General features: G+C 59.8%; 2 protein-coding genes and 1 long non-coding RNA gene across 6 annotated transcripts in view; 2 read left to right on the top strand and 1 right to left on the bottom strand.

Moving 5' to 3' along the window:
* The window catches only part of LOC150046767 (uncharacterized), a 2597-nt gene extending 1892 nt beyond the window's left edge, over window positions 1-705 (top strand). Inside the window, exon 3 of the long non-coding RNA XR_016539470.1 lies at window positions 100-705. This is a non-coding gene — a long non-coding RNA (uncharacterized LOC150046767). The remainder of the gene's footprint in view (window positions 1-99) is intronic.
* Window positions 706-11843: 11138 nt separating this feature from the next.
* Jph3 (junctophilin 3) lies at window positions 11844-46189 on the top strand. Its single transcript, XM_090357160.1, has 5 exons — window positions 11844-12399; window positions 25679-26456; window positions 39936-40060; window positions 40998-41836; window positions 44957-46189. The coding sequence occupies exons 1-5, from the start codon at window positions 12018-12020 to the stop codon at window positions 45035-45037; spliced, it is 2205 nt and encodes a 734-aa protein (XP_090213286.1). The 5' UTR covers window positions 11844-12017; the 3' UTR covers window positions 45038-46189.
* Window positions 46181-63048, bottom strand: Klhdc4 (kelch domain containing 4). Of its 4 annotated transcripts, XR_016539519.1 has the most exons (13): window positions 62887-63048; window positions 62155-62246; window positions 60792-60870; window positions 59710-59808; window positions 58071-58207; window positions 53722-53814; window positions 52420-52579; window positions 51820-51892; window positions 50341-50549; window positions 49649-50063; window positions 49140-49238; window positions 46617-46761; window positions 46181-46340 (listed from the first exon to the last, which is right to left on the bottom strand). XR_016539519.1 is itself a non-coding variant. In XM_090357161.1 (12 exons), the coding sequence occupies exons 1-12, from the start codon at window positions 62983-62985 to the stop codon at window positions 46700-46702; spliced, it is 1617 nt and encodes a 538-aa protein (XP_090213287.1). In that variant the 5' UTR covers window positions 62986-63048; the 3' UTR covers window positions 46498-46699. The 4 variants fall into 4 exon arrangements, 3 of the variants coding, with proteins under 3 accessions (XP_090213287.1, XP_090213288.1, XP_090213289.1); XM_090357161.1 differs by lacking the exon at window positions 46181-46340 and having other exon boundaries at window positions 46498-46761; XM_090357162.1 differs by lacking the exons at window positions 46181-46340; window positions 46617-46761 and adding an exon at window positions 48929-48972.
* Window positions 63049-68080: the final 5032 nt, after the last annotated feature.

The following is a 68080-nucleotide window of genomic DNA, read 5'->3' as shown; positions in this document are numbered from 1 at the left end:
TGTCCATCTTTTTAATGTTTCTCAGGATGTGAATATTACTCCCTAGGTGGTTCAGTGAGAAGACTTGAGTGTTCCAGAAGTACACATTTGCTTCCACAGACCAAGATGGCCAGGTCTTTGTCGACACCATGCAGCTACTAAGCCAGATCCACAGGACCTCTGGCTCTTCCCAGATGCCTGGCTCCCCAGGGGAGGGAAGCAGGAGTCTTCGGCAACCCAGGGCCCTCTCCTGCAAGCCAGGCCTTTGTCCTGGCTCCTGGATGTCCTGCTCAGGCTGCCTCTGGCTCTGGGTTTGTCCCCTCAGACCAGCTGCATCTAAGGATACACGGTCTTGTCAGGAGAAAGCTCACATCACCACAGTCGTCAGAAGGACCTGAAACGAGCTCTGCTGGGGGCAGGAGGCCTGAGAGGCCCCCTGGCCCCTAGGAGGACCCCCCTGGCTCTGGACAGGGCCTGGCCCTGTCAGTGCTTTGAGCTCTTTGCTGAGGGTCCGAGCTGCACGCTGCAGGATGTTCTGAGAAGTTCCCAGTCTGTCTGCTCTGGTTGTCACCAATGTCTCTGGGAGCTCGAGGTGATTTATAATGCCTCGCATCTGTAAGTGCCATGTTTTAGCCCACTGCCCAGGGCCACCCTCCTCAGCCCTTTCTGTTCCTAGCTCCTCTCTTCCTAGGACGACAGCCTCCAGGTTGCTATGGAAACTGGAGATTTTCTTTGCCTCTCCATTCTTCTTTGCCTGCCTCATTTATGCGTTCATTCTCTTAACCAGCAACCATGCATGCCTGAGCTCAGGGAGAGCCATAGACAAATGCAGAGTCAGCTCTCTGCAGCTCAGCCCACTGCAGCACAGCATTTCATAACACAGCCCTCTGCAGCTCAGCCCTCTGCAGCACAGCATTTCATAACACAGCCCTCTGCAGCCCAGCCATCCGTCCGTAACGGTGCCTAACCTCAGGTCATCTCAAGTCATCAGAGGGCTGGTAAGATGGCAGGAATGCCCAGAACGCAGTCACCCGGTCTTATAAAACTTGCCATGGTGATGGGGGTGGGGGGGCTGTGGCTGCCATAATGGAAGGGCAGGCTGGGAATGGACACCTGGCTGACCACTAGTGGAGCGTAGGTGGGAACAGAGTGGAGGATGGACCTGCGTGAACTTATCACCCCAGAAGGGACAGGACAGACACAGCCCCACGGCCTCTAAGCTGGTCTTGCCCCTAGGGACAACGCGCATGGGGGGAGTGTTAAACAGGGTGATTGAAGGAGGCTGGGAGAGCAGCAGGGGCTCAGGGAGGCAGCTCAGGATGTGGAGGATGGGGCTGGGCCAGCAGTAACATCTGGAGGAGAGGCTGGCACGGCCCAGGCCTGGGGGCGGGGCCTTGGTGTGGGCGGAGCAGGGGTGGGGGCGTGGCCAGCCTTCTTCCCCAGGGCTGGGCCTGGGAGGCAGCACTTGGGTCAGGGTAGGGGGGGTTTTCATGTCCTGGGAACTAGGGAGATGGCAGACGAGGAGGGGATCTTGGTGCCTGAGCCTTCTCGACGGCTCCCACGAGGCTGCCCATCTTTCCGTCGTCTTTCTATCAGGTTCGAAACGCTGCCAACATGACTACCATGTGGGACTGGAAAGAGCTGGGTGTCAGCTAAATGCGAGCTCACCGCCACTAGAGGGGCTGCACCCCTCTCCTGGGCCATGGGGCAGGAGGCGGGCAAGCACAGCTCGGGAGGGAGGTGCTGGGGCCCGAGGGTGGGAGACGTGCCAGCGCCAGGTGTCACGGCAGATGGTGGCTGAGGCAGGGCGTCTGTCTGAGAAGGAGGGAGGTGGCTGGTTACTGGGTACTGCAGGGTGGTGGTGGCTCAGGCCTTGCCCCAGCTCAGCCCACCAGCCCCGGGAGTGAGGTCAGAGGCGGCCGCTGCCCTGAGAGATGGCAGGCCCTGTCTGTTCACAGCGGACCCCCTCTGCCCGCCTGCTCCTGGCCAGTCACCAAGCCTGCCTGTGCCCCTGGGTCACATGGAGGTGGGTTTTAAATGGGGCCTGGACAGGGGTGTGGGAGGACGTTGGGGACACAGCAGCCGGGGTCCCCACCCCAGTCGTCAGGTGCTCTCTCCCCAGATGTCCCCGCACAACAGCAAGTTTAGCCCCAGGTGCAGTGAACTTAGAACCTGCTTGGCCAGGCACCATCCTAGACTTTCACTCCCGACCAGTTCTGTCTGGTTCCTGGATGGCGGCCACCTGGAGGTGAAACAGCCATGTCGGCGTCATCCCGAGCCTACGCTGCATGGCCGTCCCTTCCTGCTGGGGAAGTCCGCCTTTTCTTCTACCATCAGGTCCTTCATGCTGGCTCAGCCATTGACAGATACGATGACTGACGCGTCAGTGCCCACTGAAGACTCGTTGAGTGACTGAACGACTGGCCCCGGCTCAGGCAGGCCCCATTCTCTCAGAACAGACTCCTTCTGAGCTGGTATCAGGACAGATAGGGAATTCTCAGGACTGGCACCTTGTGTGGGGCCCATGCTCGGCTCCCTTTCCTTCTCTTGCTGGAGGGAGATGTGTCCAGTCCAGGGCTGGGATAGCTGCCCGCTGTCTCCCACCAGCAGACGTGCCCAGACCTGCAGGGTCTGGCGAAAGCGGTGGTGGCCTTCCAGGTGGCCGCCAGCCTCCTGTCCTGGCACGGCCCCTGAGCCCCGCCCACCCACCCCACGCAGGGAAATCACTGTGCATTTGGTTCTCGGCATTGACCTTGGGCCTCCACTTGGCTCGCCTGCCCCGTTATGTAACACGCCACCTGGAAAGGGCTCAGGGTTTCAGTGCCCCGTTGGTGTCACACGCACGACCGACCGACCCTCCAGCTTACCTGCCAGCAGGTGGTGTGAGCTTGGGGACGTAGGTATTTTTTTTCTATTAAAGCAGAAAGCCTCTCAGAGCCTCAGTTTCCTCGGCTGTAAAGCGGGAGACACAGGGCCCTGTTCTTGGAGGGGTAGAGGTAAACTGCACAGCCAGGGCTTCCCCCCAGGCCACGCTCCCGGCCCCTACAGCACCTTCTGCTCCCTCATTCTCTCCCAGTCCCTCCCTCCAACTCCCCCAACAAGCTGTGTCGTCGTTCACTTTCAGCCCATCCACACACTTCCTGTCATGGCTGCCACAGCTTCCCAGGCAGCCAAGAACTAGGCTCGTCACCTGAGGAAAGCCACGGAGGCACAAAGTCCGCTAGCATTTTCTGAAAACTGTTCCAGGAAACTGCAGAGTTGTGGCCTCCTGACTGCCGTTTAGTTTGAAGACACCCTGATAACACTTCACATCCAATACACGACTGACGGACCAATATAAAGCAGGGTCCAGCCCGGCACAATGGCTCACGCTTGTCAGCCTAGCAACTTCCCGTGGGGAAGTACCAGCCAGGGCAGAAAGGGAGGAAGGGAGAACTTCCTTCAAAAGTACCAGTTCATGGGCCGGGAGTTTGGCCTAGTGGTTAAAGTGCTTGCCTAGCATGCACGAAGACCCGAGTTCGATTCCTCGGTACCACATAGGTAGCAAAAAGCCAGAAGTGGTGCTGTGGTTCAAGTGGTAGAGCCCTAGCCTTGAGAAAATCCAAGGACAGTGCTTAGGCCCTGAGCCCAAGCCCCCCCCCCCCCCGAAAAAAGAAAAGTAACCAGTTCAAAACCTGGCTGAGCGTGGCACAAACAGTATAGTACCTGCCTCAGTAGTGCTAGGACCTGAGTTCAAACCTCAGTATCTCTCTCTCTCTCTCTCTCTCTCTCTCTCTCTCTCTCTCTCACACACACACACACACACACACACACACACACACACACACACTCACTCACACTTTCTGGTGTACCTACTGTGTGCAGGCCAACCTGGGTGGGCCATGCTATGAACTGGGGGCACAGTGGTGAGAGAGGGAGAGATGGTTAGAGAGCCTGCGGTTCTGTGGAGAAGGGCGGCTGGGTTCTCCTGGCCTCGGTCTGCCTCCTCCTCCCTGCTCTCAATCCCTCCCCCCTGCCCCAGCGGGGAGCGGCCTGGTTAATTACCTTGCTTCCTCCGGGCTCCCTGGAGCTCCCAGCTAGAAGGGGAATCCACCCTGGCCTCTTGCAGCAGTCCTCCTCTCAGAGACCCTCGGCTTGGCTTCCGGCTCCTGGGCTGAGCCCCCACCTCCGCCCATCCCAAAAAGGCGGGGTGTCCCTGTCCCCCTGCCTAGAGTCACACGGCCTTCCTGCCACTGTCCCCTGCTACGCCCACCTAGCCTCACTGCAAGTCCGGGCAGATTCCAGCCCCCAGGGCCAGCCTTCTGGTTTTCCTTTTGGTGCTAGTGACAGGAGTTCGAACCTAGGGCCTCAGGCGTACTGCCCCTGGCTCTCCCCCACTCAGTCCACCCACCAGCCTTGTTATGCTTCTCCAGTAGCCAGGGTTGTAGGCTTGAGAGGATGGGTCTTACTAACTTCTCAGTCTGGGCTGGCTTCACACTGCTGTCCTTCCTGTCTGCCTTCTGCGTGGCAGGGAGAGCAGGCGTGTGCCGCCCTACCCGGCTGCGGGCTCTTCTCTGTGGAGGGTCAAGGCTGCTGAGCACACAGCATGAGAGTCTTCCATGGCAGATTTTGCATCGGGTGCCATAGAAAAGTTCTGTGTGGGCCTCTGTCCAGGGGCAGCCTGGTTCTGCAAATCGACTTCTGAAAGCCTGGCACTGCTCAGGCAGGACACTGGTGAGGCATGGAGCATGGCGCAGGGAGTACTGTGCCCAGGTCCCCGCCTGCCCCTCCGGGGTGAGCAGCTGCCTGCTCTTCTTCCAAGTGTATTGAGTTAGCCAGAGGGAGGACGGCCGGACTGCCCAGCCAGGGCTGGCCGCTGCAAGCACACAGATGTGTGAGCCCATGCTGACAGCGGGACGGCAGAGGGCGGGGGGGGGGGGGTCCTTTCTGTCCCTGAGGCCATGGAATGGAGTCCCAGGGACGTGCACAGGCCTTCAGGACACAGTTCCTTGGGGGAAGGAAAGGATCTGGATCCAGCTCCAACTCTGCAACTTCCCTCTCCTTAAAACCACTGCAGAGCAAATGTGCAAAAAGGGAACATTTGTTCTCTCTGGGTGGCGGCGCACGGAGTCTGGGACGCGATGAACTCAATGTGACGTGGTTGGTGTGTTCTGACAACAAGCGGGGGCGGGGAGGGAGGGTGTAGCTCTCCCCCCTCCCGTCCCCCCCCTCCCCACTGAAGGTGCTCCCTGGGGACACACACGTGCCTCGCGCTGGTCTGGAGCTGGGCTGCGGGACAGTCCATACGGGAAAGGCCAGGAGCTTCTCAATGGCCAAGGGCACAGGCTGCTGGGGCCTCAGCCCTCAGCCCTCTCCTAACCCATCCTAGAAGAGGAAGAGCCCACCTGGGCCCCCTCCCATGCAGGACGCCCTCCCACGCAAGACACCCTCCCACGCAGGACGCCCTCCCACGCAGGACGCCCTCTTGCAGCCTCCACCTCAATCTCCGGAGGCCCGGGCCAGGCTCCTGTCTACGACTCCTCAGATTGCATCTGGACAGCCCAGGGCGCCCCCGCCTCCAGCAGCCCTAGGTCGGTGGTGAAAAGCCAAACTCTCTGGTGGCTCCAGGAATGGCACCACAGTCCCCCAGAGTTCTGACTCTGCCTGGTCTCCTGAGATGGACTCAGGCTCTGCCTGGTGGTCTTCTCTCTCTCTCTCTCTCTCTCTCTCTCTCTCTCTCTCTCTCTCTCTCTCTCTCTCTCTCTCTCTCTCTCTCTCTCCTACCTAACTCCCCGGGACGACCCTTGTCCCACAGGTTCTGGGGGGAGAGAAGAGGAAAGCAGTAGCTCCTCCTGCAAGAGACAGGTGTGGCGTGTGCCCCCGTGTGCCCTCAGCTCTGAGGCCCCAGCAGCCCTGGCTCTGTGCCTGAGATGCTCAGGAACTCTGAAGCAGGACAGCACTTCAGAAACACCCAGAGCTGGGAGCAGGTGCCTCATGCCGGTAATCCTGGCTCCTCAAGAGGCTGCCCTAGGCAGGAAAGTCGTTAGGATTATCTCCAACGAACCCCAGCATGACAAATTGTAAGTGTGGCCTCAAGTGGTAGAGCACTAGCCATGAGCAAAAAATCTGAGCAAGAGTGGGAGGCCCTGAGCTCCCATCCTGGTACGGCATGCACAAAAGTACACACACACACACACACACACACACACACACACACTCACGCTCAGACCTGTAGCATTTTGGTGGCAGCTCACGTGTGATCTCAACTGCTCAGGAGGCAAAGATCAGGAAGGTCAGAGTTTGAGGTCCACCCAGCAAGACCCTAATCTCAACAAAGAAATCAGATACAGTTGTTGGAAACTGTCATCCTGGGTATGTGGCAGGCAGAGGTAGAAATACATAGGTTTGAGGCAAGTGCTGGGCGAAACCACAAAACCCAACCAAAGAGTAAAAAAGGTTAGGGACGTAACTCTAATGGTAAAGCACCTGCCTAGCAAATGCCAGGCCCGGAGTCCAAACCTTAGTACTACCAGCTACATAAACCCAGAGCATCTGCAGGACATCCCTCGGCAGAGCTCCGGCTGCAGAGCCCTGGGCCCCAGCCCCTGCATAGAGGGCATAAGGGAGTGTGTTTTCCACAAACACCTAGTACCTGTGTCCTGAGAATGGGGTCGTGGTGAAACTGCCCTCCAGGACTGGGGTGGGCAGTGAGGCGAGGGGGAGGGGCAGACATGTGCAGGACTCACCCCTCTGATGGTGAACAGTCAGCAATCCGTGGGGTTTACGTGGGAAATAGAATAAATGGAATACGTTACACTCTCCCTGGGGGGGATGCATGCCTGCATATGCGCACACACCTACTTGCCAGACCAAGTTTGCGGCCCTCAAGTCAACAGTCAGGGAGACGGACAGTCCACTGGCTCGGTGGCAGTGGCTGCACTTGCCTTGGCCACGGCAGTGCTGCATGGCTGCAGGGTTGCTCCTGGCCTGATGGGGTCTCCCTCGGCCTGCGATCATCTCCCATCTCTGGAGCGCCCTCAGCTGGGGCGTGGGGGCAGGGTGCAGGTCTCCAGCCCCTCCCACGATGCCTCCCCACCCAGACCCTCTGCCAGCTCTCCTCTGCGCCTCGCTCTGCTCCGGAGGAGCAGCCTGGCTGGCCTGGCAGCTCATGGCAGACATTCAGGTACCGCGGAGAGAGCAGAAGCTGCACTGGCACGGGAGAGCTAGTGAGCACATGTCTGGCCTGGCCACCGAATGGTGCCCTGGGCTGCCGTCTGCACCAGGCTTCCTGTAGGAGGGAATGGAGAAGCCGTGCCCGCCCAGAGCCCTGTTCCGGGGCCCCACCCAGGCCTGCAGGGCCAAACCATCCAGGCAACTGCTGTGTGCAGAAGGCTCAGGGGTCTCCCACCTCCCCGTCTCCTAGGGTCCCGAGGAAGAGGCCCACTGCACACCAACACGGGGTCCCTGCCCACCCCGCCCAGAGCGAGCGTGTGTGGGAGGCGGCATGGGTCTGAAGCCCGGCTGTGCCGGTTCACCCCAGCTCTGTGACGGTGGGGAAGCGCCCCGCCTCTGTGCCCCGCCTCTGTGCTAGACAACCCCTGGGCTCAGGAGGCATTGAACGCGCGACACCTCCGGGGCCTGGCTGCAGGGGCCTCCCGCCGAGGAGCCACCGTGGACGGAACACATTCTATCCACACAGCGGAGTGCGACTCAGCCACAGAAAGGACCGGAGTGCTGACACGGGCCACAGGGTGGGCGAGCCTCACAGACGTGGCACACGGAAGGCCACAGAGCATGTGTGTGCCATCAAATGAAACCTACGGAAACGGGGGACCGCAACCGCAGAAAGGAACTGCAGACTTAAAATGGGTGACCTGTATGTCGTATGATTTATAGTTCTATAACATTCCCTCCCCAATAAAAGGTCCATTTCAAATGCCAGAGGGCTCGGACAGAAGCACCGATTACATGTATTTCCTCTGCGGAGGGTCAGCTCGGAGACCTGGCTGTGGGAACCCATCCAGCGTATGGGCAGAGGAGAGAAGTTGGAGTGGCTTGGGTAAGGGGTACAGATGGCACGCTCCTCTGGCCACACTCGGGGGTGGCGCTGGGGGGGGTCACCTGGCCACAGTGCCAGGAAGGTGGGGGGCGGTCTGGACGTCCCTGGCAACTTCTCAGCGGCTTTGTGACCCAAGACAAAACTTTACCACCTCCACTCAGCCACCAGAGAGATTTGTTCCAGTGCACACAACATGGAACCGGACCAGAATGCAAACATGGCAGAGCAGTCTCATGCTTGGGCACGGGCTGTGAACGCCGATGCAGCTCCAGGCTGAGGCACAGGGAACACACTACCCTGCCCTATGGCTGGGCGGCTACGAGAGCTCCGGGCAGGAGGACAGGGACCATGGAGGGCGTTGGATGGGGTAGGAGGGCGGCAGGCTTCCTGAAGGAAGCAGCTGCCCGGGCCTGCGAGAGCAAACCAGAAAGCAGCGTGCGCATGGTCTAGAACTGCGGGATCTGTAGGTGTGGAGTGGGGGACAGGCGGACTCTGGGTTGGAAGAGTCTCGAGATCCAGGGGAAGGGGCTGGGCTTCAGTCCAATACCGGGGGTGCTGGTGACTCCACCGCCTGGGGCAGGTGTGAGGCCACCCGGCCACGTGTCCTAGGCACTAACTAGGCTGCCATCGTGACTTCTGCCTGTGCCCGGCCAACCTCAAGGCTCTTCACGTGGACTCTGCACCTCAGCTCCACATTCCCGCCACCCTTTCCCAAAGCCCTGGAGCTGACTCACGCCTCTCACAGCTGTGATGGGCCATAGCCTTGTCCCGCCGCCCGCCCTCGCAGCGGTTGTCCCTGGGCTGGGGGCTGGGGGGTTGACGCCCAGCAGGCAGGTGGCAAATGGAATCCCTGGCTGCCGACTCCCACGAGGTCATCGCACTGATGAGCCTGGCAGCAGACAGGGAGGGGATAAATAAATCCATGTGGAGGAGATGCGTTCTTCCTCTTCTGTGTCTTCGTGTGCTTGACGCCATCTGCTGAGCAGGAGGATGTGCTCACTCCACACAGCCGTGGGCCGGTCCCCAATGCCGCGTTGGCAGTACCAGCTGGGGTTAAGCAAGGTCAAAACGGGGGCCACAAGTAGCCACAGGTACGTGCCAAGGCCCTGGGGCCTCGCCCTTTATGAAGCTTCCATTCTACAAGTGCTCCAGGAAGGCACAGGGCTGGTTCATTTGTCTGCTCGTCCACTTAGCACGGAGTGAACATGTAATGACTGCATTTTCCCTGCCCAAGATACGGAGCTGGGGCTGGGGGGCTGGGGGAAGGAGAGGCCTCTGGCAGAGCCATACCCCAACTCCTGGGTGGGGGAGTCAGGAATGAAAAGCCAGCCAGAGCGACCCAGGTTGGGGGCGAGAGGGGACAGAGGTTCGCGCAGCTTGCATGGGTGGAGAGGAGGCTTGCCTGGTCCCAGGACGCGGGGCTCGTGGGAGTCTGCGGTCACTGGAGCTGTGCTGCAGTGGGAGCGAGGGGTCCAGACGGGATGGTGGGAAGCCAGCTCTCTTCCAGGCTCGTCTTTGGAGCCCCTCCCTGCACATGTGCAGCTGTGACCAGGCAGAGCTGAGAGTGATCGCCCCGCCCCACTCTGCTCTGGAACCTTCAGCACCATGAGCTGAGTGGAGTGGATGTAGGAGAGCCCGGACTCGAGGCCAGGCACTTAGGAGGGAGGCGTTCAGTCACCGAGTCCCTTTCCGAGCGGGCCGTTTCCAGGGTAAGGTCTGGCGTTTTGGCAGGTCGGCTTGGCCTGCCGTGCTCTCTCTGGCACTTCCCCGGTCACTGGAGATGACAGGTGTGGGCTCTGCACACAGCTGGGATGACAGGCGCACACCACTCTGCCCAGCCACTGGTTGAAATGGAGTCCCATTAACTTCTGTTTTCCTTACCATCACCACACAGCAACAAGTCCTCATCATTCTCATCACCACCTGTCACCACCACCACCATCACCCTCATCGCAGGAGGTGCGGGGATGGTTAACATCTGAGGTCACCAGATGACCTGGGCCCCCTGCTCAGTTTTTTGTTTCTGAGTTTCTGGGTGGTGCTGTGTGCACAGCCCTGGAGAGCCTTCCGAGGTGAAACCCATCCTTCCAGCTCTACCAGGGCCTCCATTTCACAGATGCCTCCATTGAGGCCACTGCTGGAGCCCTGTGGAGAGGGGCCGGTGAGGGAGAGGGGGGAGGGGGGACTGAGGTGTGGCAGGGGGTCGAACCAGTCACCATTTTCAATTGGAGCTCAGCTGCAATCCACTGCTTAGGGTTGCCAACTCAGCAAGAAGAAAATAAAATGGAAGAGAGAAGACGTAGAGCACTGGAGCGAGGGCGGGTTGGTGCCAGCAGAGGGCTGGTGTCCCCGCGTGCCACGGCCGCCCTGGGCAGCCCGACCCTTGACTTCTGGTGGAGACATTCAATGACTGCCCCAAGCCACAAGCTAGGGGGCTGTGGAGCAGGATTGGAACCTACATCTGTTGAGGAAAGTAGGTGGCCATTTTGCCTTCACTTGCACCAAGTGTGGTTTTGATTTGCGCCAGCAGACCTTAGTTCCTCCTCGATCAGCTGGACAAAGTAAACTGGAACCAGAGGAGAAAAGAGAGACCCACAGGCAGGTGCCTGGCGGCCAGGGCGCGCTGCTGCTAACACGCGTGGACTCGCGGGTGTCCAGCATGTGTCCTCCGTGGGCCCCAGAGGCCCGAGGAGAGCGGGGAATGGGGCTGGAACGGTCATCTCACCAAACCGAAGCGAGCCCCCATGCCCTGGAGCAGCCTGCGGGCCAGCGGCGCTCTCCATGGAGGGGCTTGGCGCAGAGGCTGGAGCCCGGCTGCCGGGCGCCTTCCACAGCCCTGCTCTCCGGCCTGCGGCCCGGGCGAGCGGGGATGCCGGCGCGGCGGGAGGGCGGCGGGCGCGGGGCCGCGGCCCGCTACCTGTTGGCCAGGGCTGTGGCGCACGTCTGGCCGACTTTCCCTCAAGTCGGGCGCGGGCTGAGCTCCTCTCCCCGTGCGGGGCGGCCAGGATGCTCGGTCCGCGTGGGCTGAGCGCCCCTCCTCTGGACCCGAGCGGCGCGGGCCGCGGAGGAAGGGGAGCTGGTCCCGAGGGAGAGCCACCTGTGGTCGGCGCGGAGCCCCCGGGCGGCGGGCGGCGGGGCCCGGCTCCCTGGGGGCCGCGAGCGCCCTGGGCGTCCGCAGGTGCTGTCCCTTTAAATCCAGGTGCCGAGAGGGGGCTGGGGCGCCGGGCGGCGGCGCGGGGTCGGCCGCGGCGGGGGCGCGCGCGGGCGCGGGCGGGGGTCCGGGAGGGGCGCGCGGGGGCGCGCGCGGACGGCGGGGCGGGCGGGCGCGCGCGAGCCGGGGCCCCGAGCTCGCGTCCTCGCCGCCGCCGCCGCCGCCCGAGCCCGCCGCCGCAGTGCCGCCGCCCCGCCGCCCCGCCGCCGCCCGAGCCCGCCGCAGCCCGCGCCGCCGCCGCCCCGCGCCCGGCCCCACTATGGTGCAGCCGCCCGCGCCGCCGCCCGTGCCGCCGCCGCCCGCGGGCCCCGCCGCCGCCGCCGCCGCCCTCGGGCGCCCGCAGCGCGGCAGCCGCAGGTGGGGGGCCGCGGGCCGGGCCTGAGCGCCGCCGCCCCGCGCCGGCCCGCGCCCGCCCTCCGCCCGCCCTCCGCCCTCCTCCCCGGGGCGCGCGGCGGGGCCCCTCGCCGCCGAGGTGGAGCCGCGGGCGCCCGCCGCGCCGCGCCGCCCCCTCCCCCGCCCGCCCGCCCGCCCGCGCCCCTCCCGCCTCCTCCCCGGTCCCGGCTCCAGCGGGAGCGCGAGACGCTGGTCAGGCTCCGCGGCGCAGCTCGGCCCCGCGCCGCCGCCGCCGCCGCCCCCGGAGCCCGAGGCCGCGCCGGCGCCTCCGCGCCTCCATTCCTCCCGCGGACGCGGAGCGCACACAAAGCCCGGCCGCGGGGCTGGGGCCGGCGCCCGCCGCCGCCGCCGCCTCCTCCTTGGCCGCCTGCGGGACGCGCGGACCGCGGTTCATGCATGTCCAGTGGGGGAAGGTTTAATTTTGACGATGGAGGCTCCTACTGCGGAGGCTGGGAGGACGGCAAGGCGCACGGCCATGGCGTCTGCACCGGCCCCAAGGGCCAGGGCGAGTACACCGGCTCGTGGAGCCACGGCTTCGAGGTGCTGGGCGTCTACACCTGGCCCAGCGGCAACACGTACCAGGGCACCTGGGCGCAGGGCAAGCGCCACGGCGTCGGCCTGGAGAGCAAGGGGAAGTGGGCGTACAAGGGCGAGTGGACGCACGGGTTTAAGGGGCGCTACGGGGTGCGGGAGTGCGCGGGCAACGGGGCCAAGTACGAGGGCACCTGGAGCAACGGCCTGCAGGACGGCTACGGCACGGAGACCTACTCGGATGGAGGTAGGCGCCGCGGCCCGGCCCCTCCCCGCGCTCCTCCCCCTCCCGGCCTCTGTTTATCTCGGGGGAAGTCGAGCCTCGCCCGCCTGCGGGGCATCTCCCCGAGGGCCCCCCCCTGGCCACAGGTTGCCCCATGCGGGGCGGGGGGGGCTGCCCCCTCCCCTGCCCACTGGAGGGAGGGAGGGAGGCTTCCCGGCCGGGCGTCCGCGCGTCCGAGCAGGCCCGAGACCTGCGGGGAAGGCCGGGCGCGGCCTGCGGCTGGGACCTGCCCGGGCTGGAGCGGGGGCTGGCCGGGGCCCCTCCCTCGATCTCCCCCGCCTCCGCCCTCCGCGGTGGCTGAGAGTCAGGCTCCAGACTCCCTCGGTCCCGAACCAACCCAAGCCAAAGGAGAGGAAGCAGCTAGAGGCGGGGATGCCAGCCAAACCCAAGCAGCCAGGCAATAAACTTCTAGGTGGTTGGAGCCGGCTGGCTGTGGAAGCAGGCTGCTGGAGGGGGGAGAGGGGAGGGAGGCCCATCTGTTTCCAGAGAGCCCAGGAATCTCGCCTCTCAGTGGCTGAATCATTTTCACCGTTAGTTTAGGGAATTGCTGGGGTGCCATCCACCTAAGATGCCACCACACTGGGGACCCAGCCCGGTGGAAGAAGCCAGCCAGCTGTCTAGAACATGGTTTCTGTACAGATGTCCTGGCCTGCCTGCGGGACGGCTACCCCTGGCCTAGACCCTCCTGGAAGCCAGGCTCCACACAGACTGTGGTCCGGATGCCTCCCCCCCCTCCCCAGCTGTCTCTGGAGGTGGCTCCCTGCCTCCCCTGTTCAAGCATAGATGCTGGGGAGGGAGTTAGAGCCGCAGTGGCTTGTGCTCCTCTGGGAGGAGGGGCCACGAGTGTCCGGGTGTCTCCATGCCCATGCACTGAGAAGTGGTCCCCTGGCCTCCTGCAGGAGCGAGGAGGGCTGGGGAGTAATTATTATTTTGGCTTATGCAACTGAGAGGCAGGGTTCGTTATTACCCAAAGAGGAGGCGGAGTCTGGGCAGTTAATTATATAATGCTCCTGCCTGTCTGCCGGGCCCAGCCCCGGTCCCAGGCGGCCTTTTCTGTGGGGTTGTTTTCGTGGAGCACTCTGCTCACCCTGGGGTGCCAGGGGCCACAGGGGCAGGCAGCCCTCCCCAGGCTCCAGGCGTGGGCCTGTGTGCGCACACACGTGCTTGCACACAGGCCTGGAGAGGCCCGGGCAGCAGCTGTGGGTGGTGCTCCCAGCTGGGCCCCGGAAGAGCAACTCGCACCCCAGAACTCTGGCTAGACTGCAGACGTGTTCTCCAGAGGGACCCTGGCAGGGCCTGGTTCCCTGGGGTGTGTGGTGAGGTGGGGTCCAATACCAGTCTTGCCCACCTTCCACCATCCTGCGCCCTGCCCAGAATCCGCTCTTCCACTCACAAACGTCCGAGTGCTTACTGTGGCCCGGTGCTCTAGGCCCTGGGCACGCCATGCGTGCGGGCAGAGCGATGGAGCCTCCACTTGGGAGAAAGGGCTGGTGATGCCTTTGGGGATTGGGGCTGTGCTGGCCAGGCGGCCAGGCGCCGGAGTGTGGATGGGAGGACACTTCTCCGGACGCCTGCCCTGTGCTCCCCACCCTTACCCCGACAGGCGGCCCCTTCAGCTTCCCCTGCGTACCTGGCCCATTCTGTCCGCTATCTCCATGAGGCTGAGAGGCCAGGGGTTCCTGTGGGCCTGCCAGCAGAGCCTTCCATTGGTCTGGTGCCCCACCCACTGGCTCCTACCACACCTGCGGGAAGGGAGCCTGGTTTGCCCAGGTTCTCACCGGGCTGGCTGCCCACTTGGCACCATGTGAGGGACACCTGAGTTGGCCTTTCTGCACTGGAGTGGTCTGGACCAGCGTCCGGGCCCACGCCTCTGAACACAACCCGAGCTTCTCACTGGAGCTTGGGCCCCTGGGACGCCCAGCCACAGACCGGAAGAGGTGTAGCCATTCTCCAGAGCAGGAGGGAGTCCAACGCACTGCCCACCTGTGGCGGGCAGCGGGGTGGGGGCTGTGCCCTCCTGAGTGCACAGTCCCAGTGCCAGCCCGACTTTGTCCAGAGAACTTGGGATTGGTCTCTGCAGAGCTCCCGAGCCTTAGCGCTGCTCCCCTCGCTGACTGGGGGAGCAACGGCTGTCATAAATAATACACGAGCGGCAAATGTATTCTGCATTTAGCTGGAATGGGTATGGAATCCATTTCCACTGGGGATACTTCTGCCAAGTCCTCCGGTGTACCTTCCCCGGCACAGACAGTGGCCGAGCCTGATCTGGGGTCCACCTGGCCAGGCCTGGGCCAAGGGGCTGCAGCTGTTCTGGCTGGCTTGGAATTCTGGCCCTTGCGGCACTTTGCATTGTGACCTTGGGCAAGTTACTTGACCTCTCTGAGCTTCTTTTCTTCATCTTCCCAAGGGGCTGCTGCTGCTGCTGTTGTGATGTGAGAGATTAACAAAAGTGGAATACAGTATTTGTTCTCCACCTATTTTTTGGGGGGTTATGGGTCCTAGAACTTGAACTTAGGGCCTGGCCACTGGGCCCATAGCTTTTGTGCTCAAGGTTGGTGATCCACCACTCGAGCCATAACTCTGTGTCCAGCTTTGTGGTGGTTAACTGGAGATGAGTCTCGTGGACTTTCCTGCCTAGGCTGGCTTTGAGCCAGGATCCTCAGATCCCAGCCTCCTGAGCAGCTAGGATGACAGGCGTGAGCTGCGGTGCCTGGGGGCTGTGGCTGTTTTAGTGTCATCGTTCCCGGGTGAGGACTCTTGTTTCCCCAGCGGCCAGGCTTCTTAAGAATTGCAGCACCCTGAGCTGCTTGCTGTGTGTGTAGGGGGGGAGGCGTGTCTGTGAGAATTCTCCACTTGGTTCTTACAGTGCCGTGGTCCCCCTTCTCATTCTCTGTCTCCATGTTGGGGAGCAGAGGCTGCCAGGCAGATGAGCTTTGGGTGGAGTGGGGTGGAGTGGGATTCACGGACAGCTCCCGATCTAGGGTGCTCACCCCTGTACGTTTCCTGCACACAGATGCCTTCCGCTCCTCCCTCTCCTCCCTCTCCCACTCTTCTCCTGGGTGCGGCAGCCCCCGGGGGTCCAGGCTGATACCCAGCAGGCACGTGCAGACCCCTCCTCAGCCAGCCCCCACCTGTGGTCCCGCCCACACCTGCTGGGCCTGTGAGGTTCGTGGCACAGGTGGATGTCCTCCCTGTGTGCCAGGGACCAAAAGTTACCCCTCAGATAAGCCCTCCCACACCCCGGGAGCGGTGACTCATCCGCACCCCATCCTCTCCCCCTCAGACGCAGGTCCTGTTCACCAGCCCTCGCAGATCACACACACCCACAGCCAGGATTCAGATCCCCCGGGTGCCTGTGCACATGCGTGCACACACAACACACACACCTACAGTACACCTGCCCTTCAGACCCCGGCCGAGGGCCCCGGCTGCACTGCTCAGCACACTTCTATCTCTGATGTCCCTCCTGCACCCTCAGTTGCCTACCCCCGGGCAGGGTTTTGGTGCTTGGCTGTGACTGTGTGGAAAGTTCTCTTTTTAAAGACTTGGGAGGAAGCACGTCATCCACCCAGATTTTACCCCAGGGGAAACTCACTCAGGACCAGAAAGAAAAGAAGCACTTAGCTTTTCAGAGGCTCTTCCCGAGCCCCTCGAGGGGCGTGGGGCTTGAGAGGCTTCTGTGGTGGGAGGAGAAGGGACAGCAGATGCCTAGTTCTTTGCCGTCAGGCCTAGGAACGAGAGTTGGTGAAAGGCGCCCCTCCCACAAGCACGCCCCCTCCAGCTGCTTGGGGGCCTGGTGAGAGCTGGGAGCAAGGACGGCGCCCACATGTGGGAAGGGGTCACTGCCTGGTGATGGCCCGTGGCGGGCACTGTGCTGGCATGGACTACCTCTTAGTGACGTTGGTCAGTGAGTGTGGGCCGCTCCCCCTGCGCCCTGAGTGTCACCAGTCATTAGCATAGGTGACCAAGGCTGCACGAGGAAGGCAGGCCCTGGGACAGGAACCTGCTTCCTTCAAGGCTTCTTCCCTTCCTCAGTGTCGTGCTCTGCAACCCTGAGCTGGTAATTCTGTGTGCAGCATGTCTGTGCCCACTGCCTGGAGCCCCCTGCCCAGCTTCCGTCACCTGGAGTGTGCCGGAGGAAGGTGGACTCAGGCCGTGCTGTGGACCTGGCCTTGGTTCTGAGAGGCCCCCTCGCTTCAGGACCTTGGAGAGCGCATCCACCCTAGCAGCCCAGGGCCCCGGCTTCCCCAAGCCACACCAGGTGGGCGCTCCAGTGACCGCCTGGAACTCTCCTGCACACTCGGCCCCAGCGTGAGCCTGGCCCTCCTCTGTCACAGGTCCAGCACCAAGAAATACCACCCCTCTGGGTGCTGGCCCGTTTCCCTGGCTCTCCGCCTTTTCTGGAAGCCCAGTGTGGGCCTGGTGTGGCGCCACCTCCTGGCCGCCCTGCACGGGCCCTGCCTGGGAGGCGGGTGGAGCATGAGCTTTGGTCCAGCCTCCCCTGGTGCCAGTGTAGTGTTCCCCGGGAGGGGATTGGAGCCGCCCTGCCCTCGGCTTGCCAGACAGAGGCCCCACACACCCCAGGCCCCTTTGGCTTCAATTTTCAGATGGAATCTCACATTTTTGCTCTGGTCAGACTGGACCGCAGCCTCTTCCTTATGCTTCCCAAATAGCTGTGACGCCTGGCGTGCGTGCTCGGCGGCCTTCTCTTTAACGCAGCCTCCACTAGCTGAGTGCGTGGCCCGTCCCGCGCTGCCCCACGGCCGTCAGCCCTGTGTGTGACTCTTTGAAATCAGGTCAGTGGAATAAAGCGTGCGAAGTCAGCCTCCCCTTGCACAGGCTGCACTCCTGAGCTCGGCAGCCGCCTGTGATGGCACACCTTGTTGGACAGTGCAGAGCTGGACGTCCGTCTTTGTAGAGGAGGCGCACAGGAAGGGACGAGGCCCTGTGTGGCCACTGCCCGCTGACTAGTGGCTGAGGTAGTAGCCACATACACTTGTCACTTAGCAAACGCTTGTGCAGTGAAGAGCTGGGCAGGTAGACAGCCATGGTGGACGAGGCTCTGTCCGTCGTCGTCTGTGAACAGACTGGGACATGAGCAGCGGGGACAGTCTCCCTAAAATGCTCTGCCACCAGGCCAGTGATCCCAGATTCTTTTGTGACTGGCTTTGTGGCTGCTTGTGACAGAGTCCCCAGCCAGCGGTATACACGAGCAGTTTGGGTGGCGTTGGACAAAATGAGGAGCAGGCGATGCCAGCAGCCTTGTGTGAAGTGACCAGGCGGGAGCGGGGGGGGGGGGGCTCCTGGAAGAGCACTGGAAGACCGGAGGACTGGCAGTGGCCTTTGGTCCTCAACGCTCTAGGCTGCTGTCCTTCCTGGCTGGACACAGAGTCCTCTGAAAAGTTCACACAATGTTTGTCCCATGGCATGGAATTGGGGCCACTTGGGCCCACTGTCAGCAGAGAACATTTACTGAGCGTTGGCTGTGTGTGGTACAGGAAGAAATGAGCAAAAAGAGATGATAGGGTGAGCTGGGTGTCCACTCCTGTGATCTCGGCACTCTGGAGGCTGAAGGAGAGCTTTCACGTCGAGGCCAGCCCAAGCTATGCGGCCAGACCCTGTCTGCTTGTTAGTTTATTTAATAAAGATATTGTTTCTTTTTCTTTTCTTTTTTTTTTTTTGCCAGTCCTGGGCTTGAGCTCAGGGCCTGAGCACTGTCCTTGGACTTTCTCAAGGCTAGAACTCTACCACTTGAGCCTCAGCACCACTTCTGGCTTTTTTCTATGTATGTGGTGCCGAGGAATCGAACCCGGGTCATCGTGCATGCTAGACAAGCACTTTAACCACTAGGCCAAACTCCCGGCCACTAAAGATATTGTTTCTAAAAGAATACACAAGTTGGGCAGAGCTGTGAAACAAACATGGCACAGTTAAGGGTTTGTCCTCTCCAAGTGGGGGTCTGCACAAAGTAGTCCCCAGGGCTAGTGGAGGCCCAGGGCGGGGTGCTGGGCTGCAGGGCTGTGTCTGGAGGGGGAAGGTGCTAGCAGGAGCAGTTGGCTTTGTTGGAGCCTCTTCCCTCCTTCCCACCTGGGTTTTAGGTGGAGCCACAATGCTTTCCCCTCAGCACGTGCCATCTCCGTCCTCCCCAGGAATGGCACAGATGTCTGCGGGGACCCAGGGCTGGCTTCGTGGTGCCTGCTCTTTCCTCTGTGCATGTGGGTTGGGCTGCTGCTGCAGCTCCAGGCCAGTGCTCCTGGGCCTGGGCGTGCTTCAGAGCTTCTTGCAGCGGTAGCAGAGCCTCCTCTTGAGGTTCTGGGCTTGGGATGTCCCCAAGGTTTAAGGGAGTTCAGATGCTGCTGCTGGGGGCCACAGACCCTGCCTTGAGACTTGTGGCTCAGCTAGCGCCTCTGAATCCCCACTGTGTGCAGCCCCAGTGTGGAGTCCCAGGCCCCTTGGTGGACCTGCAGGGACCTGTGTGTCCCCTGGTACACTGGCATTTCAGTGCCAGCAGTGACACTAGTCACACTGGCTTCTACCCCAGCGTTCACAGAGTCTGTCTGGGGTGCTGTGAGGAAAACTGGCCCTCCTGTGTGATGGAGGTGGATGGATGCCCTGAGGGACCTTTCTGAACGTGGCACACGGGTGGTGCCCTGGGGAGAGCTCCTTTTCTCCTGAAGGCCTTACTGCAATTGTCCAACACCATGCCCGCCTGGCGGCTCTGGTGGCACTGCCTGTGGCTGTCACCTGGCTCGGATGGGGGTCTCTGTCACTGAGTGCAAGCTTATCCCTAACTGGGCTGTAGCTACAGGGACTCTCTTTTCCAAGTAAGGCTATCTTCACAGGTCCTGGGGTCAGGATTTGGGTGCATGTGTTTTTGGAGGGTGGACACGTCTGACGCCATATCGCCAGGACTGCAGAGCCAGGGAGAGCCCTCTGACAGCAGGGCACACGGGTTGTTGAACATCTGCCCTGTTCCAGATGCTCTGGGCATTTTGTGGTAAATGCTATATATTTTGTTCCTCAAAACTGCTTTGAGGTGAGCCCTGCTGCGTGCTGTGGACTGGGGCTCGGTGACCCTCAGAGCCCATGTGTGAGGGAGAGGTCCCGAGGGTAGCTCCCCTGAGGGTGGGGTGCCCGGTGGGAGGCAGGTCTTCAGGACATTAGGGAAGGGGTACCCACAAAGGCTTAGTGGAGCCCCTCCCCCCTCCTCTCTTGCTTCCCAGCTGCTCGGGTGGGGGAACGGTGGGGTGAGGTCCACAGCCAGCGCATCGGGGCCCAGGGCTCAGGGTCTGGACTCCCAAACTGCCCGTGTGCCACCCTCTGTTCCTCTGGCGGCTGCATGTTCCGGGGCTTGAGGGGCTGCGTTTTGTTCATCCATCCCTTCCTGGTGGCCACGTGGGTTGGCTCTATTTCTGGCTCTGGGAGCAGCATTGCCGTGGACCGTGTGGACAGGGTTTTCTGTGGGTGCTTGTGGTTCTCTTGGGGACACGCCAGAGGAGTGGCGGGCACTGTGGTGGCTCTTCCACCTTCTGAGGAATTGGCAGCCGGTTTTCAGGGGCTGTGCCATTTCCCGTCCCAGCCAGCAGTGCGAGGACTCTAATTATTCCACACCCTCACCACCGCCGGTTATTATCTGTCTTTCTGATTGCAGCCATCCTGGTGGGTGTGAAGGGCGCCTGGCTTGGGCTGCTGGGGCAGAAGGGCTTGGAGATGCATTTCCCGAGGGCTGAGGGGCATCTTTCTATGAGCTTAGGGCTACTGTGTCCGCTTCCGGGCCCTTCTTCTGTGCTGATCTTGGCCTGTGGGACTGCTGGCTTCTGCTCTTAATGTTGGGTACTACGGCTTTCTGTAGATGGGGTCTCACTTGGGAATGGTGGCTGGGGTGACTGCCTGAGGTCAGCCCTGTTCCTATCCCCAGAGCACCTGGAGTGACGCAGGCACACAGTGGGTATTCACAGGCTGGTGCCACTGTGCTCAGCCTGGAGGAAGGTAAGGTCAGCGAGCTGTCCAGCTCCACTTGCTTGTTCTCTGGGTGCTGTGTCCAGTGTTCGGGGGGTGTAGGGGGGAGCGGGGTGGGCTCCACTTTGACGTGAGCTACAGCTATGTACTGGGTGAGGAGCTGAGCAGAGAGGCAGGTGCAGGCCTGGCCCAGGGGAGCAGGGGTGGGGGGTAGACAGGAGAACTGCCGGTGTCCAGGGAGCGGAGAAAGCAAGCCATCAGGGGCAGTGGTGTGGGCTGACACCTAGGAGAGAATATACAAGGAGCATTTATGTGCCCAGGGTACAGGGCAAGAGCCCTGGGGCGTATGGAGGAGACTCCCTTCTGCTTCCCCTTCGGGGCTGCACAGAACCCACCTGCTTGTTAAGAGAGCCACTGGTCACCTGCAGCTCCCACCTGGCCAGCGGAGGACTCACACCCCCTGCTGGGCGGCTCCGGCCAGGCTCTGGGCCCTGGAGTGCTCACTGGGCTTCTGAGAGAGTAGTCCAGGGCTAGGAGGAGAGGGCGAGGGGAGGGAGGTGGAGGGAGGGAGCCGTGGAATGAGTCCTCCTTACTGGTCTTCCTCCATGCTGTGTTCTCAGCAGTCTTGAGCATCCCCTCCCCCACCCCGCCCCTGCCCCTGGCCTTGTAGTGCTGGGGATTTGTGTCTCTCCTGGAGGTCCTTGCAGCCACTTAACCTTGAGCCAGAGGCTGAGGCCAGGGGCACAGCAGAGCTCGAGGGATCCAGGGTCAGCTCAGAAGTGGGACTGGAAGACTTTCCAGGCCTTTGCAGCTATGCTGAGTCTGGGGTACCCAGGCTCTTCTGTTGCTTGGAGTCCAGGAAGGGCTTCCCAGGACAAGGAAAGTGCTGAGAAGTGAGGAGACCGCAGCCAGAGCAGGTGGGGCTTGAACTCTGGACTCTGCTTAACAGAGGCCAGGAAGGGAGCTCGGGGCAGCCGTTGGGCAGCTGGGCAGGTTCTGGGCCTCTGAGAGTCAGAAGCTGGCTGGCTTGGCCTGTGGCCTCTCAAAGCCCTGTTGTACTGTCACACCCTGGCGACAGCCAGGGAGCATTGCCTGTCCCCCCACCCCCTGCACTGGAATCCCCGTTGGCACACCCAGATCTGCCATAGCCCCTGTCCTGAAGAGCACGTCAGCAAGGACTTGGAGGGACGTGGGCTCCTGGGGTCTAGGCAGCCAGGCAGAAAGCGGCTGTTCTGCAGTGGGGTGAACGTAGCCCTGCCTCTGGAGGGAGACTCCAGAAGTAAGCTAGGCTTGCTGGGGCCATGCACCCGCCCCCCCTGCCCCCCGTGCCTCCGGGCTGGGAGGGTGAGGATGCTGGATGGCACAGTGACCTGCTTTTGTCTCCCTCCTTGGTGGTCACAGCCACAAGGAAACAGTTGGCCCTGAGCTCCCAGGCTCGGGGACCCCTCTTTGGGAGGGGACAGGTTGGCCTCAGAGCTGTGTATGCCCCCACCCAGCTTCCTGTCGCTGCTTTCTGGGCCTTGGGCATTTCCAGTGAGTCTCTGTGCCCTTGAGGACTCACAGGTGACAGGAGGTTTCTGGAAATCATGTCAGCTGGATTCACAGGATGGGTCATGTCCAGGGGAGGGTAGGTGCCTGGTGGTGTCTGGGAGGCTCCAGCTGGGGGGCCTGGGCTCCTCAAGGCACAGCCAGAGCTTCTCTTCCCCGAGCGCCCTCTGCAGCCTGGGGCGGAGTGACATGCGGGTGCAGAGCCAGCTCTGGGACCTGAGACTCCTGCTGTAGAGTCCCGGCTCCACAGCGGAGCTCTGCGCAGGTGACAGGACTGTTACAAAGACTCTGTTTGCAGCCAACAAATGAGTGCCCCCCTGTGAGGGCTTCCCCTGGGGCTGCTGCCTGGGCCAGTGGGCAATGCGCTGCCACCTCAGAGTCGGAGGGAACCAGATAGAGACACCCCCATACAGGACGTCTGATGGGCCCCCCATCTTAGATTTGCCCTGGAATACCTGTAGATCTGGGGTGTGGCTTCTGGGAAGCAGAAGACATGGAGTTTTATACACAGTCAACTACAGCGTCTACCTTTGCCAAACCCACAGACTAGGACAAAGCCCTGTGCACTGTGGACTCCTTGACCATGTGTCGTGACTGACTGGGTAGTGGTCATTACAGGAGGCGGGGAGAGCATGGAAGGTGAGCACAGAGCTTCGTAGAGTCCTGTGGGCTGGACTTGACATCACCTGCCTGGCTGATATCATTGCCACCTTCCCCGACGTGCACGTCCACTGCTTTCCCATCCAGGCAGTTGTCTGTCCACTTCTGCTGCAGTAAGTGGAGATTTTCGGTTTCTTCCTAGATGCCCCAATATTGTTAGGTCACAACTTAAGACGTCAGCTCCACAGCCAGCGCTTTTCACTATTGTGACTGCGCAAGTATTGCATACTGCTGAGCCAAGCAATGGCCTCTGACTCCGGGCCCTCCCCGCACCAGTCCAGTTCATAATGGCTTCGTTTTTTAAAACTGCGTAGATTTCTTTAAATCCTGGTTCATTTTCCCCACCCTCAAGAGCTCAATAAAGCTGCTCTTGATGCATCTCCCTCACCCCCCGCAATTCTCTATCTGCAGAGAATATGGATTCCAGTATACTGACCAAGTGCCCTCATCCCAGCCCCCTATCTGCCTGCCCACCCCCCTCCTTGAGTTGGGCGGTCTCTCTACGTTTGGCTCTTCCTTGACTTTCTCCTGCGTTTTGGCAGAACACAACCAATGGTAGCATTCCGAGAAAGGACACACGAAAGGAAGTTTCTGTGGCCCAGTCACTGGATTGTTAAGTTGCTATAGAGTGTAGCCTGGAAATCACTTTTGCTAAGCATGCCGCATGAATGTGGCACACGCCTGTGTGCACCTGTCCTGGGGCTTGACCTCAGGGCCTAGGCACTGTCCCTACGTGCTTGTGTTCAGGACTGGCACTCTACCACTCTTCCACTTGAACCACAGCACTACTTCCGGCTAATACGTATGCAAGGCCTGGATTCAGTTCCAGAACCTGCCGCCCCCCCCCCCCCCCATGCACACACACACAGCACAGGCAAGCGCTGTTCCTCTCCAGACATGTTACAGGTCAGCCTCCCGCTCTGGGGGGGGTCCCTCCGTGGTGACTGTGCTCTGCGCTCTCTGTCTCTGGGCATGTGGGGACTCTGCCATGTGTTCTGAGAATCGAGGGAGAGATCAGCTCTTGGCTGAAGCCCCTGACTGTGGCCTGAGTGGGCACTCAGTGCCATCTTCCTTCTGGTCAGTGGTCTCTGCAGCCAGAGGGGCCTCTGAGTAGCATGCACTGGTCCTCTGGCTCCAGGTCAGGTGAGAAGGCCAAGTGCAGGCTGACTGGCAGAAGGATGTGAACGGGGGGCCACTGGGTTTCAGCCCCACCTCCCTCCTTGGGGCTCCTGGCCTCCTGGACAGGCCCAGCACCATCCCTGAGCCCAGAGTTGCTCCCAATGTTTGGACGGTGAAGGTGGCAGGCTAGCCACTCCTAATCCAGCTTTGGGGTACAATGTGACCAGTGTAGGGAGCCAGCGCTCACCCATGGCCTCCAGACAGGGGAGATCCCTGGTGCTTCCAGTGGGATCGACTGTCTGTGGGCCCCTCCCAGCGCGGCTCCCGAGACTCCCCAGCGCAGGCTCTGCATCTGGAGACGCCCATCTCAGACCCGGCGCTGCCTGCCTGTGTGCTGGGCTTTGTGGCCTGCCCACCACACAGCCCAGTCACTTGCTGAGCAGGGGCTGAGGCCACGTCTCTGGAGTCCGGTGTGCTCTGTGAGCTTCCTGAACCTCTGTCCCCTCGTGGCTGCAGTCCCTTGAACCAGAGGGGAGGCCCTCTGCCCTGTTCCCAGGGGGCTTGTGTCTGCTCCGCAGGGAAGACATGTCTGAGATCGCTGTGCCCGGTGCTGGCCTGAGTTGCTGTGTGGCACCGCAGGTCCCGTGCTGTTGTGTGTTGCGAGGGGCTCAGCTGGCTTGCCTGGCAGGATGGGATGGGATGAGGATGGTTTCATAAGCCGTGGGCTTTGTCATGGGTTCCAGGACGGTCTTGACCTCTTCCTCAGGCTCTCCGGTGCCGAGACCACGTGTGTGTGCTGCTCCCCCCTCGCCCCTGGCACTTCAGCCACTTTTTAAACGTGTGTTTTGGCGGGTCTGAGATGGCTCCCGGCAGTGGCATCTCACCACCGTCTGTTTCCAGACAGTTCCATTACCCCAGAGGGCCACTGGTCCCTGCGAAGCAGTCTTACTCCTCCTCCTCCTCCTGACTCGTCGGCCGGCCCTCGCTCCTGTCTTCTGCTGGGGACCCTGGGTGGCACTCTGGGGACTCGCCCCGTGTCTGGCCTCCTCCATCAGCAGCGTGTCGGCAAGCCTGCCTGGCCATACGCTGTGACACCTCCTCCCTCTCCTGCTGGCTCATGTCTCCCTGTGTGTCGTGTTCCACGGACGCCCTCGTGCATTGGTGGACAAGGGTTATTTCTGCCCATGAACAGGGTGGGGGTCTGATGAGTCCTGCGTCCATTGGGTCCGCAGGTTTGATGGCCTGGCACTCTTCTCAGTTTTCCAGTCCTGGCTCAGTGGGTTTCCAGACTTTGCTTGGATCCCTTGAGGGAGGGGGCTCCCTGCCCTCAAAACAGCCAAATCCCTAACCCTGGCTGTCCTCCAGCCTCCTCCTCCACGTTCAGGTTTGGGGAGCTCTCCCCGTGTCCCCCAGCCTCCTCCTCCACGTTCAGGTTTGGGGAGCTCTCCCCCTGTCCCCCAGCCTCCTCCTCCACGTTCAGGTTTGGGGAGCTTCTCCCCGTGTCCCCCAGCCTCCTCCTCCACGTTCAGGTTTGGGGAGCTCTCCCCCTGTCCCCTAGCCTCCTCCTCCACATTCAGGTTTGGGGAGCTTCTCCCCGTGTCCCCCAGCCGCCTCCTCCTCCACATTCAGGCTTGGGGGGGCACTCTCTGGGCTGTGATTCCCTCCATCCTGCTTCCTCCCACCCTCTGCTCATGTATAAGTCAGAAAGAGAGGTGCTGCCTGCAGGAGGTGGGAGGCCAGCGGCAGGGCGTGGTGCTGGCACGTGGGATGAGGAGACAGAGTGCCCCTGGCCCAGGGTCACCTAGAGGAGAGGCACAGTCAGGAGGGCTAATCCTGTCCTGCTCCTGTACTCTGCATCCTCCCTGAACCCCTCTGGGGCCTGGGCGCTCACCCCTTCTCCCTTACCTCCCCCTCTGGGGCTGCCCTGGGCGCTCACCCCTCTCCCTTGCCTCCCCAGGGACATACCAGGGCCAGTGGGCCGGCGGCATGCGGCAGGGCTATGGGGTGCGGCAGAGTGTCCCCTACGGCATGGCGGCGGTCATCCGCTCGCCCCTGAGGACGTCCATCAACTCCCTGCGCAGCGAGCACAGCAACGGCGCGGCACTGCACCCTGACGCCTCCCCGGCCGTGGCCAGCAGCCCGGCCGTGTCCCGAGGCGGCTTCGTGCTGGTGGCACACAGCGACTCCGAGACCCTGAAGAACAAGAAGAAGGGGCTGTTCCGGCGCTCGCTGCTGAGCGGGCTGAAGCTGCGCAAGTCGGAGTCCAAGAGCAGCCTGGCCAGCCAGCGCAGCAAGCAGAGCTCCTTCCGCAGCGAGGCGGGCATGAGCGCCGTGGGCTCCACCGCCAGTGACATTCACTCCACCATCAGCCTGGGCGAGGCGGAGGCCGAGCTGGCCGTCATCGAGGACGACATCGACGCCACCACCACCGAGACCTACGTGGGCGAGTGGAAGAACGACAAGCGGGCGGGCTTTGGCGTGAGCCAGCGCTCCGACGGGCTGCGGTACGAGGGCGAGTGGGCCGGCAACCGGAGGCACGGCTACGGCTGCATGACCTTCCCCGACGGCACCAAAGAGGAGGGCAAGTACAAGCAGAACGTGCTGGTGAGTGGCAAGCGCAAGAACCTCATCCCGCTGCGCGCCAGCAAGACCCGCGAGAAGGTGGACCGGGCCGTGGAGGCCGCAGAGCGGGCCGCCACCATCGCCAAGCAGAAGGCCGAGATCGCCGCGTCCAGGTAGGAGGCTCTGGGCGGGCGGGGGCGGGGTAGCCGGGGGCCGGGAGCGGGGCAGCAGGGCGGTCCTCCCACAGCTGGCCTGCGCTGGCCGACCACGCTGGGCTCAGGGGGAGTATCTCCTAAGCTGTTCCCCATGGAAACTTGGGGTCCCCTGGAGGTCTTCGAGGTGGCATGGGACGATGTGGGGTGTTGAATGCCACTCAGAAGGCCTGGGGACTGCGGCTCCCTCCTCAGACCGCGCAGTGCCTCTTGTCTTCTGTTCTGAGACGTCCGATGTGGGTAACGGAAGCCGTCGAGGGGTGGAGAAGGGGCTGCTGGGCAGTGCAGGGCCGTGATAGTGATGGCTGGTGTGCAGGCGGCCTCTGCCGCAGGGCGGTGGAATGCTGAGCTCGAGGCTCAGACGGCCTTGGACGGCCTCTCGGTCCTAAGGAATGAATGTGTCCAGAGGAGACTGTGGTCCCTGGTGGACTTGAGTCATCTCGGAGCCTCGAGGCTGAGAGGTGCCCAGCCTGGCTCCTGAGAAGCCGCCGAGACTGCCGGGAGACTGGAGCTGGGGAGACAAGCCACCACGCCACCTGCCCCCGATGAAGGAAAGCAGGGCTCCCTGCGTGGGTGAGCCTGGCTCCGCCACGACCTCGCCATGGGGGTTTGTGCAGAATTCAGAGGGCGCTCAGAGCCAGGAGACTGGGCTTGTAGCCTCCGCTGTCCCGGGCAGGGGCTGTGGGGGCCCGGGGACAGTGTTCCTGGGTGTGTGGAGGCTGCTGGGGTTGCAGGCAGGACTGGGCTGGGGGAGGAAGGGCCCAGGAAAGCCCAGTGCAACAACGTTCAGCTTCCAACCTGGTCACCAGTTACAGGTGAGGCCCTGTGGCTGGTGACAGTGAAACAAAAGTGACAGCTGTGCCTCAGTAATGGACTCCTGTCCTCACAACACCTCATTTAGAGAGAAGTGAGAGTGCGAAGAAGCTGAAGGAAGACCAGAATTCCTGCCTCAACAGCGAGGTCGGGAATCACTCACTCGCCTGCTCCCTCCTTTCCTGGAAGTGTTCAGGCAGGAAAATAGCAGGAGCGTATGCAAGTACTCACCGGGAGATAGGTGGTGATTTTTGCCTTTATAAGCGTGGTCCCGGCTCCGTGGGGGGAGTTGGAGGATGGCGTTGACAGAGGTCTGCCCTTCCTCACCCCTCAGCTTCCTTCCCAGCTTTTGTTCTGTTTTTTGCTTCTGTCCTCGTGGATGACAGGGGCTGGGGTGGTTCTTGACAGTTCCACCTGGCTTGAGAGTGGATCCCAGGGGTGAGGTGACACGAAGCCAGCTGCCTACTCTACCACCAGGTGTGGTGAAGAACAGGGGCAGGGGGCCGTGGGCAGGCTCCCCACCGACCCGCAGGGCACTGGGAGAGGCCGGTTCTCACCAGCAGTCGGGTGGTGTTGGGACTGGTGTGGTCAGCCATGGGGGCTGGCTGGCGTGGACAGGGCCATAGGGTCATGTGTGACTAGACCACAGTGTGTTGTGCGCCCACAGTGGTACAGGGGATGGTGGAGCCTCTGGGGGCGAGGAGCTGGCTGACAGGAGTCTCTTCTCCCTCACACAGGTGTGGGCTTGTGTGTGTCCACGTGTGTCAGCCTCTGCCCCTCGTGAGTAGTCTTGGCTCAGTCAGGACCCGGGGCGGTGGTTTGGCCTCCTGCAGTCGCGGTGTTGGTGTGGGGGCCGCAGTGCGGCTGTGTCTTCCCAGCGGGCTTGGGCAGGGCCTGGGGGCACAGCAGAAGAGCGGCCGGGCAGCTTCGGGGCCTCCAGCTTCGGGTCAGAGCCACCGGGCAGCTGTGTGGCGGCTGCCAAGTGCCTGGCCCTGGTGGAGGAGGAGGTGGCCGGGAGACAGGCCTTATCATGCCAGCCCCGCTGGCCAGGCAGGGCCTTCTGGGTCCAGTGAAGTGACAGACGGACGTGTGTCCCGAGTGCACCCAGCCTTCTGGGCGCCTCTCTGTAGCCCTGGTCACGGCTGGGACAGGACACGAGTGGCCTGAGTTCCAAGGTGTGGGTCATCACTTCCCTCTCATGGACCCAGGCTACTGGCCAGTGGCACAGGGCCTCCCTGTGCTGGGGTCACTGCATGTCAGGGTGCTGTCTTCCCCAGACACGGACGTGGTGCTGGCTGTCCTGGAAGTCCCTGTTCTCTGGGTCCCTGCCTGGGCCTGGGCTTGGCACATACAAAGCCTGAGAGTTGGTCTCAGAGGGTCAGTGCCAGTGAGCCAGCCGCTGGTACCACCTCTGCCACCCCTGCTCCCTCCACATCTCCAGCCCTTTCTTTTCTCTTCCTGGCCCCTCTCCCTCTCTCCTTGTTTGTGTCTCTTGCCTCCTGCTTTCTCTACCTGTGGTTTCTGGCATTTCACCCAGGGCTGGCCATGGCAAGTTCAGAAGGTTCCATTTGCCACCCCGCTGGTACCACACGTGGGCCCTGGGAGAGGCTGGCCAGCAGGGTGGCCGGTGTGCCGGGGCTCGGGGAGCAGCTGTGTTCCCTGATGTGGTCGAGTCTGGGCCTCCACGGTGGCTGAGTGCCCAAGGCAGCCTCTGCTCCCCTTCGTAGCCCTATCCCTTAGTGATTTTCCCAGCAGGGCCGCCTGACGGGCTGCTGCCCGGAGGAGCAATTACTTGAAGTGGCTGAGTGATTACCGCGGGGTGCCACACTTGCTGTGACCTCACTTACCACTGATCTGTGCCCAGCTGGAGTGCCCACTGTCAGCCCAGACACCCCGCCCTGGCGTCTGCCACCTGCCGCCTTTTAGACCCGCCCCTGGAGCAGTGGTGTGGGGGGGGGGGATGGGTTTGGCTTCCTGCCATCTCTGATTGATTGGTAGTGGCTGCCTAGAGCATTGAGTTGAGAAGGATTCGGAGGCCAGATCTGGCTGGGGCTGTGGCCCCTGATTGATTGGAAATGTCTGTCGGGATGTACAGTGGTGTCCCGAGGGAGGCTGTCAGCAGACCCCCCTCCCTGCTGCCTGGAAGCTCTGCAGGGTGGGCTCTCGCCTTCTCCGGGTACCAAAGGATTTCTTTCCCAATTTTTAAAAATTATGGGCCATGTTCGTGGATGCATACCTAGGATCCCAGCTACCGGGGAGGCAGAGATTGGTGGATCTCAGTCAGAGGCTATTTCTGGTAAAGGAATGGGACCCTATCTGAAAACAAAATAAATGCAAAGGGGCTAGGGTATGGCTCGGGTCATAGTGCACCTGCTTGCTTTGAGGTCAGTCCTCACCACCACAGGAAAATGTGATAAACTCGACATAAAATGATCACCATTTTAGAGTCTGTTGCACGTTGTACAGGACTGACAGCATTGCACGGTGCCTTCCGTGGCCTGCCCTGCATGGTGGACCTGCCCAGCCCAGTGCCGCCCTGCTCAGAGCCCAAGCACCCTGAGCACTGCGGAGAGTCCAGGGCAGGCGGCTGGGCAGGGAGAGCGGCCGGCAGGCTTCTGTGGGAACACAATCAAGATTTCCCTAGGCCTCTCCCAGCCTGGCCCCAGCGGAAGCCCCCCTCCCCAGGCCTCCCTTCCTCTCTGGTCAGTGCTTCCTGGCCCTTCTGTTACGTAATGCGCTGATCCAGATGCTTGTGTCCAGCTGTCTCTTCAAATAATTAGATGCTTCAAAACCGTTGGCTTCCTGAAGCCTAAGGTGGAGGGCATGCCTGTGTCCCTCCTGTACACAGGAGCCAGTGGGGGCTACGTGGTGAGACGTGCAGCTCCAAGGAACCGCCAAAAAAAACCTGGAACTGTAGCCGGGTGCCGTGGCTCACGCCCGACATCCCAGCTACTCCAGAGGCTGAGATCTGAGGATCGCCGTTCAAAGCCAGCCCGGGCATTGAAGAATGTGAGACTTTTATCTCCAAATAACCACTAGAAAATGGGAAATGGGGCTGAAGCTCAAGGGGTAGGGTGGTCGCCTTGAGCTGAAGAGATCAGGGTCAGCACCCAGACCCACAAAAAACAAACAAAACCTGGAACGGTGGCTTCAAGTGGGAGAAAACTAGCTAGATGAGCAAAAGCAAACCGAAATGACTCAGGATAGCATCCAGGCCCCGAGTGCAAGCCCTAGGACTGGCACACAAGACGAAAGTATCTAAAAGCACAAACAACCAAGACATTTGCGTTGTTTCATAGTTAGCCACTGTGATGAAAACTGGTGTTCTCTGTGGCCATTGTGTACAGAACAATACTATCTCATAATAAGATAACTATCATTTAAACAAAAATGCAGCCAGACTCTGGAGACTCAAGCCTGTAATCATAGCTATGCAGAAGGCTGCGATTTGAGGATCATGATTTGAAGCCAACTTGAGAGAATCTCATCTCCAATGAGCCATAAGAAGTGGAGCTGGGACTCTAAGTGGTAGAGCACTAGCCTTGAGCAAAAGGAAACCAGGGGTAGTACCCAGGCCGAGTTCAAGCCCCAAGCCTGGCAAAAGAAAAAAATAATACAGAATGTGGGTAACAGTGGCTCACTCCTATAATCCCAGCTACTAGAAAATGGAGGGAGATCACGATGGTCCAAGTTCCAGGTCAGCAGAAACTTGGTGAGACCCCATCTCAGGCAACAAAGCTGGGTGTGGTCATGTGCCACTGCCCACCACAGCTCCAAAGGAGGCAGCAATAGTGGAGTCAAGGGCCAAGCCAGTTCTGGAAAAATACAAGAGAGAAAAACAACTGCAGCACAGAGAATTTGGGTAGGGCTCAAGTGGTAGATCTCCTGCTTAACCAGAGTGAGGACCCGAGTTCAGGCCCCAGTAACTCTCCCTCTGTCTCTGCTGCCATCTGTGGTTCCCTTACAGGGGACTGGTGACATCTGGGCCCACGTGGTCTCACCACTCTGGAGAGACCCTTGTGGGTCTCAGGGACCAGGGGGTGAATCTCTCCAGGTGACCCCCCCGTCCAGTGTCTGGTGGGACTCGAGTGAAGGGACACTAGACCCACATGGCACCCTGGAAATGGAACGCTCACCCATCTCCTGGTGAAGTAGGCTCCGGACCCATTTGCTTTCATTCAGGTCTCCCATGCTGGGCTGAGCCCCAGTCTCAGAGCATCCCAGGCTGGAGGCCTGGCCCAGCACCACCTCCTCCCCCTTCCCCCTGTGGGAGGGGCGGTAGCACCCAGCTCGCTCAGCAGCCCAGCTGGCTCCTTCCGGCATGCCCTGGGAACTGGACTCTGAGTGTTACAGGCACATTAAGAATCCCTCATTAATCCTTAGGGGGTGGGGGCTGAGTTTGGAGAACTGGAATTAACGAGGGATTGGCTCTGGCTCCTCCCAGCTGGCGGAGGTCTGTGCCAGCCCAGCCTCTGTCCCTGCTCATGCCATACTGGGCCCTGGGCGTGGCAGTGCTGCAGTCTCCGGGCTGGACAGTCAGGCTGTGGGCTTGGGAGGTCTCAAGCTCCCGGGGTCGCCGCACTCCTGCAGGAAGCATCTGCTAGCTGGGTATCCAGGGGCCCAGCTTCTGCTTCTGAGTATGGTGGGCAGGACAGGCTGAAGGTCGGACTGGGAGAGGCATCTGGTCTACCTGCCTGGCCGCAGGAGCCGGAGGGCGGGGCCTCATTGCCAGTGACTTACCCTCCTTCACAGTGTGGAAGATTCTAGGTCCTGCATCTCTGGCTCTGTCTGAGCCTGGCCACTTGTGTGTGGCCATGGGCCAGTGAGTTACCTCTTCCTGCTAGTGCCCATTGTTTGGGTCAGCTCGAGGCCTCAGATTGATGGGAATGCTGAGTATGTGGGGCTTCAGGGTGGGTTGTTAGGGTGAGTGGGGTGGTGGCCTCACACTGTCCCAGCCTGGCATGCAGGGTCAGGACCGGCTGTCTGACATCGCAGGCACCCCCTTTTATGGCAGAGAGGACAGGGGAGCTGGCCATGTTGGCCCTGGGGGCCTGGGTGCTTAGGACCCACTGCTCTGCACACAGAGGCTGTGGAATGGTGCCAGGAGTTCACAGCAGGTGGCTGGGTTGCAGCGGGCTGATGCCAGGATGTCTGGAGCCTCTGGTGTAGCTCCAACTCAGTCTGCTGACCTCCAGCCCTGGGCTGCAGGGGCCTGTGCGGTGCCTGCGCCCCGACACTGGGCTGGCCGTGCTCTTGTTTCATTTCTTTTGGTGGCGGGGCAGAAGTGGGGATCAGGAGAGAGCTGTGCCTAGAACCCGCCATGGGGGCCCTGACCTCGAGCCCAGGGGCCAGAACCCGCCATGGGGGTCCTGAGCTTGAGCCCAGGGACCAGGCTGAGGCTATGCCAGCAGTTGTGGCAACTTCGCTCTCCCAGAAGTCACACAGTGGGGACAGCAGCCTGTCAGGAAGCCTCAGGGCGACCGGCACCTCCAGAACACACCAGGATGTTGGGGAGCCTCTACGAGGCTGACCGAGGGCCTGGGAGAAGCAGCTTGCCGTGCGATGGCCCTGGGGTCAGCAGATGGGCTCTCCTGGGAAGCCCAGGCCACAGAGCACAGCCCTGACTGCAGCTACGGCTTCTGTCTGGGGTCCCCTGGGGTCCAGCCTGGCCTTGGCTCATCTGTCCTACTGGTGGCACTGGACGAATGCCAGGATCCCAGTGGACCTGAGGCAGGGGTTATGGACTGCAATGTCCTCACTGTCCTGCCCTGTTCAGCCTCCAGCAGCGCTTTCTCCTCCTGCGCCTTTTATCTGCTTGTGCTCATCAGACTTGGTTTCTGGAGCGCCCACTGTGCGCAGGGCACTGGAGAGGGGCCCCGAGTGCCACGCCCCCTCTCCTGGAGGAGCCTGGAAGGAGAGTGATGGTGGGGATGGCCTGCCTCTGTGGATCCTGAACTCCTCAAGGGTGTGGCGGCTCGGCACGTCAGTGCACCGCTGCTCTCCCTTGGGAGCAAGGACGCTGGTGTGGGAGGGAAGGACTCACAGGTGAAGGAGGGCCAGGGGCACGCGATAAGGGACCACAAGCCTGTGTCCCACATGCCCGGTGTCTACTGTCACCAGGGCCATGGGTACAGGTCCCCTGAGTCCCATCCCGACAGGGCCCTGACTCAGGCGTTGGTGGCCACGCTGTGGCAGAGGCCTGTGAGGACAGTAACGTGCACCCAGGGCCTTGTCCGGCCCCTGCGGCCCCCCCCGGGAGATCAGCCCTGCTGCCCCTCCATCCTCCCTGAATCCCACGTCATGTTCCACATGGCCCTCTGTCCCCAGCGGGCATCTGGTGGTGAGACTGGACAGGTAATCTCACTCGGGCCACGCTGTGACAGGTGAGTGGGGACATTTTGGCCCCTTCAGCAGCCCCATCTGGGAATCCTGGCATGGGTACAGCTGTCCTCTGTTCTGTCCACCCTGAGGGGGACACAGGCCCTGGGGAAGGGGCCAGGCGTGGGCTGTCAGCACCCAGGCTTCTCTACACCAGTGGCCCTGCCTGCCTGCAGCTCCTGCCCTGAGGGTGGAGGCCAGGGCTTTCTGGCAGCACAGCCTTCCATCCCGGAGGCCTGGGCCCTCTCCAGACACTCAGGCAGCAACCTGCCCCCGGCAAACAGTGTCTTGCAGTGCCTCCAAACAGCGGCTCCAGGCTTGACTAGGCAGACCACGAGGCTGGCTCACAAAGGTTCCTGTGGATTCCATATGGATGGGAGGCCTTGGCTTCTATCCGGGGGCCAGAGCCGCCTCTCCTGCCCAGCCCAGCCGATGGCTCAGGCCCAGGAGGCATGGACGTGGCAGGGACACAGCTCCCTGCTCCGCGGGTCTCCAGGCTGTGCAGGAAGAGGGCTGCTTGCTATTCCTGGCATGTGGGGGCCGGCTGGGGGGTGACAGAAAGAGGGGGCGCCTGGGCTAAACATAGATGCACGGCCTGAAGGTGAGGGGAGGCGCGGGAAGGAGGGTGGAAGAAATGTCTGAAAATTGACCTGCGCTTGCCTTGCGCATGGACTGGGAACCCTGTGGGTTGTCATGACAATGGGGACGCAGTCCTTCCCATCCTCCCTCAGTCCTTGGGGACAGACGGGTCCGGGCCCTGTTGAGGGTTTCTCCCTGAACTGGCTGGGCTCTCTGACCCCAGCAGGGCCCCTGGTGGAGGTGGTCTGCCTTCAAGGAGGGGCTTCCTGTCCTGTGACCTGAGGGCGGCTTCCAACCTCCATATCGTCACAGTGACATTCTGTGCAGAGCCAGAAAGACCACAAGACGCACGAGGTCTGCTGTTCCCTGCCATGGCTTCTTGTGCTGTCGGGGAGGCGGGGGGCACGTGTGGCCTTCCAGAGGTCCGTCTGTAGCCTGTCCTCCAGACTGGCCTTGCTGCCGCCGTCTGGGTAGGGTGCAGCTCACAGACAAGTGAGTATTCAGTCAGGTGCCACCCACAAGGACTCCGGGAAGAGCAGGGTTTCAGTGTGTGGCTGCAGTTGAAAGACCAGGAGACTCATCTCTAATTAACGTCTAGAAAATGGGAAGTACAGCTGTGATCCCAGGGTGGAGGGCTAGCCTTGCGCTGAAGAGCTCAGGGACAGTGCCCAGGCCCAGAATTCAAGCCCCATGATTAAAGAAAAAAAAAGTGACCTCGTGGAAGCTGAGTGGCGGGAAAGAGGCAGAAGGAGTGCAACTTCCGTTCTTCATTTGACTTTAGAAAGAACCTGTATGGGCGGGGAGTGTGGCCTAGTGGTGGAATGCTTGCCTTGCCTGTAGAAAGCCCTGGGTTCAATTCCTCAGTACCACATACACAGAAAAAGCCAGAAGTGACACTGGCTCAAGTGGCAGGATTCTAGCTTTGAGCAAAAAAAGTATCCAAAAACAGTGCCCTGGCCCTAAGTTCAAGCCCCCAGGACTGGCAAAAAAAAAAAAAAAAAAAAAAAACAACAACAAACAACCTGTCTATTTTGTAGGGTGTGGGGCTGTGTGTGGGTGTGAATGCAGGGCCTTGTACCTGGTCTGAGGCCTCGAGCCTGCTCCCAGCACTCCTTGTCTTCCACTTTGATTTGGAGATAGTCTGGCTGCCTTTGCCTGTGCTGGTCTGGAATCCATTATCCTCCCACTTCTGCTCGTAAGGATATAGAGTGTGTGGCCATGCCTGGCTGCTTATTTACATTGACTGATTGATTGATTGATTTTATTTTGCCACTTCTGGGGCCTGAACTTAGGGCCCGGGCACCGTCTTTGATCTTTCTCAAGGCTTGCTCTCTACCATCTTGAGCCACAGTTCTACTGACAGTGTTCTGGTGGGTAATTGGAGATAAGAGTCTCACAGACTCAGACTTTCCTGGCCAGGCTGGCTTTGAACCATGCTCCTCAGATCTCAGTTTCCTGAGTTGTAAAATTACAGGCGTGAGCCACCAGTGGCTGGCATACTTGTATTGTCTTAAACGCCACAGTTCATGAGGGTAGACAGACAGTGGTGGTTTGGGGTCTCCCCCCCAGCCCTCTGACACCCCTGCCTTACTGCTCTTTGTCCCACATTCTCCCTGGCCAGCTGGCTGGGCCGCTCAGGCCTTGCCACACTGTGTCCTCCACCACAGCCAGGCCTGGGCTCCTGCACCCAGCCTGCCGTACCAGCCCTGCCTTTCACACTAGCCCTCCCCTCCGGTCCTTCCTTTTGCGTGGCAGCCTCTGCCTGGGCTTTGGGCCCCTGGCACCTGCAGAAATCCAGCATGTGTGTCCCCTCCAGTGGAGCTGTGGCTGCTCCTCCTCCATCCCGAGCAGGACTTGTCAGTTCTCTAGATAGAAGCACTTTAAATGGCACAGCAGGCTGAGGGTGTGGCTGGAGAGTCGGCTGGGCAAGGGAAGAGTGCTCATTGTCCTCCACTGTGTCCACGCCAGGCATCCCGCCGCTGCTGCCCACAGGGGCTCAGGGGGCCTGCCCACCGCTCGTCGGGGTGAGTTTTGGGGGCAGAGGAATGCTGGGGTCCTGCTGCCGAGAGCTGTCTGCGCGTGGGGCCCCGCCCCAGCCCCGTCCCCGCTGGCTGCCTCCCTGGGGAAGGAGGGCTTGCTTAGACAACAGCAGCCGGGGCAAAATCCCTGGGGCTGGGCTGTTTCTCAACTGCCTGTGGCCCCGGGAGGACTTGTGGATGAGGGTCAGGCTGTCCTCTTGGCCTTGGCTTTGGGCTTCATCTCAGCATCTCTGAGCCACGACTGAGGGGGGTGATGGCCACCTCGATGTTTGCTGTGAGGCTGGGGCTCAGACTGGGGTTCACTGGCCCACTGCTCTGGAGGCAGAAGAGATCCAGAACTCAGCTTGACGGATGCCTACAAAGATGCCGAGGAGGGCCTAGGCCAGGCCTCCCTCCCTTCCCCTCCCCTCCCCTCCCCTCCCCTCCCTCCTCTGCATATCAGCCAATCCTGGGTCCTGCAGTGCCTCCCTCTGCAGTGTTCCCCAGCTCTCATAGTTCCCCCTGGAGGGACGTCAGCCCCACACTGGCCCCAGCGAGGACTCCCTGCCTCTGTGGAGGGCCCCGTGACTCAGCTGTCACACACGCAGCCCCCTTTACCCCACTTGGGGTCTCTCTAGGAGCACCAACGAAGCACATATTTTGATTTGTTTTAGTTTCAATTCCCTAAGATGGGGTCCCCCTGTCACCCAGGCCAGGCCAGCCCAGGGCCCCCCATTAACCCCGATCCCCCCTCCATTAACCCTGACCACTCCTGGGGAACTCGGTAGCAGCCACTGCTCCTCACCTCTGCCCTGGGGGGCCAAGCTGGGAGACACAGGCAGGGCCTGTGAGCAGGGGTGGCATCCTGTGTCTGAGGGCTGTGGCCCAACCACGCCAAGTGACCAACAGTGCCACTGGGCACTGGAAGGCCTCCGGCCCTGGGCAAGTCCTGAACATCTCAATTAGAATGAAATTTTGCAATACTTCGGGGTGTTTTGGAGTGTGTGTGTGTGTGTGTGTGTGTGTGTTCTGGTCCCAGGGCCTGGGCTCCATCCCTGAGCCCTTGGCACTGGACCACTTGAGCCACAGCTCCACTTCTGGCTTTTTGGTGGCTAACTGGAGATACGCATCTCTCAGACTCTCGGGCCGGAGCTGGTTTTAATCCGTAGTCCTTAGATCTCGGCCTGCTAGGTAGTTAGGATTGCAGGTGTGAGCAACTGACACGCAGCAGGCTGCTTTCTTTGCTATTAAATGCGCTTGATTTATATTATTTAGGTTTGGCACCGCGCAGGCTTTTTATATATGTGTGAACATACAGACGTAAACACACGCGTGACGTTGAAGTAATGCTGGCATTCTCCCCACCCGTGATGGCTCCCCCAGGGGGGGTTCTGCCCCAGTGTGTGTGTGGCCCCTCTTGGCTGGTTTGGAAGCCCCTCTTGCCTGGCTACCCATGTGCCAGCCACCATCATCTGTCTGCTGCCCCTGGCCACCTCAGCGTGAGACTGTGTCCCCGTGCCAGGCCCGTGCTGGGCTCTGTGGAGGCCCCGGGGGCTTCAGAGCGGACCAGTGGATGAAGAGTACTGGCGATGGCCCGTGTGGGCTACCCATGGCTCCCTTACCGAGTGAACAGGCCGGGACGGCGGCCGCACAGCTGGGCCTCCAGGCCTGCTCCTGGCCTCTCTGAGCCCCAGCAGGCCTTGCCCTGTGGCCTCAGGCCTCAATGGCAGTGGAGCCAGGCCAGCAGGAGGCGCTCGATACCTCACGGATGGGCTGGGGAGGAGGCGGTGGGGCCTGTGAATGTCCTGGAACCTAGTAGAAGTGTGTCTTCCCAACATAGTGAAGGACAGCACATTCTTAAGAAGGGTTCATGCTGTGCTGTGTGGAATCATGCCAGGGAGAAAAGGAAAAAGCCACTCTTCCAAGAAGTCTGGGATGGCCTGGCCCCGTGAGTGCCACAGCAGCCCGTGTGGGCTCCAGGGGGTGGACGGCCGTGTGAAGGCCCTGCCTCGGGCATGTGCTGATCCCGGGCTCTGCGCTGCAGAGGGAGCTCGCTGCCCTGGCTTGATGGCACTGGGTGCCCCGGGACCTTGGCTCTGGCTCATCAGGGCAGACTGCACCTGCATCTTTGGCACCAGCAGGTCTGTGTGGGGTGCTACTCTGGTGGGATGTGGTCTTGTGGAGAATTGCAAGCCGTGCAGCCCCTCTGCAGGGGCTGGACTTGCGTGCTGGGGGCCAGTGGAGGAAGTCCTGAGCGGCTGGTGGCACGTGCTCCCAGGCCTGCCTCCAGGCTGGAGGAGCAGGGCACTGCCCACCGGGCCTCTCCACAGCCGGGGACCCCAGTTCTGCAGTGCGGCTCTCCAGACTCATCTGTGATCGCTGATAACAAGCTGTACGTTGATCTGCACGTTATTAATGGTCTCATCTCCACACACTCCTCCGTGCATGCCACTGTTGTCATGGCAACCACCGGGGTCCGTCGGAATCTTCCAGAAGGTGTGGTTCTCCTCTTACACTGCGTAGGCCACAAGACCATGGCTGTGTGGGGAGATGGCTGTCTCACCCCATTTCTGTGTTCCCCTGGTGTTAGACTTTAGCGTGTGACTTTCTGTACAGCTGTGGGCCCTGCTCTCAGGGCCCCGGTGGGAGTGGGGGCGGGATTGGGGGTAAAAGGGAGCCTGTAGGCCAGGCATTCTGCGGCTCGCGCTGTGCAGACCTGAGTCAGGCAGAGTCAGGTGAGGACGCCTGCGCCGGCCGCACGGAGGTCCTGGTGTTTTGAAAAGAGAAGGCCGAGTCTCTGAGGAGCAGGGCTGACCTGAGGCCTGGGGAGTGTGTGTCCCCAGAGCTGGAAGCCGGCCCTGGCCGTCCCCTGCTGAGGTGAGGCGGGCAGGTCAGTGGAGCCCTCCTCGTAAGAGGAGCTCTGGAGCCGCCTGCCTCCCCCATGCAAGGACCCGGGGGCCGTGGCGGCCACGCAGGACACGATGCGCCTGGGCCTTCCGGCCTCGGGATGGCAGGGACATTTTTGGTGGAGGCCTGGGCTCCGATGTGTGGTGTCACAGCCATTGCGCTCCCAGGAACCGGAGCTGGGGACCTGCAGGGAAAGGCCTCTGTCCTGAGGGACCGGGGACAGCGCCGTGGCCCGTGTTGGGGACATGGCATCCATAATCCCGCCAGGCCTCTGGTAGACAGAGACGCGGGGGAGGCACACGGGCCCCGTGTCAGGGCCCTGGGCTGCCTCCGGTGTGCACAGGGGCGGGTGGGCTGCAGGACTCGGTGGGCCAGGGGGCTGCCCACGCAGCCAGAGGTGGAGCACGGGCACTCAGATGCCACATCTGCATTCACACGCCGGGCACTCGCCGCTGTGTGGCCGGCAGCCAGGCAGGACGCCGAGAAGTCAGGAGGAGGCGGGCGGCGGGGCTCACACGGCAGGCCTCCCTGGCGGCCTCTGGTGTGGCGTCGCCCAGCACAGGAGCACAGGTGTAGGTTACGTTCTCCAGCACAGAGGGAGGGAGGGACGGACGGACGGACGGACGAATGGACTAGGTTCCAGAGGTCTGAGGGAGCCAGTGGGGCTCCTGGTCCCCCTCAGCCCAGTCCACCCCAGCGGTCCACGCAGGGCCTGACTCACCCCGTGGCTCCCTCTTCCCCGCAGGACCTCCCACTCGCGGGCCAAGGCCGAGGCGGCCCTTACCGCCGCTCAGAAAGCCCAGGAGGAAGCCCGGATTGCCAGGATCACTGCCAAAGAGTTCTCACCATCCTTCCAGCACAGGGAGAACGGTGAGGCCCGGGCGGCCGGCTCTGAGCAGGCTGTGCAAGGGCGCTGCGGTACTGGGCCAGGGCACCGCAGGGCTGGGCGCCTGAGCCCCCAGGCCTCAGCCCCGCGTGTGGCTCTTGGACTCCCCTGCTGTGGCCCGTTTCCCTGGGGGTGCGGGGAGAGGGGCCTGCTGTGCTGCTGTCTGTGGTGGGCAGGCTTTGTCTGCTGGTTCGGAAGCTCTGCCAGCGGCTTGGGCAGAGGCCTGTGCAGGGAGAAGGAGCTGGAGATGACCTGGAGCAGGCTGAGCCCAGCTTGCTGTGAAACGACGGAGGCAGAGCTCTGTGGTAGAGCCGTAGGCCGGGGCTGCCAGAAGCCGCGGGGAGGAGGGTGGGCAGGTGTGCTCTGAGACCCAGGGCGCCAGCCGCGCCTTAGACCCAGGCTCTCAGGCGCCCCACAGGAAGTGATTCTGATAGTGTAAGCCCCGGGACATTGGTACAGGCTCCTACAGCCCCAGGAGGCAAGGAGGCTCTGGTTGAGGCGGTGGCTTCTGCTGGGGAGGCCTCACCGCTGGTCATTTTCCATCCAGAAACCTTGAGAAGTCTCACAATGGAGCAAGGAGGCCTGTTGAGCCGCAGGAGCTGCCCTGTGGGAGGGGCGGACCCCACCATATCCACCCCTTACCTGCCGGGAGGGGCTGACCCTGCCATGTCCACCCCGTACCTGCCCACGGCTGCCTCCCAGCTCTGCCTGCACACACCTCCTCCGTGGGGAGGTCTACACTGCAGTGCACATGTCCCTCGGTGCTAGCTGGTTGTCCAGCCTCCCGTCTACTGAGAGCACATGAGTGGTCAGTGACACCAGACCAGGCACTGGGGAGGGCTGGGGGCCTCAGAGCCCCTAGGCTGGGAGGTGGGGTTCTGCCTGCGCCCCCAGTGACCTCGGTGTGTGTCTCGCTTCCAGGGCTCGAGTACCAGAGGCGGAAGCACCAGGTCTCCTGTGACGATATCGAGGTGCTGTCCACGGGGACACCCCTGGCCCAGGAGAGCCCCGAGCTGTACCGCAAGGGCACCACGCCTTCCGACCTCACCCCGGACGACAGCCCCCTGCACAGCCTCCCCGCCAGCCCCGCGGCCACCCCCCCGCCCGCACCCACCTCCAGGAACAAGGCCCACTTCTCCCGGCAGGTCTCGGTGGACGAGGAGCGGGGCGGGGACATCCAGATGCTGGAGGGCCGGGGAGGGGACCCCGTCCGCCACAGCTGGGCCGATGACCGGGCGGTGGGCTCGCGGGGCGTCCGCAGCGGCGCCCTGCGCAGCGGCCAGCCTGCAGAGGACTTCCGCGCCCGCGGACCCGGCCACAGGCAGCCGGGGAACCCCCGGCCCAGGGAGCGGCGGGCCGAGTCCCCCACCAGGCTCTCGTGGACTTCGCCCTGCCCCGGGGGCGACGAGGAGCAGCTGAGCAACTACAAGCTGGAGATGAAGCCCCTGCTGCGGATGGAGGCCTGCCCGCCCGAGCCTCCCCCCCAGAGGCGGCGGCACAGCCGCGGCGCCGGGGGCGACCGGCGGCCCGAGGACCGGGCCTTCGGGCTGCAGAGACTGAGGCCCAAGCCCCAGAACAAGGAGAACTTCCGGCCGGCCTCCACGGAGCCCGCGGTGCAGAAGCTGGAGAGCTTGCGGCTGGGGGAGCGGCCCGAGCCCCGGCTTCTGCGCTGGGACCTCACCTTCTCCCCGCCCCAGAAATCCCTGCCTGCTGCCCTGGAGTCCGACGACGAGGCCGGGGGCCAGCACAAGCCCAGCACGGTAGGTGGCACCACGCCTCCCATCCAGGGTGGCAGGACCCTGGCTGGGCTGTCCACACGGGAGGCTTGTGCGTGGGGTGTGTCCCCGGGGCGAGAACCAGGCAGTGGCGCTGGCCCCGGAGCCCTGGTTCAGAGGCGGCTCGGGCAGGAAGGGGAGGCTGGCCGTGGCAGGCGCAGGCGGGCACTGAGTGGCCTCCTGTGTGGTGCTGTGAGGGCGCTGCCGTCCCCACCTCTGTGTCCTTTACACCTTGGCTGCCAGGACGCTTCCCAAGCCAGCTCCTCCTCCGCCTCACTGTGCGGGCTCCTCCCCGGGGGGGATTTTGGAGGAGACACTCGGGAGCCTGGTCCTGGGCACCCTGAGGGCTGCCCTCGGCCTGCTCCCCGCTGGGCCGCGGGTAGTGGGAAAGGGGCCTTTGAGGAGCCCTGCGGCCAGCTGCCACGGGCCACCAGCCACCGGCATGCCACAAGCACTCACGAGCTCCAGTCCAGACAGATGTGGGTTTGTCCCCGTTGCTGGAGCAGAGGTCAGCGTCCACTCCAGGTGGCCTGGGTCGCTGCGGCACCCTTTGTCCCCCAGGGATCTCCCGCGGGGCCTGCTGTCCTGAGAGGTCCACGTCTGCCTCTGCTCCAAGCCCCTGTGAGCAAGTGTCTGCCTCACTGCCCCCCCCTCCAGATGCCACAGAGCGGCTGGCGGGTCCTGCTGGGACCATCCCTGCTGGGACAATCCTTGCTGGGCGTGAGTGCTGCTGTGTGGTGCTGTGTGGTATTGTGTGGTGTGTGGTGCCGTGTGCTGGCAGGGGTGGAGAGGTGGCAGGGTTCTGAGTTTAGGCCATTGTGGGGGAGGGGAAGCCTGGCTCGAGGCTCCACTGGGCCTGGGGCCTGCTCCCTACTCCAGACACCCAGGAACGCTCAGGACGGAGCCAGGGAGGGAAATCCAAGTCCACCCTGCTGGCCGCCCCCACGCCTCCCTCAGGATGTGTCCCGGGCTGGGCCTGGGCTGCCTCCCCCTTCCCTCCTGCAGGGCTGGTCAGGCCTGAATGCCAGATACCGCCAGGCCATGTCACCCAGAAGACAGCCGGTGCAGTGGCATTTGTCACCTGGGGTGGACGGGTCCCTCAGGTGCGCTGCCTGCGTGGCCGCGTCTGTCACCCCAGCCCTGGGGAAGTGGAGCTAGAGGATCTCAGGTTCCAGGCCAGCCAGGAACTTGGGCGACCTTGCTGGGTGCGGTTTGGATTTTAAAGCCCTCCCTCTGCTACCTGGAGTCTTCTGTCTAAAATCGGGCAGGCAGGGAAGGAAGCCTGGGCCGGGGATGTGGGCAGGAGAGCATGCCTGGCCAGCAGGGCGCGGCTCAGGGCATGGGGGAGGACGGCAGGGACCAGGGCTGCAGGACTTGGTGGCAGGGAGAGCAGAGGCCGCCTGTGGCTGTGGGCTGGCACCGCTGCCCTGGCTGGACATGGGCGAGGTGCCTGGCCTGCCGTGCAGAGGCCACGACTGCTGAGGAGGAGGTCAGGTGAGGAAGGCCAGGCAGCTGGCGCCTGGCGTGGCAGCCTCTGGAGGGGACGGTGTCCAGCCGGCCTTGCTGAGTTGCCAGCTGTGTCCAACACCTTGCTACCCCCGTGCACAGGAACAGCGAGCCTGGGGTGTCAGGGCTGTGCTGTCACCCCCGGGCTGGAGGAGACTGGTGGGTGGAAAGTGGGAGCTCGATCCCAGGCTGCTACCCCGCCGCTGGCCGTCAGGGTACCCAGGGTGTTGAGGCCCCAGCGAGGCTGGCCCCTCCTCCTGCAAAGCAGAGCAGGCCTCGCTGGCCTGGGGCCTTGCTGGCCCGGGGCCCCGCCTGCCCCGCCTTGCCTGCATCCCTTTCAGATGGTGGCTTTACGGCCAGAGCTCATGAGCCAGGCCGCGTCCCTGTCTGCAGCGCGCGGTTCAGTTGTTCCCGACCCAGAGCCATGCCATTGTCACCCGTCTTGGGTTTTTTTAATTTTTTGCCAGTCCGGGCTTGAGCTCAGGGCCTGAGCACTGTCCTTGGGATTTCTCAAGGCTAGAGCTCTACCACTTGAGCCACAGCACCATTTCTGGCTTCATGCTATGTATGTGGTACAGAGGAATCGAACCTGGGTCTTTGTGCATGCTAGGTAAGCGCTCTACCACTAGGCCAAACTCCCGGCCCCGATCGTCACCCATCTTAAGAGCCCTCACTGTAAACTCTGCTGCCCACATACCCCTCCGCCCAGCGCTAGCCGCCTGGGCTGAGGTCTGTGGGTCTGCCTCTTCCGGGCACTCCTCACCTGGGGCCTTTTGGGCTTCTTTCAGCGTCAGGTTTCCCAGCTGGTCCATGGTGGAGTGGGTCAGAGCATTAATCCCTCGTGTGGCTGAGTCGTAATCTGGGGTGGACAAGTGGCTGTCCTTTTCCCTCACACTCCCCTTGGGACTGGTGGGGTCCTCCTCGGCCACTCTGCACCACACCGTGACACCTTCCTGACGGTGCCGGGCCCCTTGGCGAGTAATTCTCCCACCATCTCTGGGGCACAGCCAGCCTTTTGCAATGGGAGGACCAGGCTCTTGTCCCGGGGAGAAGGTGTAGGTCCTTCACAGGCCGCCCGCGGCTGGACACTGGGGCTAACCCACCTGCCACATCTCTTAAGTCTGACCAGAAAGGGCTGAGGGCAGGGCGGGGACGCAGCCATTCCATGGCCAGTGTGGCCTGGCACCTTCACAGCAGTCCGGGGCCTCCTGAAGTCCTGCCCATGCCCGCCTGGCCTGGCGCCCGGTGCAGGAGGCACCCAGGAAGGGTCCAACGAGGTTGCAGCCAGCAGAGAGCGGCAGAGCCGCCGTGAGTTTATGAGGGTGGGCTGCAGGCAGCACTCTGGTCCAGCCACAGCTGATGCCAGGAGGGCCGTCTGAGAGGCCCGTCCCCACACTGCCATCTGTCTGTGGCACAGGACAGGAGTTGTGGTGTCCAAGGACCCAGCTTCTCCCGTGGGTGCCAGGAAGCCAGTGTGGTCGTTGGTGAAGCCGCAGGAGCCCCCAGAGGGCTCTGGTGCCGGCCTTGTGTGGCCTTGGTCGGCCGGAAACACAACCAGGGGTTAGGGGGTGCCACCCTCACCTCTGTTCTCTGTTGCAGGGCTCAGCTCCCATTCTCGTCGTCATGGTGATCCTGCTCAACATTGGAGTCGCCATTTTGTTTATTAACTTTTTCATCTGATGCAATTGTCTCCATGGTAACAATGTACAAACGGGGACTTTGAAAGCAAAACAACAAACGGGAAAGAAGGGAGCTCCAACAGCCCAACTTCCGAGTCTTCGCAGAACATGATTGGGTATCACTCACAGTTTGCCTTTTTTTCTGGGTAATGTTTTTTGGATTTTAGCCAAAATTCTTTGCTTGTCTAGCACTTTGCTGTGTGGCATGGCAGGAGGCGGCCAGCACGCCGACCTCAGCGTGATGTGGAGAGAAGTGGTCCTGGCCTTGGCCTGCCAGGCCGGGAGCCCGCCCGCTTCCCAGAGCCGCTGGGGACCCTCAGGCACCCCACTGTGGGTCTGTGCTGCCAACCCTGGGAGAAGGGAAACACTTCCCCCCACGGAGCGGCCCCCGCCCCCCGTCTTGTCCACCGCTCATTCATTGTTCGCCCTGTCAGCCATCCTCCCCCCAGATCCAGGGGCCGACCCCGCCCGTCTGAGCACCTTGGCCCAGGGGCTGTGCCCCGGGCCCGTGGGCCACGGACAGTCTGAAGCACGCCTGGGCTCTGAGCATGTGGCGTTTTGCACTTAGTACGCAGGATGTATATTCAGGCTTCGTGTCCCTGGCAGTGACGCCCCATGGACGTCACCTGTCACCATTACTGACCTCCACGGGGTCTCACGTTTGCACTGTGCCTGCCTCGACCTCCCCTGACAGACATGCACATCCCCTCCAGACGCCTCTTCCCCGGCGCGCTCTGGTCCGGGACACATGTCGGAACCCAGTGGCTTGGATTTCCTGGAAGTGGCTGCATATCCCACACTCCTGGATGTACAACGTAACTGTGTCAGTCAACACACACAGGTTCCTTATGTCTCTGCCTTCTCTACCAGGGTTGTTCCCCATCAGACAAAAGATCAAGGGATGCCAGAACTCCTGGGGCCGGGTCAGCTCTCACGCGCAGACGTGCCTGGGCCTGGCCAGGAGTCGGCCCGGGGGCCTTCGCGTGACCCCTGTCAGTCTTCTTGGGTGCAGCCTGTCTTATGGACTCTGCCTTGCTTTGCTTATGTTTAGCTGTTTCTCTGCTACCTTTCGAGCAGATTTCTTTACTACACTGCACTGGATTGCTATATTTTTAACCAGAAATAAACAAAAGATGAGAGCATGTTCCAGTTACACTCCGTTTATTGTTTTCCATGCTCCACCCACTGCCTCTTCGCCGGGCTGGCTTGGGGGTGTGGGGAGAGGGTCAGCAGGTGGCCGTGTCTAAGGGGACCTCTTTTGTAATCTGCCTTTTCCTTTTTACTATCAAGTCCTTGCTGCAGACCTGAAGTGAACCAAATAGATTCCTGCTGCTTGCAGCTCTGAGAATCGTTCGTGCTGCACTACGTGTTTTCTAATTCAACCCCACACCGTGGGAGTGGCTTGGCACAGATATGTGGCATATACCACATGCAGCACCGCACACATACGCACGCTGCTGAGGCCCCAGGGTGCCCTGCACTGGGGCCCGACTACAGGGCCGGCCCTGCAGCTGGTTTCCACAGCCCACCATTAATCGTGAGGCACCCCACCGGCCCCTGCAGCTGGATCGCTCTCCTACCTGCCCGAGCCCTGCCATCCTCCAGGCCGCAGGATGGGAACCACGGCCATGGGGCACAGGCTGACCTGCTGGCCCCTGGTGCCTCAATCAGCACCCAGGGCAGCCTGACAAGCACCACTCCGATCCCGACTGCATCTTCGATTTTCTAGATGGGAAGAAGAGCAGAGGCAGAGGTACTAAGTGACTCCCCAGAGCTTGCCCTGTGCCCAGACCCGGAAATCTGTGTCCTGGAGAGGTGGAAGGGATTCTGATGGCTTCCCTGTGCCTCCTGAAGTGGACGTAGTGCCAGGTCACGTGAGAATCATCTCAGGTACCTAGAAGGCTTCCATTCTTCTGGAGTCCTGAGTTCTAGAATCAATAGCACCTGGGGTTCCCAAAGATGAAGAGTCCAGCATCACAGAGCACAAAATAACCAACGGGGGACAGTGACTGCACCAGAGCCCAGCAAAACGCAGTGACCAGACAGAACAGCACGTGGCACGAACACGGTGGAGTGGCCCCCAGCTCTACCTCCACTTGCTCTGCTCAGCTGCAAGATGGGTGCGGCTTCAGGCACGTGGGGCTGAGGGATGCCAAGAGCCCGTGGTGCTCAGCCCAGGGGCACGGCAGACATCTCGGGGCCAACAGCTGGGAACCGTGCATTTCAGGGTCTGCTCTTTGGGTTTGGGTTGGCGCTATCCTCGTATGTCTGGCCCCTCTGGGCACACTGCTTGCACCTGGCCCCGGGCCCCCAGTCACCCATAGTGCAGGTCGTCTGGGATGCTCCGGAGCCACAGGTCCAGGACAGCGGACCTGTCCAATTCTTCAGGGCACTCTTGCGTGCACATCCCCTCCATGGCACCACAAAATTCTTCATGACACTTTCTCTTCCAAATGAAGCTCGCTGAGGTAAGAGCGCTTCTGCCTCAGAGATGCAGGATGGAGAGTGAGGGACCTGTCTCCGCCACTCAGCACGACGCCCTGGCAGTACAGCCCATCTGCCTGCTACTCAGTAGGCGCCTCAGGCCTGCACGTGACAAGCATCAGAGAGCAACAGGACAGAGGCCCAGATGGAGGAGGAGCCCAGGAAGAGGGAGAACAGGCCAGATTCAAGCCCGCGTGCCATCTCCATGTACTTATGCAAGGATCTGTTCTTTCTTTCACCTTGACCGACTTCAAATTGTTTCTTTTTAAAGGTCCCACTCAGTTTCAGGAGCCTCTGGTGACCGTGCAGTGCAGCTGGCTGGCCTTCTTGCCTCTCTAGTGGTGTGAAGGGCTCGGTCACCCTGCTTCCTCTGGGGCTGGTGAGATGGAGGCAGTGGAGCACTGCTTCCCCCCACCACCACCCGGATGCAGCCTTAGCTGAGGATTCTCTAGCTGGCTCAGCCAGAGTGCTGGAAAAAGGCCCCAAGTGACCTGCACCCAGCAGACAGGCCAGCAAAACCCCACGAGGTCTCAGCTGGAGCCCTGTACTTGACACACTGTATGCACACTCACATGTGCTCACAGCGCATCAGCCACAGCTGCCACAGGCCACACCAGCGGCCTTCTCCAGCTTGTCTGAGCATGGCCACAGGCCTGCAGCCTTACTGCCACGGCCAGCACAGGGTCTACGTCCGGGAGGCACGGAGAGCCTCCTCGGGGATGGGTGGGCAGGCTCTGAGCGGTGCCTGGAGGCTGAATGCTGTGTGTGTGGTGGCAGGGGTGCGAGGGGCCTGGTGTGGGGCTGGGGAAGCGCCTGTGGCTGAGCTGCATCTTGGGCAGAGTCCTGAAGTCCCATGGCAGCTGACCCCCTTAGCCAAGAGCCAAGGTGACCACACCACCCCCTGCAGGTAGCACTCAGAACTTGACACTGCCGGACACAGCCAAGCCAGGCGGCAGAAAGATGGCTCTGTGCTTTCTGTGGTGTGTGTTGGCTCCACAGCTTGAGATCCTGGCTGGTGCTCTACCACTGGGGCCATGCCCCCGTCCTACCTTCGTGCAGGTTAGTGGGGGAAGCTGAGATGACAGGCACGAGCCGTGGCAGCTGGCTGCACAGGTGCCTTCTGAACGTCAGGCAGAGATGGCCTGACCACCGGACGTGTGGTCACCAGAACACAGGGCTGTGAGTGGTGTGAGAGAAGGCTCGAGGCCCCGTTTATTGGAGGACAAACATGCATCCCGGGTCTCCAGACTCGTCTCTGCCCACCTAACCTGGCATGCCTGGTCAGTCCAGGCTCCACGAGGGAGCCTCCCTCCTCTCGGTGGCCTTCAGTCTCGGGCCTCCTCCAGGGCCTGCTGTGTGCATCTGGCCTATGTGACCCTGGGCGAGACCAGTCAGTCCTGACTGGCAGGACTCCACCTGCTGTCCCCAGGAGCTGGCACCAACGTCACTCTTCTCACCCAGGAAAAGGGAAAGAGAACAAACTTGAGTCATGGCAGCCTGTCCAGCCTAGGACAGCACTTGAAACCCTGCAGGGCCTGGCAGCTTGCGCACCCCGCCACCCCCAGATTGAGGCTTCCTGGAGCATCCACGGGGCTGGGCCACATCTGGATGGAGCTTACCTTCCTTGTCCTCTCCGCTCTCCTCATCCCCCGTCTCTGTGCCCTCGCTGGAGCTGCTGTCCTCCTCCGAGTCGCTCTCCTCCAGCCACTCGTGAGCTTCTGCCCATGCAAGAGGAACACACTTCAGCTTAACTTACTCCAGGGCCACACGTGCACAGAGCCCCCGGGGCTGACAGAGCCGCTCTGTCCCGAGGGCCTGGAGGCAGGGGGGAGCTTGGCACTGGGTGATGTCACCTCAGCCTCTCGGTGCCCTTGCCGCCTGGGCCCTGGCTGAGGCTGCTGGAGATGGTGACAGAGCTGTGGCTGAGGGTGGCCACAGGCTCTGCTCCGACGCTAGTCTAACTCTTAGAAAGATGGTTCAAGAGCAAACCGGAGACCCGGGACTCAAGCAGCAAAGACAACAGGAAGGAGGGGGAGGACACAGGGGCCAAACACAGCGTGGGCCTCGCTATGCCGAGATCCCGGACAGAGGCCTGCGAGGCCGTGACTGCAGGCCCCTCCCAGCTCACCCGGATCCATCTCCACCAAGGTCTTCCATGCTTCCATCTTGTGGAGGTCGAGACAGTGAAGGTCACTGAGGGTCACTTGGCGGTCGCCAGCCTCAAACATGCCACCATAGACGTAGAGCAACCCGTGCTTGACGGCGAGCATGGCGCTGGAGCGTGGACACGGCTCAGCAGTGGGACAGTCGGGGTCAGCGGTGCTGGCGCAGGCCTCGGTCTCAGCCTGGGCCGGGGGCCGTCCTCCCACGCTCGGGGACGCGAGCATCTGCTTGATTGTCACCACGGTCCCGTCCTCGGCCACCACCTCTTTGACCACCTCTAAGGGCTCCTGGGCACTGACGGGCCCCTGCTCCTGCTCACAGAGTCCTCCACATTCCTCGGCTTTACCTCGCCTCCGCTTCTTCCTCTCTGCCTTGGGGCCCTATCCACAGAACGAGCGCAATGAAGACGGCGGGAGACCGACCAGCCGCCCCCACCCAGCAGTGGTGTGCAGGCCACAGGGCTCGCTCAGGGCCCCGACTGACTGCACAGCAGCCTGTGTGCTCTGGCACTGGGGACTCTGGGGCCCAGACCTAGGGCCTGCAAGCCTAGCCCAGGCACATGGCGAGACAGGGCTACGCCACATGGCTGGGCCCAGCAGGCTGGAGGATGCCCCGGCCAGCCCCCGAGCCCATCTGTGGGGCATGCCCCTTAGATACCTTCAGCTGCCCTGCAAACCAGCGGTTCCTGGTGGCATCATAGAAGTACAGGTCGTTAAAGAACATGCCGTCCAGGCGCTCTTCCTCCTCCTCATCACAGACGCCCCCGAAGAGCAGTGTCTGCTGATTTGGGGCTACAGCCGCAGAAAAGCCAGACCTTGGGGTGGGCTTGACCCCGGAAGGGTTAATCCGGGTCCACACCCATTTGCCTGTCGGTGGAGCACATGAGCCAGGGTGAGAGGCCTTGCCGAGCGCCTGGGCTCATGGGGGTGTGGTGGTGGTTAAGAGGCCAAAAGCACGATGCCAGGCTGCGCTGGGCGTGCTATGCCATGCCACACTCCACCATTTCCTCTGCTGCCTTGTGGCTTAGCTACAGCACAGGGATTGCACAGTTCCCAGATGCCATGGCTTGAGGGGTGAGGAGACGAGGCAGGGGTGGGCACAGTCCACGGGCTGCACCTCTCCTGCCTGGATGCTCCCCTCAGCAGCCACGACAGAACCTTCCACATGATCCGGAGACCATGCCAGGTACAGACACCTCCTGTGGGGAGTGCACGCAGACCCCGCCTCTTCTTCCACATGATCCGGAGACCATGCCAGGTACAGACACCTCCTGTGGGGAGTGCACGCAGACCCCGCCTCTTCTTCCACGTTTCCACAAGGAAAAAAGAAGTGACATTTCCCCTCCATTAACCTCAGTGGCGTGGAGGAGACCCTCTCTACCAGTGTGGGCCAGCCCGGCCGGCTCTGTGCCACTCAGGAGCACGTGGAACAAGACGCTTCCTGGGGCAGGGGCCACAGGGCCTGGCACAGAGGGAGGCCTCTGGGGTCAGGGCTCCTGGGCACCAACTGGCAAACTGGACACCAGAACAGCGATGTCCTCCCAGCCCATATGCGCAGAGGCCATGGCCTGAAGAGGGCGCTCCCGGCGCTCCCACAGAGCTGCCCCCTCCAGAGCTGCCGGCCCCAGGCTCCACGCTGCGTCCAACAACAGGGCTCAGGCCCGCAGCACAGGGCCAGAGCAGGACATCCCAGTACTTCTCCAACAAAGACCAAGGAACAGCCCCGCCCTCCCCTCCTGGCCCTCCCCCTCGCCCCCCCCCGTCTGTGCTCCCCCTCCCCTCCTGGCCCTCCCCCTCGCCCCCCCCCGTCTGTGCTCCCCCTCCCCTCCTGGCCCTCCCCCTCACTCCCCCCCCCCCCCGCCTGTGCCCACCCTCCCCTCTGTGCCCCAGGGCCTGACGGGGGTGCACAGTGAGCGTGCCCAGAAGGGGGGTGCCCCAGCCCCACACCGAGAAGCGGAGCTGAGCTGCAGGAGCGCTGCGCGGCTGAGGCCCCTGCAGGTGCCGGGGTGAGTGAGACAAGGCACCCGGACCTGGGGCCCCGCGGCCATTCTGGACAGTGTGGATGGCTGCCTACTGGGCAGGGCGCAGCCAGTACAGTTTCCCCTGCCCACTCAGCTCCAGCCAAGCCAGCACTGACCTTCTCCTCCCTCAGACTTCAGCAGGAACATGTCCGCGTGCTGGGTGCCTCTGTCCACGTCCTTCCTGACCCTCTGCAACGGGCAAAGCAGACACGTGAGAAGGGGTGGCACACGATGGCCACCACCTGCGGAGAGGGCCGCACACTCAGCTCTGTGCCGAGCTCAGTCCTGGCGGCTCTGATCTGCTGGGCCACACAAACCTGACTGACAACAGGCCAATTAACCATCACTAGGGCCAGGCCACAGGCATGTGAGTGCTGGGGTCTGCAGGCGGCCGTGGTGGAGCGGGGGTCAGCCACCCGTTTCCCACACCTAGGTGTCCCCGATCCCTACCCTCCACAGACACAGCCACACCAGCACCGAAAGGCTTTCCAGTGCTTCAAAAGCAACCACGCTTCTGTCTCCCAGCCCTCAGTCATGAGCCTTCTTACAGAAAAGAGCGAGCCCACGAGCAGGAGAGGGTGCCCCGCAGGAGAGAGGCTGAGGTCAGAACACCAGAGACAGAGCCAAGTAATCGCTGCCCCCGGGTCTCCAGGGAACTGTGTCATCTCACTGGAAGTCAGCAAGTCCCTCAACCCCCCCTACACACCAGGTCCTACCTGCTTTGAGTAGCCCCCATAGACCACTATGCTGCCCTGGGGACTGACGGTCATCAGGCAGCCTGACCGGGGCGTGGGTCCAGGTCCTGACGGCGACAGCCTGCTCCAGGTGAAGGAGTCCAGGCTGAAGGAGTACACGTCATTGTAGTAGATGTAATCCCTGCACAGGACACACGCCACACCACAAAAGGACATCAGGGAAGGGACACACACCGCCACTGCCACCGCCGCTGCCCCCTCCACCACCGCCCCCATGAGATCACTCCAGGAAAAGGCCAGGTTGTAAAACTAGTCTACCAGACTCAAAATACCCTGCACTGTGTTACACAGTTCTCAGCTTCACTTGCCTGAATTCAAGTGAAGGACTGCAAACACTTGTGAGATTGCATTAGCACACAGAAGCTTGGTCACTGCAGTCATTTACTCAAGAGTGTCACACTGCACTTCCTTGCCTCTTAGCAAAGCCACAATTAACCCAATAATTACACTGGGCTACACTGCAGGCAACTTTAAGATCGCCATGAGTGACGCTGTGGAAACACAAGGGGGCAGAGCACTCCCACAAAGCCGCCCTGGTCGGGAGGCCGGCCCTGCTCGTGCCTGTGGAATGCATGCCTGCCAAAGGACTCCACACAGGCAGAGGCAGAAAGAGAATGGAAGACTTGAGAGCACAATCCCAGCTCTGCAAAGCGGCAGCTTCTGCTCCGCAGCCCCTGAATGCTCAGTTGGGACCTGGAGCAGCAACAAGTGTGCTCGGCACAGCCTGCCTTTCCAGCCTCGCCCCACACTGCAGCCCTGCAGTAAAGACACACAGCAGCACCTTCCACAGAAGTTCAAAAACTGGTATTTAAAAGTCAAACCAAGAGGCATCGGTGGCCTGGAATCCTAGCTACTCAGGAGTATCTGAGGATCAGAGGTGGAAACCAGCCCCAGCAGAAAAGTCTGCGAGACTCTCACCTCCAATGAGCTACTCAGAAAAAGCAGGAGCTGGTGCTGTGGGTCAAGTGGGAGAGCGCCAGCTTTGAGCATTGAAGAGGACCCAGGTCTAAGTTCAAGCCCTGAGACAGGTTAAAAAAAAAAAGTCAAACTAATGTAACACAAGTGGTACTCTATTGTATTATTTATTTTCTGTGTGTCCAAAATCCTAAAAGACAGTAAAACCCCTGGGAGACTTTACTTAAGACCTCCAAGTTCACGGTCCCTGGGAGGCGTGCACTGGTCCTGGTCCCTGCCTGAGCACAGGGCTTCCAGCTGAATGCAAAGTCTAGCCCAAATGCTTCACTGTTCTGTTCTGGTACCAACCTTGCACTCTCATGAAAGCCACCGAAAAGGATTAGCTCTCTCTTCCAGGCCACCATCCGATGTCCACTCCTGCCAGAAGGACCTCCTGGAGATCTAAAGCACAGAGGAGGGAGAAAACAGTATGGTAGTCCTTCACTTCCGATAAAACAGCAGGAAACCAGACATGAGCTGGATGCCAGTGGCTCACACTGTCTTCCTAGCTACTCAGGGGGCTCAGATCTGAGGATCATGGTTCAAAGCCAGCCTGGTGGGCATGAAAGTCCATGAGACTTATGGTCAATTAACCACCTGAAATCCAGAAGTGGAGCTGTGGCTCACAGTGGCCGAGTGCTAGCCCTGAGCAGAAGAGCTCAGAGACAGTGCCCTGAATTCAAGTCGTACAACAGACCAAAAAAAAGGAACCTAAATAAAATGTATAATCAACTTTTCAGTCACCAAAGAATTGCAAACTCAAGTAAAATACCATTTCATTCTATCAACTAAATTAAGATACTTAACAACTAAATTAAGATACTTAATGTCACAGGAAAATGATTCAGAAAATAGTAAGTAAAATGGCAGGTTAGAAAACACAGCATTACGTAAGATTCCAGCGGCTGTGAGTGGTTCCTTTATTGTCTGCCTCCCGTGTTTCCCGTTTTCTTCTGTGAACACAAACGACTCTCCTAACTGGAAAGGGAGGCCAGGCAGCATGTGGAGCTGGCAGGTGAGGGGCACTCTCCGGAGAGGAGCCCTGGCACCTGGCGTGGGGGCCAGCGGCTCCAGAAGCTGACTCAGCACGGCAAGCTCCGGAGGCTCTGCTCAGCTGGCCTCCGCAGCACGGGACCCCCACCCGCTGCACAACTTTCACCCACTTCAGGCTGCAAATGAACTCACACCATGTGGTACCTGCTTACACTGCAGAGCCCATGGGTTCTGCATCCATCGTGTGCAGCCTTCCCAGAGCCGTCTGCAGGACTCGCACACAATGCCACAAAGGGAAAGTACCCCACCCAGAACCTCCACCCTCAGAACCCTGAAGACTGTCCAGTCCTGGGCCCTCTCCACAACAAGCCAAGGAGCCATTCACCACACTGCTCCAGAGAGCCTGCCCCTCCAGAGTGTCCGCCCCTCCAGAGAGCCCGACCCTCCAGGTGCCTGCCCCTCCAGGTGCCCACCCTTCCAGAGTGCCTGCCCCTCCAGAGTGCCCGCCCCTCCAGGTGCCCGCCTCTCCAGAGAGCCCGCCCCTCCAGATGCCCACCCCTCCAGAGTGCCCACCCCTCCAGATGCCCACCCCTCCAGGTGCCCATCAGGACCTCTCCCTCACCTTCAAGCCAGCCCACTTCCAATGTCATTTGAAATGACCTCCACAGAGCCTGCAGAAAGCTATCCAGCAGCAATGACTAGAGGCCACATTCCAGCACCCATGTGTTCCAACACGCTCACACACACGCCTGCTCGCTGGCAGCCCTCTGACTCCACCAGCAGGGAAAGCTCGTCTTAAGCCCTGCCTCCCCCGTCCTGTGTTCACACACTTCCCAGAAAGGAAACAGCTTAGACCATGAAGATGGTTTCGCATGCTATGCCTTTGTCAACCAGGGTCCTTACTTTCTCACCTAGCTTCACACTGTCCTTGAACTTGTAAGTATATCCTGCTTTCGTGACCAAGCAGCAGGTGTGACAACACTTAGAGAGGGTCGGGGCACAGCGTGCCTCATCCCAGCAGGCTCAACAGGAACTGCCTGCCATGCAGACCACCCCTGGGTGGACTCTGGACTCGCAGGCTGTACAGGGAAAGGCCTCCTGGCAAGCGGGCGGTCTCACATTGTGACACAAGCTGCACCCAGCCCAGGGACAGGAGGGCAGTGTCAACCTGGGCCAGAAGTCAACTCCCCTCCGGGAGACGTGGTGTCAGGGTCCATTTGGGCATGCAGACCTCCACAAGGGTGGGTGAGAGGCATCTGTGTGTGTCCCACCCAACCACCCCCCCACCCCGCTCCGCCCGGGTAGAGCCATCTGGGGAGGAGGCTTCCATCTAACGAGCAAAGCAGGGCAGTTCACAGCGGAGTCTACTGCAGAGACAACACAGAGGAGACCCCAGGCCTTTAATGGGCGCAAGTAATGAAAGCACGCTGGTGGCCGGTGAGGCGGAGTCCTCCCCTCCACAGCACAGGCATCCCACTGGGCACCGCTGGGCGAGTCAGGCCCCAGACTCGAGCACGGCAAACACAGCCAAGGACCGTGGGTTTTCCGACTAAAGTGGGAAAAATGTCTATAAAAAGGTTCCACATCTTCCTAAGAAAAATAAATACACCAGAAATAAGCCCATTTATATCTGAACCTCCAACAGGCTTTTCAATTGCCATCAGTCCTAAATATGGAGTCTTAAAAAAGTAGCATGTCCCACTCAGTCAGAAGTTTATATATAACACGTGCACGCACACGCACGTATACACACACATGTGCAAACACACACACACACACACTACACATATAACATTATAGGCACTCAAGTTTCAGCTCATTTGGGTTGTACACAGAACAGCATTCCCACACGCTCGCTGCCAGTGATGTCACCAGGCCCCCGTACTGGGCCCCTGCGTGACAGCCACATCAAATAGCTCCACAAGCTGAGAGTGGAGTACACAGCCCACGACGGCCTCCTGAATCTGTTCAAGTTCATGCCCCCAGGACTGTCTGCAGCAGTGCCCTGGGAACCAAGCAGCCCGAGGAGCAGAACGGGCCCTGGGGGAGGAGGGTCGAGGCTGGCAGAGCAGGCGGCACCCAGTGGCTCATCCTCAGCACAGGGCACTTCCTCCCTCAAGTGTGGCTGGGCAGGTGCACAGAGAAGTGTCCCTGCAGAGCGTGGCCAGGGCAGCCCCACGCCCCTCTCCCACGCCCGTGCACGCAAGGGAGCTCTCTCCACTCTAACAAGCTGCCAGGCTCAGCTGCCACATGTGTTTTGTTTTTGTAAGAAATGTTTACCTGCTCGACCACCTGGGCATGGTTAGGACTCCTGTGTGTGGTTCCATCCTGTTGTTACTGACCGGGGGCATCTGCGGTGACGTCATACCATGACGACCACCTGCGTGTGCTATTTACTTTTAAAAGGTTAGCCCCGAAGGGCAGCGGTGGCTCACGTCTGTCATCCTAGCTACTCAGGAGGCTGAGATCTGAGGATTAAGGGTCAAAGCCAGCTCAGGCACAAAAGGACCTGAGACTCTTATCTTCAATTAACCTCTAGAAAACGGAAAGTGGGGCTGGGATTTTGTCCTAGTGGTAGAGTGCTTGCCTAGCACGCACGAAGACCCAGGTTCGATTCCTTAGTACCATATACATAGAAAAAGAAGCCGGAAGTGGTGCTGAGGCTCAAGTGGTAGAGCTCTAGCCTTGAGAAAGTCCAAGGACAGTGCTCAGACCCCGAGCTTAAGCCCAGGACTGGCAATTAAAAAAAAAAAAAAAAAAAAAAAAAAGCTAGTCCCACGGAAGCGCGGGGCTGTTCTCTATCAGGCTGCTGACATTAGTGAGAGTATGCCCTAAAAAGCAGCTGTGTGAGTGTGGGCAGGGGCTCCGGGGCCGGCGCTGCTCACCAGGCCTGATGCAGGGCAGTGTGCATTGGGCTGCACAGGGCTAGGCACGTTCTCTCATTAAACCTCAGGTTTAGGAAAAGCACTTTCACCAGGGCGCTGGTGGCTCCTCTCTAACCCTAGCCACACGGACTGAGATCTGGGGACGGAAGGTGACAGGTGTCTGGAGGACCTTCCTGCCCTGAACGTCTGTCCTGCCAGCCCTGCTGGGTGCTGCACACTGACCACTGCAATGGCCTCTAATGGTGGAGACAGTGTTCATCCACGACAAGATGCTGGCCTGTGCAGGCGTTGGTCCAGACTCCACTGTCCACGCTCAGGCTCCGATTCAAAGGCCATGTGGCAATGCCTGCAGCTTTCTGCCACAAAGATGCCCAAGGCCCCCCCAGGAATCCCAGAAGCCTGGGCTGCACCCACTGCTGTGTACAGAAACCCTAACCCAGAGCACCAGCAAGGGGTGTGCACAGCGCCTGGGTCGTCCACAGCCAGGGGACAGCAGCAACGCAGCGGCTCTTCCCCCACACGGCAACGCTCTGGGCTCGGTACCACATACACAGAAAAGGCTAGAAGGGGTGCGTGGCTCACGTGGTAGAGCTCTAGTCTTGAGAAGGTCCAAGGGCTCAGGGCTCAGGCCCTGAGTTCAAGCCCCATGACTCGTCCGGGGGTGGGGGTGGAGTAGAGCCCAGGCCTTCCCCTCCCTGCAGGCCTTCCCCTGCTCCTGATCGACTTAGAACACAGCATAGGAGCACAATCCTAAAGCTGGGGATCCTTCCAGCAGCTCACCTGACTTGTTCCCACGTCCTGGTGGCCAAATGCAGGACCCAGAGATCCTTGTAGTGGTAGAACTGTTCCCCGTCAGGAGATGCAAACTCTCCTCCAAAGAGCCACAGCTGCCCGCCGCCCTGAGGCACCACCACAGCCTGCGGAGAGAAGGACAAGTCCACCGCAGAGCAGCCCGGGCTCGGGGTCCACACCATCCTCACGGATGCACAGCTGCCCGCTGCCCTGAGGCACCACTACTCCCTGGGGAAGGAAAGGTACCAGAGCTTCAACTCAAGGCCTAAGCATTTTTGGTCAAGGATGGTACTCTACCACTTGAACCATACCTCCTTTTCTGGCTTTTGGTGGCTAATTGGAGATAAGCATCTCAAGGACTTTCCTACCCAGGCTGGCTTTGACCCTGACCCTCAGATTTCAGCCTCTTGAATAGCTAGGGTTAAAGGGATAAGCCACTGGTGCCTGGCTGGGGGAAAAAAAAAAAAAATTATTTGCTAAAAGATACTAACAAACTGGCCAGGAGTGTGGCCTAGTGGTAGAGTGCCTGCATAGCATGCATGCATATCCCTCAGTACCACATACACAGAAAAAGCCGGAACTGGTGCTGTGCTCAGGTGATAAAAGTGTTAGCCTTGAATAAAAAATACTCAAAGGCAGTGCGATACAAACAGACTGAAAATGGGTCCTGTAATGCAGCACAGACCCAGAAGATTCCAGGTGAACATCCTCACACAGTGGTCTACGTAGTACCTTCCCAGAAAAGGGGCACTGTGCTCGAGCCAGAACAGGCTTCAGCTGGTACTCATTTCTCAGGACAAACCAGGCCCTGCTCTCCAGAGACCAGGAGCTCTTGGACAGGGCTCTGCTGCAGTGGCTTTCCTGCCACTAAGTCTCCTCCTCTGCACTGTCAACTTACAACCATCTATCTCCACGCCACGCTGCGTGCATGGCCACCTAGGGGCCCAGATGGAGATAACACAGTTAACACAAGCTTGAGCCAGACACCAGGAATGCACACCTGTAATCCTAATTGCTCTGGAGGCTGAGATATGAGGACCACAGTTCGAAGCCAGCCTGGGCAGAAAAGCCCATGAGACTGTTATCTCCACTAAAAATGACACAACAAGCCAAAAACGGAGTGGTGGTTCAAGTGGTAAAGGACTAGCTCTGAACAGAGGAAGCTCAGGGACAGAGCCAGCCCCCAAATAAAAACACTTTAAAATACACACACGGGAGCCTGCTGTTCTGAGCGTGGAGCTGTGATGGTAGAGGGGACGAGTCCAGTGAAGCCCGGGGATGCACTGAGAGGCACGCAGCACTTGACAGCAGAAACCAGCCAGCTCTGCTTTTAACCTCCTTGCTTCAAAAGTCGCCCCTTTCCTGGACAGGCCATGGCATGGGGTCCCCTCCCTTGATTGCAGTGATACATACATAAGAACACCACAGGGGGAACTTCCACCAAGTACGCCTACCACCCTCTCACTCCAGGTGGCAGGTGTTCTCCGCGTCTCCTCTCACAGGCGAGAAATGGCAAGTAAAGAAACTTAGAAGCGCCGGAGTTAGAACGCAGCAGTGCCTCTCTGCGGAGGCTGCCTGCCACTTGCAGCGGACTCAGGAAGGGGTGAAGGCAGTGGCCGGGCAGTACCTGGTGAGCACAGCGCCTTGGGGGTGGACCCGGGATGTCTACGTTAGTCCACGTGTTTTTTCTGATGTTGTAGACATACAGATCATTGTACACAAAAGTCTGCAAGAAGCAAGAGGGGCATCAGTGTCAGAAAAGATATGCAGGCAAGTACCAGCAGTGGTGAGGATGTGCCCTGCTGTTAGAATCCCCAGGAGCAACACTGCCACAGACGGGTCACACATGGCTCTTGGGATGGGTGGGAGAACAAAGCCTCGTGGTAAGTTGAACACATTCAGTCACGGCCAGGCACGCTGCCTTGTGCCCGTGTAATCCCAGCTAGCTGGAATTCAGAAGGATTTCAAGATTCCATCTCAATAAGTCAGCACAATCAGCGATTTCACTGCTCTCTGATTTCCAGGCTTTCTGTTTTGTTTCTTGCGGGTCCTGAGGCTTGACCTCCGGGCCTGGGTGCTGTCCGGGCTCCTCTCGCAGAGCTAGCGGTCTACCACATGAGCCACAGTCCCACATCTGGCTTTTCCTGTGATTTCAATTGGACATCAGAGTTTCACAGATTTCCCTGCCTGGGCTGGCTTTGAATCATAATCCTCAGATCTGAGCTTCCTGAGCATTAGAGGCATGAGTCACTGTGCCTACATAAACCAATGCTTTTTAACTCGGCGCTACAAGCAACTTCAAAACACAGAAATTGTTGGCCTGTTCAACAATAAAAATTGGCTGCACAGCTTACTATTTTCTTTGCCCAGAATTACCTAGAGGACTGAGGTGGACCTCGGTGGCAGAGCACCCACCACCAGCACCAAAGAACAAAGCAAAAATACCACGAATGTCAATTACGGAGGACACAGCAATCAAGGCCCTGGCCAGACGACAGGTCGGCCATCCGCCGTGAGTGGGGCCAGCTGTGATCAAGCAGTCAGCTGAGCCCGTGCTGAACTGAGGGCCCGGCCAGGGGCCTCATCACCCATGTCCCGATGCTTCAAAGGGAGGGAAAGGAGCAGAGTGCATTTCTACCACAGCTCTAAAATAACTCCATTTTGAATGAGGCCCAGGAAAAAGAACAAGAAAAAAAATATATACTTTACTTTTTGGCCATTGAAATATTCACCTCCGAAAAGGATTAATTCATCTTTCTCTGGATGGACGGAGAGGGAGGCATTTAACCTGCAAGACACAAGCAGCAGATGAACACACAACACATGCCAGGCTCCCTCCACCAGAGATGAGCCCTTCCCACCCCTCTAGGAACAGGTACAAGAGCCACACTCTTGATCCCAGAAGATCACAACCACAAGAGGGAGAAAAAATTATCTTTTCTATCAGTGGGCTGATCAAAAGTTCTTGCTTTGGGGGCTGGGGATTTGGCCTAGCAGTAGAGTGCTTGCCTAGCATGCAAGAAAACCCGGGTTTGATTCCTTGGTACCACATACATAGGGAAAAGCTGGAAGTGTGCTGTGGCTCAAGTGGTAGAGCGCTATCCTTAAGGAAAAGCCTGAGGACAGTGCTCAGGCTCTGAGTTCAAGCCCCAGGACTGGCAAAAAAAAAAAAAAAAAAGTTCTTGTTTTGGCCTGAAAGCAAAAGAACTGTTTGGGGATAAGGAAGTACTTTTGAAAGGTAAGGTTTTGTCTTAACTGTTTTTTTGCAAGATGGAATTAAGACACACCTCAGAAGATAAACCTCAGATTGTTGAGATTACTTACTTATGTGTATTGTTAAATCTTTTTCCCCCCTATTTTTTTGTAGGTCTTGGGACTTGAATTCATGGCCTGGGCACTGTCCCTGAGCTCTTTTGCTCAAAGCTAGTAATTTACCACTTGGAGCCACAGCGCCACTTCCAGTGTTTGAGTAGTTAATTTGGAGAGAAGTCTCACAGGGAATTTGAACCTGGACTCAGGTCAAATCTCAGCCTCCTGTGTAGCTAGGCTTACAGGCGTGAGCCACTGGAGTCCAGCTAGTATTGTTAATCTTATTTCAAAGTCACCTTACACAAATACATTTTACTCTATTCAAATTGGCCACTCTCAAGCAGACTGTGAATCTGAGCTCAGAGGGGCAAGGCCTGCTATGTGCTTGCTTTCCAGATTTTTGGCTGATGGTGCCATACCCTTTTGCAGAAGTAAATCTTGCACTGCTGAGACAAACCTTTATTATTGTGTCTACTGTGATGCCAATGGTTCTTGGAGAACATATTTATATTACAGGACACTTGGATTAGACACATCACAACTGGCTGCAAACATCCTCAGGAATGAAGTATTGGCCTACCATACAGCTTATATCCAGATCTCACCTCCACACCTCTGCCTGCCAGGTAGGAGCTATTGGCCTTGCCTGGCACGCAATGAGGAAAATGGTCATTTAGGACACACAGCACTGATGCCAGAGTTCTGCTACTTACAGAAACAAATGGAGCAGAAACTGGGGGAGACAGGTCGTCTGCTGGCTTACCGTGGAGAAGGAGGGCCGCATGGGGTCTCGGTGACTTGGGTCTTCCTGGCATCCAATGTCTGGAAATGGGCTATGAGAGCTTCCAGGTCTTCCTAGGAGCACACAAACAGCCACAAATGAGACTCTAAGACAAACAGTCACAGGGTCCCAAGCCTGGCCAGAGCTCCTCTGTGAATCTTACTGCGGGGAGGGGGGGGGGATGTTGTTCTACCAGGGTTTGCTCGCACAGAATGCGACTCATTCCAAAAGATATTCAGACGGGAAGCGGGGCTCACACCTGCAATCCTCTACTCGGTAGGCTCCTGTCTCAGGACTGAGATTTAAAGCCAGCCAGGGCAGGAAAATCTCCAACGACCAGCAAAAAGCTGGAAGTGGAGCTCTGGCTTCTGTGGTCGAGCATGCGTTCTGAGGAAACAAAGCTAAGGGGCGGCACCCCAGCCCTGCGTTCACACTACGGGCCTGGCACAAAATGCAGGCGTACCCACGCGGATGACCCCCGTTATGAGAGACGGTGTGGGCCGGGACGCGCGGGAGGCCGGGATCTGAGCATCGCGGTCCTGAGCCGCCCTGGGCAGACTCAGAAGAGCCGGCGCAGCGCTGCGGGCGCTCAGCGGGCTCAGGGACGGCGCCGGGCCGAGCGCAGCCAGGCCGGCGGGCAGCCATCACCGCGGGGAAGCACGAGCCTCACTGTCCTCGGGGACCGCGCACGGCGCTCGAGGCCGGCGCCCTCACCTCCTCCTTCCGCGAGCGCTTGGACACCTTCTTCTCCATCTTGGCGGCCGTCTTCTCGGCGCCGCGGCCCTTCTTCTCCTTCTTGCCCTTTTTGCCCATTGTGCGGGGTCGAAGGCGCCGGCAGAAAACTAGGGAGGAAGCGCGGCGCGACGCCGGGCTGGCAGCGAGAGGCGCGATGAAATTGCGTCACTTCCTCCTCGTGGCTTCCGGCGTGGAACGACGGCCGCCCGGGTTCTGCCCCTTCCTCTCGGCCCCACCCCCGGCCCCGAGGCCACGCCCCCTCTCCGCGGCCACGCCCCTCCCGGCAGCCAGCCAACGCCCTCTCCAAGGCCACGCCCCTCACCGCGGCCACTCCCCCTCTCGCGGCCCCGCCCCCGGCCCGGCAAAGCGCGAGCTCCCGCGCTCCCGGAGCGCTGCACACGTCGCCAGGCAGGGGGGCACCACGGCCTCGTTCCCCAGCCGTGTGTGCCGACCCACGTGCGCGGACGCCGCGGACTGGCAAATAATAATAATAATAGAGGAGCTGTAAAGTTTGCCAGAAGAAGCGGGTTGAATCTCCAGACAGTGTCATCTAAGGTACAAAAGCCTAGGTCTTCACCCCTGCTGCCAGCCCGGGAGTGGGGAGCTCTCCTAATCCCGAGGACCCCAGGCGTGGACTCCAGTAGCCCTGCAGTCACCCCTCCAGCTGTGGATGAGGAGCTCTCCTAATCCCGAGGACCCCAGGCCTGGACTCCAGTAGCCCTGCAGTCAGCCCTCAGCCGTGGAGTGGGGAGCTCTCCTAATCCTGAGGACTCCAGGCCTGGACTCCCGTAGTCCTGCAGTCTGCCAGCCAGCTGGGAGCTGTGAGAGTGAGGGTGCACCCCTCAGGGAGGATTTAGAAGATTCTGGTCGGGGCAGGGCTTCTTGCTTTATTATCAGAGGAATCTGGAAGCTGGTTGGAAAGCCCTTCAATGATCCACGTGGCAGTGACATTATCAAGGAAGACAGAGAGTGAGGTCAGAAACCTGAAAGAGGAAGAAGATGAAGCATGGGTTCTTATTTTAGTGAATGTTACGTTTCTGGAAATGTTAATGGATTGCTTTAATCCATTTTAAACTCTTTGGTGTGGGCAGACGCCCTCTGCTGCCTTAAGTTGAAGTTCACAAGATAAAAAAATCGTAATGGAGGGCTAGGACTTTGTCCTAGTGGTAGAGTGCTTGCCTAGCCTACACGAAGACCCAGGTTCAATTCCTCAATACCACATACATAGAAAAAACTGGAAGTGGTGCTGTGGCTCAAGTGGTAGAGCTCTAGTCTTGAGAAAGTCCAAGGACAGTGCTCAGGCCCTGAGCTCAAGCCCAGGACTGGAAAAAAAATCATAATGGGCCAAATGAAAAAAAATATGCCGACCTTGAGTCACCTTCACAACTAATCTGGATGAAGGAAAGCATGGCCAATGTGGTACAGATGCACACTCCAAGTGTGCAAGCCAACCTCAGAAGACATCTTGGGGGAGTCAAGTGAGAGAATAATACATTTGAAAACTGCCAAAAGCAAAAGACAAACTTGGGAGATGGAGATACAGCTGGGTGCCAGCGGCTCACACCTCTCATCCTAGCTACACAGGGGGCTGAGATCTGAGGATCAAGGTTCAAAGCCAACCTGGGCAATAAAGGTGGTGAGACTCTCATTTCCAATGAATGAAAAGCTGTAAGCGATGCTGTCAGCTCAAGATGTAGAGTGCTAGCCTTGAGCAGAAGGAGCTTAGAAACAGTGCTCATACCCAGAGTTAAGGCCCAAGACCAGCAAAAACAACAACAATCACCCTGGGAGAGGCTACCCGCTGTGTGACTGAACTAGCTGATGCTGAAGCTTGCTTCACTTAACAACTCAAGTTGAATTTACAGCCTCCCACCCCACTGCACAGGGTCCCAAGGTACATCCAATGCAAGCCCAGGCCCCAGCTCCCGGGAGTCTTCAGGCCAGTGAGGACGGGCATAAGACACACCCTGAAGTGAAGTGAAAGAGAGGGGTGCAGAGAAAGGGAGAAGGATTGCAGGAGGGAAGAAGGGAGAGGGATGATAGAAGAGAAGGAAGGAAAATATAGGAGGGAGGAAAGAAAATGACATAAAGGAGGGAGGGAGGGAGAAAGGTGAACCTGAGCTGTCACTTCAAGTATTTTATGTAGTTTTCTAGTTGTCTGAGGAGAAAAGTAAATTTAGAAAAAAAAAAAAAAGTCTCGCCAGGTCTGGTGGCTCACACCTGTAATCCTAGCTACTCAGGAGGCTGAGATCTGAGGATCAAGGTTCAGAGCCAGCCCCAACGCAGAAGGACCTGAGACTCTTATCTCCAGTTAACATCTAGAAAATGGGAAGAGGGGGCTGGGAGTTTGGCTAGGAGTGCTTGTCTAGCATGCACAAAGACCCGGTTCAAGTCCTCAGTACCAAGCTCAAGTGGTAGAGCTTCAGTCTTGGGGAAGCTCAAGGACAGTGCTCAGGCCTTGAATTCAAGCCCCTTGACTGGCCAAAGAGAAAAACGGGAAGTGGGGCCTGGCTCAAGGGTAGGGTAGTGGCCTTGAGCTGAAGAGCTCCAGGATAATGACCAGGCCCAGGGGTAGGGCAATAGCCATGAGCTGAAGAGCTCAGGGACAGCGCCCAGACTGAGTTCAAGCCCCATGATCCACCAAAAAAAAAGAAAAAAAAAGTCAGGGCCGGGAGTTTGGCCTAGTGGTTGAGTGCTTGCCTAGCATGCACGAAGACCCGGGTTCGATTCCTCGGTACCACATACATAGCAAAAAAAGCCAGAAGTGGTGCTGAGGCTCAAGTGGTAGAGCTCTAGCCTTGAGAAAGTCCAAGGACAGTGCTCAGGCCCTGAGCTCAAGCCCAGGACTGGCAAAAAAAATAAAAGAAGTCTCAGGTCCGGGAGTTCGGCCTAGTGGTAGAGTGCTTGCCTAGCATGCTTGGAGACCCAGTTTCAATTCCCTGGTACCACATACACAGAAAAAGGCAGAAGTGATGCTATGGCTCAAGTGGTGGAGCTCTAGCCTTGAGAAAGACCAAGAGCAGTGCTCAGACCCTGAGCTCAAGCCCAGGACTGGCAAAAAAGAAAAAAAAAGTCTCAGTGCATCACATGATGAGTGTCTTTTTGTGTGGCTGCAGTGCCCTGTGTGCTGGGGTGCAGAGCAGAACCCCCGTCGCCTCCTGTACCTCCAGGACCAAGGTGTGCCAACGGGACCCTGAAACAGGGAGGCCGCTTGGGTTCTGAGTTCATAGCGTTGTTACGGGAAAGGAGGAGGTAGAGAGCCGGGGTTTCCTGGTAAATCAGCAAAGGAGAGGAGGGGACTGGCCAGCCTCAGTGCAGTTACCCAAGGAGGCGAGGAACGTTCACATTGCAGGGGCAGGTGCGGAGAGTCCATGTTACACAGGAATGTGACACCAGAGAGAAAATCTGGTGTGTTCTTTACCAGGTTGTTCTTTGATTTTTCGTTTCTGGCTCTTGGTTTCTCTGGCTTCGCTCTGTGTGCTTGTAGTCATTTTATTCACGCTCGCTCACAGAGGTATGCTCACCGTCCAGCTCACAGAGCTATAGAATGTGCCGGTGATCATGGAGCCATCGCGCCCTGAAGTTGTTGAGTGGATGGAATTCTATCCAAGCCCGTGGCTTACAGTGTTGTCCAAACTTAAAAACAAAAAATGCGTCCTGAATCTTTTCTACTTGTTTGAGTCAGTTTGAGAGACAGGGGCATTACTTGTTCAACTGTACTTCAGGATTTATGTAGACAAACACTGTGTGTGGGCAGCCGGGAGGGGGCGCTCTGGGCAAGGCAGCCTGCCGCTGGCCCTGCTCTCCTCCAGTTCCTTGTGACGCACAGAATCTAAGATGTTTCCTCAAGGTCCCGCCCCGGGAGTTAGCTGCATGCCTGAAGAATCCCTCTGTGTCCACTGTGAGAAAGGGAGACGTGGGGTGTGGGAGAGTCTCTGGGCATGGAGATCAGGTGACCTGGGAGCCGCCGGCCAGCCGGGAGTAGGCCTCCATCCCACAACCACAGCAAACAGCTCTGCCCCCCACAGCATGGGAGCCCGGGAAGATCCTGAGCTCATGAGGGGGATGGCTGTCCGCCAGGGCTTTGGTCTGTCTTGTGAGGCTCTGGTGGGGCCCCTTGACCCAGACAGCTGACCCACGAGTGGAGCTTTGAGCTGGGAGGTCTGGGAGGTTGGACGGCGCCTGAAGCTCACCCTGTCATCAGGTATCTGTGAATGTGATCGTGTGGGTTTTTTTCCCATCTATTAGATGGTGAATGGCAGTGATTCTTTTTTAAAATACAAAACTAATGTTGCCTTACTTGGTTACGGCACACTGTCCTTTTGCTATGTTGTCAGATTTGCTAAAATGTTCTCCTTTTACAGCTGGCCACTGCCATTGAAGAGGCTCCGGCAAGGGGATTCCTGGAGCCCAGTTCAAGGGCAGCCTGGACAACAGACGGAGACCCTGAGAGAGAAGGGGAAGGAGCAGAAAGGAAAGGAAGGGGAGGAAAAGAAGAAAGGGAAGATATTTTGTTCTGATTATTTGCATTGCTGGGCCTTGAACTCAAGGCCTTGTGCTTGCTCAGCAGGCACTCCACCATTTGAGGAATGCCCAGCCAAAGAAGGAAGGAAGGAAAGAAAGGAAAAAAGGAAGGAAGGAAGGAATTTTGTATGTGGTCTGTATTGCTCTGTAATTTTCCTGTGCTGCCTTTGCTTGTTCTGACACTGGTTAATGCCTCTCACATAGAATAGACACAGCCACAGTGCCCAGCAATGAAACCCTGTGACTTGCATGAGTGCACCCCTCACAGTTCTACGGAAACTGTCCTACACATAATGGAACAGTCGCTGCCAGGCACTTAGGTGCCTTTGGACCCCCGAGGGGGTGGAACCTGCTGCTCAGGGCTATCCCCAACAGGAGGAAGAGGAAAGAGCCCGGTTCCCAGTCGTGGGGATCTTGAACACCAACTCCACACATGTGGCGTGCTTGCCACCATTCTCATGGCATGACTGGCCTTTGCCACTCAGACTGGCACCTTCAAAGAGGCCAACTGAGGAAGGTGTTTGCTTCCCATGCATAAAGCCCTGGGTTCAAGTCTTCAATCCCACACAATCAGAAAAGGCTAGAGGTGGGGCTGGGAGTTTGGCCTAGTGTTAGAGTGCTTGCCTAGCATGCATGAAGGCCCGGGTTC

This window comes from Megascapheus bottae, chromosome 24 (genome assembly GCF_031878675.1).
Source record: "Megascapheus bottae isolate mThoBot1 chromosome 24, mThoBot2.hap1, whole genome shotgun sequence".
NCBI classification, from domain to species: domain Eukaryota; kingdom Metazoa; phylum Chordata; class Mammalia; order Rodentia; family Geomyidae; genus Megascapheus; species Megascapheus bottae.
Note: the sequence above shows the minus strand (reverse complement) of the source record. Positions and strands in the feature narration are given on the sequence as shown.

What these genes read in the sequence shown, in the direction of transcription:
- Jph3 (XM_090357160.1), top strand. Translation starts at nt 12,018, where the DNA reads ATGTCCAGTGGGGGAAGGTTTAATTTTGACGATGGAGGCTCCTACTGC. An exon ending in GCCGAGATCGCCGCGTCCAG is followed by an intron (nt 26,457 to 39,935) that starts GTAGGAGGCTCT and finishes TCTTCCCCGCAG; the next exon opens with GACCTCCCACTCGCGGGCCA. An exon ending in GCCAGCACAAGCCCAGCACG is followed by an intron (nt 41,837 to 44,956) that starts GTAGGTGGCACC and finishes TCTCTGTTGCAG; the next exon opens with GGCTCAGCTCCCATTCTCGT.
- Klhdc4 (XM_090357161.1), bottom strand. Translation starts at nt 62,985, where the DNA reads ATGGGCAAAAAGGGCAAGAAGGAGAAGAAGGGCCGCGGCGCCGAGAAG. An exon ending in AGCGCTCGCGGAAGGAGGAG is followed by an intron (nt 62,247 to 62,886) that starts GTGAGGGCGCCG and finishes GTGTGCTCCTAG; the next exon opens with GAAGACCTGGAAGCTCTCAT. An exon ending in AGGACGTGGGAACAAGTCAG is followed by an intron (nt 53,815 to 58,070) that starts GTGAGCTGCTGG and finishes TCTGTGCTTTAG; the next exon opens with ATCTCCAGGAGGTCCTTCTG.